This window comes from Helianthus annuus, chromosome 8 (genome assembly GCF_002127325.2).
Source record: "Helianthus annuus cultivar XRQ/B chromosome 8, HanXRQr2.0-SUNRISE, whole genome shotgun sequence".
In the NCBI taxonomy this organism is placed as follows: domain Eukaryota; kingdom Viridiplantae; phylum Streptophyta; class Magnoliopsida; order Asterales; family Asteraceae; genus Helianthus; species Helianthus annuus.
Genome location: NC_035440.2, coordinates 17,968,078 through 18,040,166, shown reverse-complemented (window position 1 = coordinate 18,040,166; position 72,089 = coordinate 17,968,078). Strand labels below are relative to the sequence as shown.

General features: G+C 38.7%; 2 protein-coding genes across 2 annotated transcripts; one reads left to right on the top strand and one right to left on the bottom strand.

Moving 5' to 3' along the window:
- Window positions 1–32,223: 32,223 nt before the first annotated feature.
- LOC110869669 (F-box protein CPR1) lies at window positions 32,224–33,429 on the bottom strand. The gene has a single exon (XM_022118905.1). It carries the CDS (start codon window positions 33,427–33,429, stop codon window positions 32,224–32,226), a length of 1,206 nt encoding a protein of 401 aa, XP_021974597.1.
- A 24,335-nt stretch (window positions 33,430–57,764) lies between these two features.
- LOC110869668 lies at window positions 57,765–58,409 on the top strand. Its single transcript, XM_022118903.1, has one exon. It carries the CDS (start codon window positions 57,765–57,767, stop codon window positions 58,407–58,409), a length of 645 nt encoding a protein of 214 aa, XP_021974595.1.
- Window positions 58,410–72,089: the final 13,680 nt, after the last annotated feature.

The following is a 72,089-nucleotide window of genomic DNA, read 5'->3' as shown; positions in this document are numbered from 1 at the left end:
CGCTTCAGCCTAAAACGAATGTGGAAGTCTTTTCATCTTTATCATGCTTCGGCTAAGCTCCATTAATGTTCTGTTTTTACGCTCAACAACCCCATTTTGTTAGGGTGTATAGCTTGTTGTTAGTTGATGATGTAGGTCCCGAAATCGGAGGATCGATTTACACAACCCAACCCTTGTTTATAACAAACAAAGTCACGTGTGCGGAATCCACGTAACTAAGCCAAATCAAACATAGAACAAAGTAGGAACAAAGGTTTAACCAAAGAAACACAATCGTTTGATTAAACTGGATGAGAATGCAACTGATACAAACACAGTCTAGACAAAGTAACATTCAGGTATTCTCTCATGTCTAAGTTGTAACTGAGACATATTGTGCCTTTATATAGCAGCTGGGCCAAAGTGATCGACGAATCACTAAGTGGGCCGATGAAACACAAACTGGGCCACTAACCAAGCCCATCAGACGGCGAAACAAGTTTGTTTCGTCGCTGACCATGGCGAAACAGAAACACCAGACCAAATTCTGTTTCGTCGACAAGTGTTCGACGAAACGAATCTGTTTCGTCGAAGGCTGCATATTGTCAACTGTTTGCTGCAAACAGACACCAAAACAGCAGGCACAAGATAATATAAACAAATGACAGAAATACCCTTAACATGCAACATGCATTGTTCAAAGACTATTACATAACAGTCGAGACAAATAAGTCGGACACAAGTGGATAGGAGGATATCCGACTTGGTCGACTGCGAATACAGACTCGATAAACGATAAATGTAACAACTGCCACTAAAATCAATAATTAGAACAATCATTAGCTAATAAGAAAACCCTAATTGAGACACCCAAGTAATTTTGCACTAACCCTAAAATTTTCATAGCAATCGGAATCAGGATCAGGGCCCCTAAAACCTAGGGGGGATAAACCCTATTTGATAATATCTGAGCGAATTTATGCGTGGAGGTTAAGTTTCGATCGAAACTGACTCAGCAGGCCTATAACCACAACAAGGCTACTCTAGGCTAGATGTGCATCCCAGGCGAGTCGCGACAGGGATCACGGCTTCTTCCGCGACACGCGGGGGAGTCCAATTTCACCTATAAATACCAGGCCTTGGGACTTGAAACCTGACACTAAAACGACGTAAAATTTCTGTTTATACGTCGAGATAATACCGTTATATCACAATTAAACACACACTAATCGCGAGGTGCTGCCACAATCAGGGTAATAACTCGATCGCTATTACGATTCAACGTCCGATCGATTATAACTATCCAACGATAGTCCGGGTGCTGCTCAATTGAGCTTGTACTTTGATTATTCGTCGTGATTTCGACTTGAATATTAGAGTGCTGTTCGAATTCGGACTATGCTCTGTTATTCGTTGTGAATCCGATTGAATTATCGAGTATTGCACTGATTAATCGTTGTGAAAGTTTAATCTCGTGAATTGACGTAACTGCTGTATTAGTTACTAACCTGTGTGTGTGCATTGTGTTAAATTAGGTTTAAGCAAGGCTAATCAGTAGGCTTATATCTATTGCTCGTTAATCTGCAAAGTGAGTCATTCTTCTTTTTAAATTGTTTTCTCACAGTTTGTGAGTAAGTATTACAATACCTCAAATTATTTTCAAGGTTATAATTACAGGGATTAAGTCTTTGTAATCACCAAATTACAGCTGGTATGTGGGGTATTGTGCACAGTACTGTTATTATCACTCTATGTGAGTGAATATTACTCTATGTGAGTTATTTCTACTCTGTGTGAGTACACCGTCACTAGATGGGCAACGGGACCCACTAGTGGTATGACCACAGTCACAGAAATGAATCGAGTGACAAATACCCATTCTTGATAATTGGTTGATAGAAACATTGTAATCGCTCTTAATACTGTAAATTATAACTAACGGGTCGTTTTAGAAAACAGAATGATTCACTCAGTATTTCCCTGCTGACAAAACCTTTTTCAAACATGTTTCAGGTGATCTGTGTGATCCAGGAAAAGTTCAGTAAAGCACTATCAAGCTCAGAGAAGTGGCTCAGTGTATATAAACCAATAAAACGTGTTTTGAAAAATAAAGATTTCTGTGTGAAATCAACTTATTGTAAATTATGGGATTTATCCCTTAGACTTTGTATAATATATTAAACGGGCATTTTACGGATAAAAGATCCTGTTATAAAAAGACTTCCGCTGTCGCATAAATTAAAATACCACGGGTACCACGGAAATCTGCACCGCGGGCCCCGACTCCGTCCAGGGTGGGTCGGGGGCCGCGACAGAAGGTGGTATCAGAGCTAATAATTAAATTGAGCCACTGATCGAGCAACTGATTAAGCCTGAATTAAGTATTTTGTCCAAATACTTAATTTTACTAATTTTTAGTCGGTAACTATATGTTTTATTAACTGGCTATTTTTAGTTACAGTATGGGTAAGCAAAAGCTGTCTGCTATCTACCACAAACTAGATATAGCATCTTCTTCTAGAAACCCAGTAAACCTAGAAGAAGGAATCTTTGTCCGCAAGGCAAACTATGAGAATCCACTTTCCCCCGAGAAAAGGGATTCGATACTTAAAAAGAGTCAGGAGACAAAGAAACCCCGAACCAAGAAAGTTAGGTTTAACCCAGAAGTTCAAGAGTTGGGTAATAATACACCTTGGGAAGATAAAATAGACGGGAAATGGGCAAATCTCTATATGCTAGCTACTGTAGCAGAAAATGTTAATCTCTAAATATCCGATAAGCTGGGTCTAGTAAGAGAAATCACAATCCCGTAAATAAATAAAGTCCTAAGTGTGTTTATTTCTGTTGTTCTTTATATAAATTAGTATGCAATAAAACTTCAGTATTTTGTTTGTTAAACTTTGTTCCAAAGTTTTAACATTGCATTTTACATATATGCTATGCAGCATGAATGAGATGTCGGAAACATTCCAGAATCTCAACTTATATCCAGTGCCTATCGAAGTCTCTCACGACTTTAGTGGTTACATTGCTGACATAGAAGAACCTGTGGAATTCCAAGCGCCACCGCTGGAAAAAGCCAAACCTAAAAAGAAGAGAAGATATGTAGGGTGGAGGAAAGTGCGCCGTAGGAAACCTACCACTAGGAAACTCCCTAAAATAGAAAATCCTGTGATCATGAACAAGGGAAAGGAAATAGAAACTGGAGAAAGCCCAAAACAGGAAATAGGAATAGATCTGAAGCAAAAGGGAATAGAGATTGGCGAAAGCTCTAAACAGTCGGAGGAAATCACGTTCCAGGACGAAATAGATCGCCTACTGGAAAATTGTGATGTTTTAGAGCCTATCAACGATAATCTCTTTTCTTACCCGGCTACAGTTCAATTCCCACTAAACCTAGGACCAGTTATTCCAGAACCACTAGTTCATACCAGACCATTAGGCCAAATGGAGGAATGGTGGACCAACGACTGGCAATTCCAAAATATAGTTAACAGTCCTTATAGTTTCCTTCCACAATTTGACCCAGAACCACTCCCAAATCCTCCCATGAGTAATGGAAACCTAGCTGAACTCCGTCAGTTCGGTGAAGAACTGATAGGTACAAGTAATAGGATCAGGGAAATGGGGGAGCATCTAACTTGGAAGTACGATGAGAGGGAGCACCGTTACTAGAACCGTCAGTTAAACCACAAAAAGCCATATTGTATAATAGTAACTTAAAATTCTGTAAAATGGGCAATAAAACTCTGTAAAATACGGTATGTATGGATGCATATACAATATACTAACAAAAGTAAAAGTCGAGAAATCGACAATTTTGGTTACACTTGAATGTTGTGATAATCTATGTGTATCTATGTGAATTTTGTCATTGATAAGTTAGACACTAATAATTTTACCAAATTAGCAGATGGAAAACGCTAACAATGAACCAATTAATGAAGTAAATCAATCTGAGCAAGAACAAGAAGATCAATATATAACTCGACAAGATATCGAGCATTTTATCGCCCAAGGGATAGCTCATGCTATTCCAGAAATTGTAGCTGCTGTTCGAAAACCTGCGGAACCACAATTAATTCCTAGTAAACGTATTCCAGAAGATAACGGCAGTAACAGCATAAATGGAGGCGGTAATCATGACGATCATGATCCGCAGCAGGCCCCACTCTCTAAAAGAATGAAAGCTGCAACGCCTGGTTGCACTTACAAAGAATTTCTTGCTTGCAAACCCGCTGAATTTGCAGGTAATGAAGGGGCAACTGCAACACTGCGTTGGTTAGAAAAAACCGAAGCAGTAATTGCAATAAGCAAATGTGCCACAGAGGATCAAGTGATGTATGCATCAAATCTATTCAAAGAAGGAGCACTCGAATGGTGGAACACGGTCCTCCAGGCAAAAGGAAGAAGGATAGCCTATGCAATGAGTTGGGAAGAATTTAAGAGTCTTGTTAAAAGAAAATTCTGTCCCGAATACGAGAAGGAACAAATGGCAAACAAGTTCCTAAGTCATCGTATGCTAGGAGTAGATTGTCGGGGATATACTTCGACATTCTTTGAATACGCAAGGGTAGTGCCATCACTGGCTTCGCCAGAACCGGTACTTATCTCTCGTTACATCTGGGGGTTAATTAGTGAAATCCGAAACATCGTTAAAGCTGCGAGACCTCGTACTATTGACGATGCTGTAGAATTAGCTAATACCCTAACAGATGAATTGGTACGCACAAGAGAGGAAGATCGCAAAAAGGAATTAGCTTACAAGATTACCCAAGGATTTCGTGTGGGTAATACCAAGAAGAGAGGAACCGGACAATCCCCATCATCTCCTTTCTGCAAAGTTTGCAAAAAGAAGCATTATGGACAATGCAACATGGTTTGCAATTTTTGCAAAATGAAAGGACATCGGGAAGAAGACTGCAGGAAGAAAACAAAAGTTTGTTATAATTGCAGAGAGAGGGGACACTTTCAATTTGAATGTCCTAAGTTAGCTAAACCTATAGTTAACCAAGCCAAACCAGCTGAAGGAACAACCAAGAGAAATGCTCGTGCATTCCAGCTAACCACTCAAGAGGCCGAACTCATTCCAGATGTGATAGCTGGTACGTTCTTAGTTCACAACGTATTTGCAAAAGTATTATTTGACTCTGGTGCGAACCAAAGTTTTATAAATACTTTATTTTGCCAAGATCTCAAGTTACCTTTAACCACTCTTAGGCAAATCTTCACAGTAGAAACCGCAGAAGGAAATTCTGTGAAAATAGATAAAATCTGGCGAGAAGGAAAAATAGAACTATTAGGCCATAAGTTTTCTGCAAATTTGTTACCAATGAATTTAGCAGGATTCGATGTAGTATTAGGAATGGATTGGTTAATAGCCAACCATGCACGAATCCTATGTGACAAAAATGCTGTAGAAATTCAAACACCTTCAGGAGAAATAATTTTAATTACTGGAGATAAACCTCGAAAGCCACTGAAATTTATCTCAGTAATAAAATTGGCTAGTTATTCGAGAAAACAGGAAATGGTGTATATGATTTCAGTAATCATTAACACTAAAGATAAAGAACTTCAGGACATCCCCGTAGTCTCAGAATACCCAGATGTGTTTCCAGAAGAATTACCTGGATTACCACCTGATAGGGAAGTAGAGTTTAGAATTCATTTAATTCCAGGTACTGCACCAATAGCTAAAGCACCATATAGATTAGCACCTACCGAAATGCTAGAATTGAAAAAGCAATTAGATGAATTACTAAGCAAAGGATTCATACAACCGAGTTCATCCCCTTGGGGTGCACCAGTATTGTTTGTGAAAAAGAAAGATGGATCGATGAGAATGTGTATCGATTATAGAGAATTGAATAAGGTTACGATTAAGAATCGATACCCACTACCTAGGATTGATGATCTTTTTGACCAATTACAAGGAGCTAGGTATTTCTCTAAGATAGATTTAAGATCCGGATATCATCAGTTGAAGGTACAAGAAGAAGACATACCTAAAACTGCTTTCAGAACTAGGTATGGTCATTATGAGTTTACAGTCATGCCCTTTGGATTAACGAATGCCCCAGCAGCATTCATGGACATGATGAATCGAATCTGTAAACCATACTTGGATAAATTTGTGATCGTTTTCATCGACGATATACTTATTTACTCCAAAAGCCAAAAAGAACATTGTGAGCATTTGCACGTTCTCTTAACTTTGTTAAGAAAAGAAAGGCTTTATGCCAAATTCTCGAAATGTGAATTTTGGCTGCAAGAAGTACAATTCTTAGGTCATGTGGTAAATCACGAAGGTATCCATGTAGATCCTGCTAAGATAGAAGCAATTACAAAGTGGAAAGTCCCACAAACAGCTATGGAGATAAGAAGTTTTCTAGGCTTAGCTGGATACTATAGACGATTTATCAAAGATTTTTCTAAGATAGCCGTACCATTAACTAAGTTAACCTGTAAAGCTGTTAAGTTTGAATGGGGAACTAGACAGGAAGAAGCCTTTAAAATTTTAAAACATAGGTTGACGAATGCACCAATCTTAACTTTACCTGAAGGAACAGAAGATTTTGAGGTATACTGTGATGCTTCAAAATTAGGATACGGATGTGTATTAATGCAACGTAAGAAGGTGATTGCGTATGCTTCTAGACAATTGAAAAAGCACGAAGAAAATTATACGACTCATGATTTAGAATTAGGAGCCATAATCTTTGCCCTTAAAATATGGAGACATTATCTGTATGGAAGTAAGTTTACTATCTATACCGATCATAAAAGTCTAAGATATATATTTGGGCAAAAAGAATTAAACATGAGGCAAAGAAGATGGATGGAAATGCTAAGCGATTACGACTGTGATATTCAATATCACGAAGGAAAGGCAAATGTAGTTGCAGATGCCTTAAGTCGTAAGTATCATGAGAAACAGAAACGAGTCCGTGCTCTAAGGTTAAATCTACAAGTAGATTTAACAGCACAAATCAAAGAAGTTCAGAAAACAGCAATCCAAGATAATGCTGAAGGAATGAAAGGTTACCTAAAAGAACTAGAACAAGGAAATGATGGAATTTGGAAATTCCATAAGAAACGAATTTGGGTACCTAAGAAAGGAGAGTTAAGAAATAAAATTTTAGAAGAAGCTCATAAATCTAGATATACCATGCACCCAGGAAACAATAAGATGTACCAAGATTTAAGAACTAATTTCTGGTGGATAGGAATGAAAAAGGATATAGCTGAATACGTATCCAAATGCTTAACTTGTTCACAAGTTAAAGCTGAACACCAGAAACCTTCAGGACTACTACAACAGTTAGAAATGCCTGTATGGAAATGGGAACTCATAACAATGGATTTTGTTACAAAGTTACCCAAAACCAAAAGAGGTAATGATGCGATTTGGGTAATTGTAGACCGATTAACCAAGTCAGCTCATTTCTTACCAATGAAAGAAACCTTTAGTATGGAAAGGTTAGCACAACTCTACGTGGACGAGGTAGTATCCCTACATGGAGTCCCGCTCTCCATTGTATCGGATAGAGATAGTCGATTTACTTCTCATTTCTGGAAAAGTTTTCAGAAAGCAATGGGAACTCGACTAAATCTAAGTACTGCATATCATCCACAAACAGACGGACAGAGTGAAAGGACAATACAAACTCTAGAAGACATGCTTCGAGCATGTGTAATTGACTTTGGTGGAAATTGGGATAGCCAATTGCCATTAATGGAATTCTCCTATAACAATAGTTATCACTCAAGCATCGAAGCTGCACCATTTGAAGCATTGTACGGACGTAAGTGCCGAACTCCAGTATGTTGGGCAGAAATCGGAGAAAGTCAATTATCAGGTCCTGAAATTGTACAAGAAACTACTGACAAGATAACTCAGATTAAGGAAAGATTGAAAACGGCTCGAGATCGTCAGAAGAGCTATGCAGACAATCGTCATAAGCCTTTAGAATTTCAAGTAGGAGATAAAGTACTTTTAAAAGTCTCTCCTTGGAAAGGAGTAGTACGATTCGGAAAGAAAGGAAAGCTAAGTCCAAGGTACGTTGGACCATTCCCAGTGATTCAACGAATCGGACCAGTTGCTTATCGTTTACAACTACCAGAAGAATTGACTGGAGTACATGATGTATTTCATGTATCCAATCTCAAGAAAGGTTTAGCAGATGAATCCCTGGTAGTACCTCTTCAAGATGTAGAGGTGAACGTAAATTTGAAGTTTATAGAGAAACCACTACAGATCGAGGACAGAAAAATCAAGTTTCTCAAGCACAAACGACTAGTACTAGTAAAAGTCAAATGGGAATCCAAGAGAGGGCCAGAATACACTTGGGAATTGGAATCGGAAATGAAGCGAAAGTACCCTCATCTGTTCCAGTAAATCTCGAGGACGAGATTTTTCTTAAGGTGGGGAGGATGTAACAACTGCCACTAAAATCAATAATTAGAACAATCATTAGCTAATAAGAAAACCCTAATTGAGACACCCAAGTAATTTTGCACTAACCCTAAAATTTTCATAGCAATCGGAATCAGGATCAGGGCCCCTAAAACCTAGGGGGGATAAACCCTATTTGATAATATCTGAGCGAATTTATGCGTGGAGGTTAAGTTTCGATCGAAACTGACTCAGCAGGCCTATAACCACAACAAGGCTACTCTAGGCTAGATGTGCATCCCAGGCGAGTCGCGACAGGGATCACGGCTTCTTCCGCGACACGCGGGGGAGTCCAATTTCACCTATAAATACCAGGCCTTGGGACTTGAAACCTGACACTAAAACGACGTAAAATTTCTGTTTATACGTCGAGATAATACCGTTATATCACAATTAAACACACACTAATCGCGAGGTGCTGCCACAATCAGGGTAATAACTCGATCGCTATTACGATTCAACGTCCGATCGATTATAACTATCCAACGATAGTCCGGGTGCTGCTCAATTGAGCTTGTACTTTGATTATTCGTCGTGATTTCGACTTGAATATTAGAGTGCTGTTCGAATTCGGACTATGCTCTGTTATTCGTTGTGAATCCGATTGAATTATCGAGTATTGCACTGATTAATCGTTGTGAAAGTTTAATCTCGTGAATTGACGTAACTGCTGTATTAGTTACTAACCTGTGTGTGTGCATTGTGTTAAATTAGGTTTAAGCAAGGCTAATCAGTAGGCTTATATCTATTGCTCGTTAATCTGCAAAGTGAGTCATTCTTCTTTTTAAATTGTTTTCTCACAGTTTGTGAGTAAGTATTACAATACCTCAAATTATTTTCAAGGTTATAATTACAGGGATTAAGTCTTTGTAATCACCAAATTACAGCTGGTATGTGGGGTATTGTGCACAGTACTGTTATTATCACTCTATGTGAGTGAATATTACTCTATGTGAGTTATTTCTACTCTGTGTGAGTACACCGTCACTAGATGGGCAACGGGACCCACTAGTGGTATGACCACAGTCACAGAAATGAATCGAGTGACAAATACCCATTCTTGATAATTGGTTGATAGAAACATTGTAATCGCTCTTAATACTGTAAATTATAACTAACGGGTCGTTTTAGAAAACAGAATGATTCACTCAGTATTTCCCTGCTGACAAAACCTTTTTCAAACATGTTTCAGGTGATCTGTGTGATCCAGGAAAAGTTCAGTAAAGCACTATCAAGCTCAGAGAAGTGGCTCAGTGTATATAAACCAATAAAACGTGTTTTGAAAAATAAAGATTTCTGTGTGAAATCAACTTATTGTAAATTATGGGATTTATCCCTTAGACTTTGTATAATATATTAAACGGGCATTTTACGGATAAAAGATCCTGTTATAAAAAGACTTCCGCTGTCGCATAAATTAAAATACCACGGGTACCACGGAAATCTGCACCGCGGGCCCCGACTCCGTCCAGGGTGGGTCGGGGGCCGCGACAGAAGGTGGTATCAGAGCTAATAATTAAATTGAGCCACTGATCGAGCCACTGATTAAGCCTGAATTAAGTATTTTGTCCAAATACTTAATTTTACTAATTTTTAGTCGGTAACTATATGTTTTATTAACTGGCTATTTTTAGTTACAGTATGGGTAAGCAAAAGCTGTCTGCTATCTACCACAAACTAGATATAGCATCTTCTTCTAGAAACCCAGTAAACCTAGAAGAAGGAATCTTTGTCCGCAAGGCAAACTATGAGAATCCACTTTCCCCCGAGAAAAGGGATTCGATACTTAAAAAGAGTCAGGAGACAAAGAAACCCCGAACCAAGAAAGTTAGGTTTAACCCAGAAGTTCAAGAGTTGGGTAATAATACACCTTGGGAAGATAAAATAGACGGGAAATGGGCAAATCTCTATATGCTAGCTACTGTAGCAGAAAATGTTAATCTCTAAATATCCGATAAGCTGGGTCTAGTAAGAGAAATCACAATCCCGTAAATAAATAAAGTCCTAAGTGTGTTTATTTCTGTTGTTCTTTATATAAATTAGTATGCAATAAAACTTCAGTATTTTGTTTGTTAAACTTTGTTCCAAAGTTTTAACATTGCATTTTACATATATGCTATGCAGCATGAATGAGATGTCGGAAACATTCCAGAATCTCAACTTATATCCAGTGCCTATCGAAGTCTCTCACGACTTTAGTGGTTACATTGCTGACATAGAAGAACCTGTGGAATTCCAAGCGCCACCGCTGGAAAAAGCCAAACCTAAAAAGAAGAGAAGATATGTAGGGTGGAGGAAAGTGCGCCGTAGGAAACCTACCACTAGGAAACTCCCTAAAATAGAAAATCCTGTGATCATGAACAAGGGAAAGGAAATAGAAACTGGAGAAAGCCCAAAACAGGAAATAGGAATAGATCTGAAGCAAAAGGGAATAGAGATTGGCGAAAGCTCTAAACAGTCGGAGGAAATCACGTTCCAGGACGAAATAGATCGCCTACTGGAAAATTGTGATGTTTTAGAGCCTATCAACGATAATCTCTTTTCTTACCCGGCTACAGTTCAATTCCCACTAAACCTAGGACCAGTTATTCCAGAACCACTAGTTCATACCAGACCATTAGGCCAAATGGAGGAATGGTGGACCAGGAAAAGTGCAGTAAAGCACTATCAAGCTCAGAGAAGTGGCTCAGTGTATATAAACCAATAAAACGTGTTTTGAAAAATAAAGATTTCTGTGTGAAATCAACTTATTGTAAATTATGGGATTTATCCCTTAGACTTTGTATAATATATTAAACGGGCATTTTACGGATAAAAGATCCTGTTATAAAAAGACTTCCGCTGTCGCATAAATTAAAATACCACGGGTACCACGGAAATCTGCACCGCGGGCCCCGACTCCGTCCAGGGTGGGTCGGGGGCCGCGACAATAAAAGACCGTACAAAATACATCGTAAATTACAAGACTAGTGACAGACACAAAAATGCATCAACAGATGATGTATCCCACTTTCTTTGAGAAAATTATGAAAGTCATAGCTGCAAAATTCTCCACCTCTATTAGTGCGAAACGATTTTATTTTATATTCTATTTGATTTTCAACTAGTCTTTTAAAGATCTTGAACTATGTGAGAGCCTCGGACTTTAACTTCAGAAAATATACCCAAGTCTTCCTCGTGTAGTCATCTATAAACGTGATGAAATATCTACAACCGCCTATCGAATGTGTTCTCATGGGCCCACATATATCAGAGTGTACTAATTGTAGAGGTTTAGTTGCATGCCGTCTTGCTGTCTTGGGAAATGGTTTCCTTGTGTGCTTTCCAAACAAACATCCTTCACATATATCATTTGAGGAGTTTGAAATCTTCGGTAATCTCCTTACAGTATTGTGTTTACCCGTCATGTGTAAGGTTTCGAAGTTAATACGACTGTATCTTCGGTGCCATAAAACAGAGACATCTTGTATCATCATGCTATAGGCTCTTGGTGTAACATCATGTTCTAAATTTAATGGAAACATTTTGTTTCCAGTCATTTGAACTGTCCCTATACACATGCCTTTTTGATCTTTTATTGTGCACTCATGGTTATGAAATTTGACTTCATATCCTTTCTGCACTAATTGACCAACACTTAGAAGGTTATGTTTCAAACCTTCAACATAAAATACATTCGGTACTTTCTTTTCTATTCCCTTGAACCTGATCGAGACATCCCCACATCCTAAAACTTCTAATTTCTTGTTATCTCCAGTCCTAACTTCCCTTCTCTCCGACTCGTCAAGTGTGACGAAGAGTTTTTTGTTACCCGTCATGTGATTGCTACACCCGCTATCTAAATACCAGCAACCATCCTTCGTTGTTTCTTCTACATTAAGTATCATAAACATAGTTTCATCATCATTCACGTCATCCTCCTTTTCATGCATGAGTGCATTGTTGGTCTTTTCATTATCTTCTTTCCGTTGACAGAATTTCGCTATGTGTCCTAATCTTTGACAATTAAAACACCTAATATGTCCATTGTATCTACCTCTTCCTCTACCCCTTCCTCTTCCAGTATACTCGGATCTAAATGATCTTGAACGATCCTGACCTTGACTTTGAACTTGAAACGCTTGTTCCATTGGTGAATCATCATATTGTTTTAATCATAATTTATGTGACTGCAAAATTCCTAATAATTCTTCTGTTGTAATTGCATTTAGATCTTTAGATTCTTCGATTGCCACTACCACTGATTCATATTTCCGAGTGAGGCTTCTAAGTATTTTCTCTATTATTCGTTGTTCTGGGACTTCCTCTTCATTTAATCTTAATTGATTTACTATAACAGTAGTCCGATTGATGTATTCTTCTATTGACTCACTATCTTTCATTCGTAATGCATCAAATTCACATCGTAAAGTTTGAAGCCTTACCGTTTTAACCCTGCGTTCTCCTCTATATGCCTTATGAAGAATGTTCCATGCTTCTTTGGATGTTTTACTTGTCGCTACACGTTCGAACGTTCGAACACTGTTTCATTTACTGCCTGAAAAATTACATGTAATGCCTTCTTATCCTTCCTGACTTTCTCTCTATAAGCGTTCTGTTTTCTGATGCATTGGCAGGAATTTCATTATATCCACCTTCGATGATTGACTAGAGATCCTATGATTCCAGTAAAACTTTCATTTGGATATGCCAATGATAGTAATTTTGCCCTAGTAATTTTGGAATTTGAGTTTGAATTCCTCCATTCGATGTTGCCATAATGATGGTGGTTTAGTGGAAACGGAAAGATTAAGAACAGATCGAAGAAAAAAAATTCCTTATGCGTGAATCTTTGTGGCTCTGATACCACTTTGTTGATCGGAATTTGCAGAATATGAAAGATATGAAATTAGGGTTTCGAATCTTTCGAAGAGAAATACGATTGTATTCGAACTTGGTGAAGAATATTGTCAATACATGTATCACATATATACACGGCAGATTATAAGTGTAACTGCCAAAACTTATAATAAAACAATAATAACATAATAATGATATTCTAATAATAAAACTTATACTATCTAATATATATATATATATATATATATATATATATATATATATATATACCTAGCTTATATTCTAATAATTCTTAAAGTTCAGTCCAAGAAGAAGCACAATGCTAATGTAGGTCCCTCTCGGAGGATGACGAACCTAAACCTTGTTATACTAACCCACTAGCGAGTGCGGAATCCAAGCTAGCAAGCAAAACGGGATGAAGCAAGTATAAACACAAACACACAATGTTCACCGATTAACACCACTTGTATTAATACGTATGAAAGGTTTTCGGTTACAAGCACAATGTTTACAAATCAGTTTTGCAAACTCTCAAGTGTGTGTGTGTGTTTTTGGACAGAATGCTCTCAAACTCTCTATCTTTCTATCTGTGTGCATCTTCCTTCTAACATACACTGCATGGGTATATATATACCCAGCCCAGCATGTCTGGTCCGAAGGATCCGATAGATGATCGAAGGATCATCTATCGATGACAAAGTGTTCGAAGGATCTACATATACTTCGAAGGATGGCATATCCTTCGAAGTCCAACATTATCCTTCGGAACATATCTTTCGAGGCCATCGAAGGATCTACATTATCCTTCGATGAGCTATCCTTCGACACAGAACATTTACAAACATTTTCTAACTGTTGGTCCAAGTCAAACCAGGAGGACGGTTAACTTGGTCAACTTACAGGACTGACAAGGACATCGTTTACATCGTGACCTAATACAGACAAAGTACAGACACAAGTGCACCAACAAACTCCCCCTTGGCTGTAGCTTTGTCTCGATCTTCGATGGTTGCAGATTTGTCTCGATCTTGATCATCATTGATCTTCATGTCTTCAAGACTCTGATGTCCTTTCAAGTCTTCAATGTCGGAGGATCTTCAAAGTCTTCACGTCTTGAAAGCAGAGAGTGTATCAACAAACTACCCGTATCATGTAGGAAGTGTGTTGACAAACTCCCCCTTAACATAAGCTCCCCCTTGAGTTATGCTCGTGAAATACTTGATTTTATGAAGTGAGATCCTTGTGGTGTTGGTGATGGTCAGCGGCAACTCGAACATCTTCATCTTTTGAGCGCCTTCACGTCGTGTCTTCATTCCAAAGCTTGTCATCGACCATGTTCTCCTTGCCTTTAGAATCTGCACATGCAAGAAATCTAAACGCGTAATGAGAACAACTGCTTGGAATATAGTTAACATAAACAAAAGACACACGTATGACCATGTTACAGTCAAACACTGTCCGACAGTTTGAAAGTTTTACAAATTTATCAATTTTAGTTTTTAACTTTCAAAACTTGCAAATTTCGACCGTTTATGAAGATTTAGTCAATTCAGTTTTCGTTCAGGTTTCAGGTAACGAAGACTAGAGTTCCAACATCGTACGATCGAAAATAAAGCAGAAATAAAATCTTTTTGGTATTTTTGAATTTTTCAAATGTAAAGACTGAAAGCAGTAAACAAATATATACAGACATTCTTTTTGCGAGTTTCGAGGGTAAGAGAATCATATCAGTGTACGGTCATGCCAAAACACTCTTGTTGTTCAGTTAGTTAGCATTAAGATAAACATCCTATAACAATTATCGGTATTGTTGTCCACTTAAGCCCAACTTATCAGATGTAATCATGGCGAGGGGATACGTTAAGGTATGATTTATACTTACCGACCGGTGTTCATCTACATCACGACACATTCCCGTATCAAGGTATGCACGAGGGTTCATCTTACCGGTGAGTATACCGATTATCATCTGTTTGACCGTATATGATGTGAGATTCTCACTTATTTTGATTTGAAAACAAGCCCTATGTGATATAATCACTTATTGATGAGGAACTTGATTTTCATATGCATGAGGGCACAGGAGCAAGTCCGTGAACAGGTCAGTACTTCCGTACAGCAGAGAGACGAACTTGACACCCGGATAAATGTGATATATTATCACTTATTTGTTTGGACATGTGATTGTTTATCACTTATTGAGGTCGAATGCAGTATGTATTATGTACACGTATGTATAGTATCATGGAAGATCTAGACTTGCGTCCCCGTTATTTTTCGGTAAAAGATACAACCATGATACCCAGATGATAAGCAGCATAAAGACCGAATATCTCAGAACCTCGGCAAACTATCAAACGAAATTTCGGTACTAAGACCATATGCCAATGAATGGTTCCCACCTGGTCTTCAGTCGATTTAAGATTTATATCACCCTGCACACTTTAAAATGATTGTGAGCCTACCGATACATCTTATATAGAGCTGCTTATCGTTTTTCATTTAAGGTTTAAAGAGGTTTGGATAGACCACTGATGTACTATCATTTTCTCTTTTGCTCGCCAGGAAACTCATTTTTGCTTTTCTATTGTTTTTGTGTTTTTGAAATTTTTTTTGATGTTTTTGGATTTTCAAATTTTTGGATTTACTCCCCCTAAAATCAATAAACTAAGAGAAATTTAAAAACACAAAGATATTTACAAAAATGATTTTCCGATGTTGGTTTTACTCTTGCTTGACCTTAATGCCGTTTACCAATAATAAAAAGTCAAATCTTGATTTGTCAAATGCTTTGGTAAATAAGTCGGCACGTTGGTCATCGGTGTGGACCTTAACAACATCGATTAGCCTTTTCTCAAAGCAATCACGTATGAAGTGATATTTGATTTCGATGTGTTTGATCTTTGAGTGCTGCACAGGATTTCTAGTGATATCTAAAGCAGCAGAATTATCAACGTAAATAGGAGTAGTTAGGAATTCAAAACCGTAGTCCCGCAATTGTTGTTGGATCCAAAGAACTTGGGAGCAACAACTTGAGGCAGCAATGTATTCAGCTTCGCATGTTGATGTAGCGACACATGTCTGCTTCTTGCACTGCCAGGTGACTAGGCGATTTCCTAAAAACTGACATCCAGCCGTTGTGGATTTGCCGTCGATTTTGCATCCGCCAAAATCAGAATCACTGAAAGCTACTAATTCAAAGTTATTATCCCTAGGGTACCACAGACCGGTGTCAGGGTACGCCTTCAAATAACGAAAAATCCTTTTAACAGCTGCAAGATGTGAGGCCTTTGGATTGACTTGATATCTGGCAAGCAGGCACGTTGGGTACATTATGTCTGGTCTTGATGCTGTGAGGTACATAAGAGATCCGATCATTACGCGATAGTTTGAGGGGCTAACAGCTTCACCCTTCAGGTCTGGAGTAATTCCGTGATTAGTTGGCAATGGGGTACCAATGGGCGTTGCATCAGACATCTGGAACCGGCTCAAGATGTCACCAACATATTTAGTCTGATGGATGAATATCCCAGACTCAGTTTGTTGTACTTGTAGGCCCAAGAAGAAGGTCATTTCCCCCATAGCACTCATCTCGAATTTATCCTGCATTATCCGCTCGAAATTCCTACACAAGACATCATTAGTAGAACCAAAAATAATATCATCAACGTATACCTGTACCAGAAGAAGATCTCCATCTTGTTCTTTGATGAAAAGAGTACAGTCGATAAGACCTCTTCGAAAACCGTTCTCCAGCAGATAGTGAGATAAGGTTGCATACCAAGCTCGCGGTGCTTGATGTAGACCATAGGGAGCTTTGTTGAGCAACCAAACCCGATCGGGATGGATAGGATCTTCAAAACCTGGAGGCTGTTCGACATACACCTCTTCTTCAACCACACCATGTAAAAATGCACTTTTCACGTCCATCTGATAAACCTTGAATCCTTTGAAGGACGCATAGGCTAGAAAGATTCGAATTGCTTCAAGACGTGCAACAGGTGCATAGACTTCGTTGTAGTCGATCCCTTCAATCTGACGAAAACCTTGAACGACTAAACGTGCTTTGTTTCGGATAACAACTCCGCGGTCATCCTTTTTGCATTTGAAAACCCAACGGGTACCAATCTTCTTGTATCCAGCAGGTTTCTCTACGAGTTTCCAGACACCCAGCTTCTGGAATTGTTGCAGTTCTTCCTGCATTGCTTCAACCCAAGCGTTATCTTTCAAGGCTTCTTTCCAAGTTCTTGGCTCTTCCTGTGAAACATAACACGCGAAGGACCAATCGTTTTGTTGCCCGGATTCTCGAATAGCCGCATACAAGCCTGCATTGTTGTTGTTTCGCAACATGTTTCTTGTTTGAATGCCACTTTGCACATTTCCAATGATGTTTTGTTGAGGATGGGAATTATGTATCCTTGTTTCAGGATTTTCTTGAACTGGAATGTTTATACCCAGGTTGTTAAGATTAAGATCAACAACCAAATCAAGGCCCGGAATTGACGAAGAGGATGATGCAGTAGCCTCAGCTGTTCTGTGGGCATCCACTGGAGGAGTACCCTCTGAAGTACCATGAACTGCTGTTGTTGGGGCTTCTTGATCTGCATCTAGAAATTCATCATCCTCTGAAGATTCGTTCAATTCGTTTGCATCATGAAAATCCTCATTGTTGAGAGTATTATTGTTCACCGAAGAAGATGGTTCTTGATTAACAAGAATTGGACGAACCACCGGTGAAACTGTTGCATTGTCACTCTCGAAAAACATCCTAGCCGCAGCACTTTCTTCAACGGCTTCAACATTGATCGAATTGAAGAAGTCATCGTACTCAAACATCCAAGGTTGACCCGGACATTTGACTGGTAAAGTGTGCCTTTGTACTCTGACCTCAGACCATTCCTCGACCCTTTTAGTCTCTAGATTCCAGACTCGTAAGTTAGGGGTGGCATACCCAAGAAAGTAGCCATCAATTGCTTTTGCCCCAAACTTTCCATTAGGATCGATGATTGTGCATGGAGCTCCAAACGGTTCTAGATAAGACAAATCTGGTTTCCGTTTTTGAAGAAGCTCAAAGCAGGTCTTGTTGTGCCTTTTGACTGTAAGGACTCGGTTCAATGTGTAACATGCAGAGGCCACTGCTTCAGTCCAGAATGGAATGGGTAGCTGCGACTCTACCAACATTGTCCTAGCAGTCTCGATCAATGTGCGGTTCTTACGTTCAGCGACGCCATTCTGTTGAGGAGTATAAGCTGCACTAAACTCGTGAAGAATACCCTTTGAAGTGCAGAACTCCGCCATAGAATGATTTTTAAATTCATTACCATTGTCGCTACGTATCCGCCTAACCTTCAACTTATACAAATTCTCAATCTGAATGATCAAGTTTTTGATAATGCCAAAGGTTTCACTCTTGTGTGCCATGAACGCTACCCAAGAAAATCTTGAATAATCATCAGTTATCACAAGGCAGTATTGATCACCCCGAATACTCTTGTGCTTGACAGGACCGAACAAATCCATGTGCAAACGTTCAAGAGGAACTGCCACCGTGTTGATCTTCTTTGTGGGGTGCTTCTTCTTCGTTTGTTTTCCCTTCTGGCACGAAACACAGACGTCTTGAAGATGGAAATTTTTGAGGGGAACACCATTCACCAATTCATTTGAAACCAAATGATTCATTTTGCGTAAGTGAATGTGACCCATTCGTCTGTGCCAAGAGATAGTGTCTTTTTCTGTGGCTTTGGAAACGAAACAAGTTGCTTGTGCAGACGTAGTAATAGCTTGGCTCATATCAAGGACGTACAAATCATTTATCCTTGGAGCTGACAAGAGAATCCATTCTTTTGGAATTTTGAAGCCGGGTTTCAGCACATAACATCCATTAGCATCAAAGTGTACCGAGAACTGCTTGTCACAGATTTGAGAAACACTAAGAAGATTGTGATCAAGTTGTTGCACAAAGTTGATCTTGTCAAAGCTGACAATCCCGTTGGATATCATTCCTTCACCCGTTATATAACCACCTTTATCTCCAGCAAAAGCAACATAACCTCCTCTAATAGATTTGACGTCGTAGAGAAGCTTCATGTCGCCTGTCATGTGCCTGGATGCCCCACTATCAACAATCCAATGACTACTGATAGTTCCTCCTGGAACACCCTGCACATGAACTCAAATGAATTAGTTGGAGATGGGGACCCAAGCCATTGTGGTCTTGGGTCTTCCATTTTCATCAATGACAATAACTTCTTGTCTCTGATGGTTGGTGAATTGTGATGGTCCCCCTGATTCAGTAACCGATTTTGGTTTCCAGGTCTGTTTTGTTTTACCAGTGTCTTTCTTTAAAATTTTAACTTCTTGATTGTTTGAAGTTTTAGAATTGTCTGGTTTAACAGCAACAGATTGTTTTTGAACCACATCGGTTTTAATTGCTTGTTCAATCTTCTTGACCTGTTGGCGTTTCTGTTTCTTTTCCCTTTCTTTTGCAAGGTGGGGATCTTGTTTTACAGAAACAGATCGCTTACGGTCATTGTGGTCACAGGGAACATCAACTTTTTCTTTTTGCTTATGAAGATATGGACAATTTCGAATAATATGTCCAATTGTTCCACACTCAAAACATGATCTTCGTTCAACAAACCCCGAAGTATCATGTGATCGCTTAGCCGATGATGTTGAACTTTGTGAACCCGAGGTACTAGGTTTTGAACTGCTTGGTTCATTCCTTTTCTGTATAATAGCTTTCTTGACAAAATCTAAGTTAGATTTGTTTTCAAAAGTCTCAATTTTATCCGTTCCCGTCGATTTCACAAAGTTAACGTTTTTCTTCTTCTTTTGATTCGGCTTCTTTTGGGCTTGAGCCGGTGATTTTCCTTTGGGCTTGGTGTGATTTTGCTGTTTCTGCTCTGTTGGTAATTTCTTGTTGCCAAATTGTTTTCGAATTTCAGCCTTTGGAATAGGAGGACACTGTGTAACTGTAACACGTGGTCCTGTCTTTCCCAAAAACTTACTTGTCGAATTTTCAAAGACTTTACAGATTAAGGATTGATTAACATTCTTAATGGGAAAATCTTTGTCTGAGTAAATTTTATCATCACTAACAAGAGTGTACAGCAAGTTCACACTCTCCGACTCGTTTTCAGACGAGGACTCGATTGCAACAGTCTTAGCGGGTTTAGCAGGAGGATCACATAGAATATGATTCTCGAGAGGTATGTCCTCATTTTTGGCTATCGCATCAGACTTTGCTGAATCAGTATCGTCAGATTCATCATCAGAAGAATCAGCATCCTCAATCACAACTGGGGGATCCTGATTCTGTTCAGCAGTTACAAATGTATCTGCTGACCCATCTGAATCTGAGGATACTTCTTTCTGGTATCCGAGTCCCGCTGCAAACTCTTTCACATCTAGAGGCACAGATGGTTCAAAGAACACTCTGTCCTCCTCATCCGGCATGGCATCATAATTATGTCTCACTGGTGGTGGACAGTTCTTATAGCCTATGCACGTGACATCCCTTTTCTCCTTTTGCACCTCAATGATGTGATCCAACACATAGCTAGAACTCAAATAGCTATCTAGCTTGAGTTGGATTGCCTCACTTTCCGTTTTTACACAAGCCATTTCTTTTTGCATTGTCTCAAGACGAGATATATACAAATTAATGTCCGTTTGTTTTCTGGAAACCATTTTAGTTAGTTCGGTTTTATCTTTCTTTAATTTTTCGATTACCGATTTAAACTCCTTTTCATGGTTTTCATAAAACATATTGGCTTCTGTGCATTTGGAAAGGTCCACAGTCAATTTCTGATTGTGGATAAAAGTCACATCATACTTTTCTTGCAAAGCTTCGTGCTTACTTTGCAAGTCACCCAAATTCTCATTCACAGTAGTATGTTTGTCTTGCAAGTCAAACAAACTAGCTTGTAAAGCATCATGTTTGTCTTGCAACTCAGACATACTTTTCTCCACATCAGCACATCTAGCACGCAATCTATCACATTCATCACAAGTAATAGCAGTGGGTTCATTGACACATACCTGACTTGATGAACCGTCGACATTAGCCATAAAGGCTGAATGGAGAGAAGACGAAGTATAAGCAGCTTGATCTACCAGAATAGATCGTCTTTGAGCTTCTGCTGCAGCTTCTCCCAAAAGTTCATCAATATCTGCATTGATTGTTGCATTTGATGTCTCACCCACATGATCATCACCAGAACTGGATGATTCTTCATCAACGCTCCTGCTGTACCCAGAAGAGTCTTCATCTTCAGACGATTCACCACCACTGGCGGAAGATTCTCCACCACTAGTGTGAACTAACTCCTTCACAACTTGAGCCAAACATGCTGTTCCATCGGAAGCATCACCACCCAACTGGATTGACCAGTCACAACCTTCATCCACCTGAACCACAAGTGCCCGGTTGGTTTGGTTGTTGACAGGCACCAATGTACGCTCATTGTTTCTGTTCTGCTGGTTGCCTTGATTTCTGAAGGGGTTTTGGTTCCCGTGCTGTGCTGGCTTTGTGCATTCCCTTTTAAAGTGACCCCGTTCACCACAGATGAAGCACTTCACTGCCTGTTTGTCGAACCCATACTTGGTGTCTCTCTTACTCTCCAAGCTGGTTCTGCCAGTACTTTCCATCCAATCCTTTGCCCTTCTCACAGCACTCGCAAAGGCCCACTTGATATCCATCAAGTCCATCTCTTCTTTATCAATCTGCCGATAGTCTTCTTGTGTCAGATTAATGTTGCCAATCTGACCTTCAATTAACCCGCAGTATGCGCTCACGACAGTGTTAAGCAGCTCCATGTGTTCCTTAGCTACTTCCACACTGACTTTTGAGAAGCTTGAAGTGTCGAGCTGTACTGTACTTGGCTTTGATGGTTGACCAGCAGATGATGTTCCTCCATAACATGCACGTTGTGTTTGAGCAGGAGGAGGAGGAGGTGGTTGTATTGGATTTCCATACATGTCTGTGGTGGGAGGTGGCTTAACAGGAACTTGCACCGGATTGCCATACATATCCGTGCTTGTGACAAACGCCGTCTGTAGTGGAGCATGTGGACCGGTTCTTGCAGACGAAGTACTGGAAGTTCCATAATACATTTCTGGATTTTGTGGCAATGGAACTCAATTCGCCTTTAATGTTTCCTCCTGATCCTTGTTTTCCAAAAGCTGAACGAAGTCGTTGATATTAGTAGTTCTCAACACTCCGTTGTACTTCAGGATTTCCAAGAAGCTACTCCATTGGGGAGGCAAAGCATCAGCAAACTTCTTCACCACTTCTGCTTGAGTTGTTGTTACACCAAAATTATTCAACTCAGTAAGCAAATGATAAAACCGGCTTGTCATGTCTCCCAGAGACTCCTTATCCATGCATGTGAAACAGTCGAATTCTTTCTTGAGCAGATCATGACGCAATTGACGTGTTGCTTCATTCCCTACTCCCCTGGTTTTCAACCCGTCCCACAACTTCTTAGTTGTCTTGAAACTGACAAACTGGTGGTATATATCCTTGCTCAACGCCTGAGTGAGAATGGCGTATGCTTTCTTTTCCAGATCATATGTTTTCTTCTGATCTTCAGGAAGATCGGCAAACGTAGCAGTGTCTGAAGCAGCAACTTCTATAGCTTGATCAAAATCTGTGGTGAAACGTATCCACAGTTCGGTATTTTGCCCCAGTACGTACGTACGAAATCTGTCAACCCAGCCCGGATATTCATTTAGATGCATCAGCTTTGGAGGACGATTCAAACTTCCGGTTTCGCTTTCGCTCAATAGAATACTTTGGATGCTCGGAGTTTGATTTGATACTAACGCCCATTGACTTGAAGATATGGCATTTGCTTGTGAAGATGTAGACACCGGAGACTCGGCCCATGAAGGTGATAGACTTGTACATGTGTACTTTCCACTATCGGGAGCCGGTGTACCCCACCATGAGGGAGTGGAACCAGAACTGGTATATTTTCCACTGTCTGGAGCCGGATTCCACCAACTCGGATTCATGATTTATAAGACAAATGAATATCCCGAAAGATCACACACAGCCGAAGGATCCTGGTTCGAAAGATCTGAAAAACAGAAACTTGTTAACAACAAACAGACCACAATCGAAAGATCAAATCTTGTTCGAAGGATCAACAGTGCTCGAAAGATCACTGTTGTATCTCGAACAATGATTTCGAAAGATTCACAAGCTCGAAGGATTCACTATTTGAAAGATCCTTATCTTTCGAGTATATATCCTTATCTTTCGATGAACTGTCTTTCGAATAGATTCCCTGGTTCGAAGGATAACACTTTGACTTCGAAGGATTGGTCGAAAGATGTATATCTATCGAAGCTTCCTTGATCGAAAGATGGTCTTTCGATGTCGAAAGATATCCTTCGAAACCCACTGACACACTGACACTGATGTGAAAGGTTGGTGAAAAGGTGATGGGTTGGTGAAGTCAACTTTCGGCAAAAAGGAATGGGCAGACTGTACTTTCTACCAACTTTGAAAATATTAACCAAAATAGACACCCCTTATCCAGAACCAGTCACCGGAATTTTGACCGGAAATATGGCCGGAAATCACAAAGTTCCTTAAAAACAAGTTTTTAAGTTACCCAACCCAACCTGAACACACCCGAAAGGTTTAGAACGCGTTTTTATGTTTAAAAATGCAAGAAAAACCACTAAAACGGGTGCTAAACCAAGTGTCCAAACACACCGAGAACTTGAACAAAACCCGGTTTTAAACAAGGTAAAGAGCCTTAGCTCTGATACCACTTGTAGGTCCCTCTCGGAGGATGACGAACCTAAACCTTGTTATACTAACCCACTAGCGAGTGCGGAATCCAAGCTAGCAAGCAAAACGGGATGAAGAAAGTATAAACACAAACACACAATGTTCACCGATTAACACCACTTGTATTAATACGTATGAAAGGTTTTCGGTTACAAGCACAATGTTTACAAATCAGTTTTGCAAACTCTCAAGTGTGTGTGTGTGTTTTTGGACAGAATGCTCTCAAACTCTCTATCTTTCTATCTGTGTGCATCTGCCTTCTAACATACACTGCATGGGTATATATATACCCAGCCCAGCATGTCTGGTCCGAAGGATCCGATAGATGATCGAAGGATCATCTATCGATGACAAAGTGTTCGAAGGATCTACATATACTTCGAAGGATGGCATATCCTTCGAAGTCCAACATTATCCTTCGGAACATATCTTTCGAGGCCATCGAAGGATCTACATTATCCTTCGATGAGCTATCCTTCGACACAGAACATTTAAAAACATTTTCTAACTGTTGGTCCAAGTCAAACCAGGAGGACGGTTGACTTGGTCAACTTACAGGACTGACAAGGACATCGTTTACATCGTGACCTAATACAGACAAAGTACAGACACAAGTGCACCAACAGCTAACTATGAATCCAAATAGAATATGTATACTACAAATTAATTGTGAAATAAACATGGTGTTTTAACCATAATTTCCAGGCAAACATTATATGTATAGGGCATAGTGTATATATGTTGGGAGATTTGTTACCACGGATAAAGGATTCAAAAAGACCACTTGTGCAAGTATTTATTCAAAATAGAAACCTCTTTTTAATTTAGAATGTTTAGGATTCCAGAACACAAGATCATTGTGATTCAAATCTACAATCAAGTTCACGAAAATAATACAATTCATATTTATGATCATAAAGCTAGATGTTTTTTAGGTTTTTACGGGAAGATTATAAACAGAGACCATAAACACCAAAAACTTAATTTAGACATGAACCAACACCACAAAAGCAAACTGACAACACAATGTCGAACTCATCATGTTTACTTCAGAAAGTCTAGATATAATGCACTGAAAATAAGTACTTCTGCTTATCCTAATTAAGAAACACCTAAATATATAGTATAATCTAATTGTAACAAAAGATATAATAAGTAGATCTGTTTTGCCTCTTGTAGCCTGTTTTGACAGCTCATGTTTTCACTAGCACCAGTATTTAAATTCACAGCAAACAAATAATGCACTGTCATAATGTCCTCTATGCCAATTTTTGAAAAAAAAATAACCTTGGCTGCAATTCTATTGTAGAAAGCTAGATGGAAACCATAACTCATTTTTTAAAGTGAATCTGTTTCAAATTATATTACCGCATTGAAACATGGAGGGTTTCCCCCAAGATTCAGCCGCCCTATATTCTTCCATTCACCATTTAGCTAATCTAGCAGCTCGTTTTGGATATCTACCATTTTGCTTGATACTTTTAAGAAAAAATGACCCAACAACTTGAGAGATGGGGATATTGTTAGACAAGTATGGTTAAAAATATATAAGCTAGATATAATATATAATTATGTTACATATTAGATTAAATGTTAGTTAGGGTAGTATGATTTATTTATTAATTTGAGGGCGGTTAACACATGTACGCTCCAAATATATATATATACTTTCGGATGTATCTGTTTTTCTTATCAATTCATTTTATGAACAAACCAAGATCTACAGAACCCTAATTACGTTCGAATATAGCAAGGAATTCCAACATAGTGGTATCAGAGCCACAACGATCCGAACATCACTTCGTTCTTAATCAACTGCATACACGAAGAATCAAACAAAGATGAATCAATCACAGGGAATTCAAACCCAAATTCCCAAACTCACTGGACCAAATTATTATCACTGGCATATACAAATGAAAGTGTTACTCGAATCGCAAGAATTATGGAATATCGTTGAAGATGGATATCAAGAGTTGGGAAACAATCCAACAAATGAAGCAACTACAACATACCGAGAATCAATCAAGAAGGATAAACGCGCTCTGCACATAATGTTTCAATCGGTAAATGATACCGTATTCGAAAGGATCGCTATGGCAAATTCATCAAAGGAGGCCTGGAACATTCTGTATAAATCATACAGGGGAGAAAACCGAGTAAAAACTGTAAGACTTCAAACTCTTAGATGTGAATTTGATGCGTTAAACATGAAAGATGGGGAATCTGTAGAAGAATATTTCAATAGAATGACCGTAGTAGTGAACCAATTAAGGATGAATGAAGAAAAAATTAGTGAACAACGAATTGTAGAAAAAATTCTACGTAGCATGACTCGAAATTTTGAGTCGGTTGTTATCACTATAGAGGAAACTAAGAACTTAGAGATATTTCCACCGAAGAATTAATGGGAATCCTGCAATCACATGAATTACGAATGAAGAGATACGAAGACCCTCCGATTGAACATGCATTTCAAGTTCAGAATGCAAATTAAGATAAGTTTCGATCAAATCGGAATAGTGGAATAGGAAGAGGACGCGGAAAATTTAGGGATCGATATACAAATTCCATCAGATGTTATAATTGTCAAAAACTAGGCCACATCGCCAAGTTTTGCAAACAAAAGGAGGACAACGGAAGTGCAGAAAACATGTTAATTCATCAAGAAGACGAACCGGGTGAAAAGGAAACGGATGATTCGATGTTCATGATTTTGAATATGGAAGAAACGGTGAATGATGATCATTGGTATTTGGACAGTGGTTGCAGCAACCACATGACAGGAAACCGAGACCTGTTCATAACAATAGATGAATCAATCAGAAAAGAGGTAAGAACGGGAGATGACAAGAAGTTAGAGGTCTTAGGCAGTGGAGAAGTCATGGTTATAATACAGGGACAAAGCAAAAAGATACAAAATGTGTTTTATGTCAAAGGTTTAAGACATAATCTTCTAAGCGTGGGACAACTCATAAGAAAAGGTTACATGGTTAAATTTCTGGAAGACAAATGTATTATAAAGGATGTAAGGAATGAAACTTTGGGTGTCATAAGGATGACAAGCAACAAGATGTTCCCTCTCAATCCTGGAAAGGATCTAACGTTAGCACTGACGATGACTATCAAGGAAACCTCTACACTATGGCATAAGAGGTATGGACATGTGAATCTAGATACACTAGCAGAAATGGGGAACAAAGAGTTGGTGTATGGTTTACCAAAAATTTCGAGAGACATAAGTATATGTGAAGGCTGTATATCCGGTAAGCAAGCGAGGAAAGTTTTTCCAAATAAAACGAAATGGCAAGCGTCTAAGCCACTTCAACTCATTCATTCGGACATATGTGGTCCGATGAGAACGGAGTCAATCAGTGGATGCAGGTACTTCGTTACCTTCATTGACGATTATTCTAGGAAAACCTGGGTTTATTTTCTTAAACTCAAATCCGAGGCATTGAGTTACTTCAAACAATTCAAAGCATTAACTGAAAATCAATCGGATCATAAGATAAAGACATTAAGAACAGATCGAGGAGGAGAATACTGTGGAAAATCATTTCAAGAATACTTGAAAGAGAATGGAATTCATCACCAACTCACCATCAGGTACACACCCCAACAAAACGGGGTAGCCGAAAGAAAAAATAGAACACTAATGGAGTTGAGTCGAAGTATGTTGAACATAAAGAACCTACCAAACAAATTCTGGGCAGAGGCAGTAGCTTGCACCACATATATATTAAATCGAACAGTCACAAAGACAAGACCAAATACAACTCCATTCGAAACATGGAATGGAAGAAAGCCAAATGTGGAGCACTTCAAAGTCTTCGGTAGTGTAGCTTACGTTCACATACCCAAACAAAAGTGGAACAAATTAGATGATAAAACGGAGAAGATGATATTCGTTGGGTACAGTGGAAATAGTAAAGGATATAAGCTGTTCAACCCTTTGACTAACAAAATCACTATAAGCAGGGATGTGATATTTGACGAAAATAAAAGGTGGGTCATCAAAAACGAATCAAACGAGACTCCATACATGATAATAGAGGACAACACGATACTGATGAATCAAGGTACAAGTGATCAGATTCAAATCGATGAGGATCATGAATCAAATCCTGTCCGACAAGAAAGCATTGTAGATAATGAGAATGCAAGCCCTGAAATGTCTGAATCACAGCAAACAGTACCAAGTCAAGACAGTAGCGAGTTCGGTCCTACATCAAGTCAAAATCAGCATGATGAAGAAACCTCCTCTACCGATTCTGAAAATGAAACCATCCGCACGAGAAGCATCAACAGTGTGTATAGAGACACAAGGGCATTAACTAATGAAGAGATACTACAAAAGTATAATGAGAATCAAGTAATAAACTTCGTACTCTATACTAGTACAGATCCCACTACATACGAAGAAGCTAGTAAAGATGGAAAATGGATTGACGCAATGAATACGGAAATGGAGTCGATCTACAAAAATCAAACGTGGGATCTGGTTGATCCCCCGACAAATCAGAAACCTATAGGAGTCAAATGGATATACAAGACAAAGTATGATGAGAAAGGAAATGTAGATAAATACAAGGCTAGATTGGTGGTAAAGGGATACAAGCAGAAATTCGGGATCGACTACCAAGAGGTATTTGCACCAGTGATTAGATTCGAGACAGTGCGTCTAGTATTGGCCCTGGCAGCTCAAAATGACTGGTATTTACACCAAATGGATGTAAAAACAGCATTTTTAAACGGAAAACTAAAGGAACAAGTATATATAGATCAACCCCAAGGATATATCAAACCAGGAGAAGAAACTAAGGTATGTCATCTAAAACGAGCTCTATATGGTTTAAAGCAGGCACCAAGAGCCTGGTACAGCAGAATAGATACGTACTTCATACAGCATGAATTTAAAAAATGTACATACGAACATACATTGTACATCAGAGATGCTACTGACGGAAAACTGGTAATATGTCTGTATGTGGATGACTTAATCATAGCCAGTAACTCTATGAAGTTAATATCTGAGTTTAAAAATGAGATGAAGAAGGAATTCGAGATGACAGACATGGGAAAACTACATTACTTTCTTGGCATGGAAGTTTCCTATGAAGATGGAAACATAATCCTATCACAAAAGAAATATATGAAAAATTTACTCGAGAAATATAGAATGAGTCAATGCAATACAGTCTCGACACCGATGGAATACGGATTGAAATTATCAAAGGAAGATCCGGAAGAATTCATAGATGAAAGCATGTATAGAAGCCTAGTAGGGAGTCTGATGTATCTGACAAACACTAGACCAGATATAATGTTCGCAGTAAGTAAAGTAAGCAGGTTTATGGAAGCACCAAAACGAAGTCACTGGGAAGCAGCAAAACGTATACTCAAATATGTTAAAGGAACTCTAGATCAAGGGGTTACATACTCTAAGGGTGGAAAACAGAAACTGATAGGTTTTAGTGATAGTGACTATGCAGGAAATGTGGATGATAGTAAAAGCACATCAGGGTACATCTTTCATCTAGGATCAGGGCCCGTATCGTGGCAATCAAAGAAACAAAAGGTAGTTGCTCTATCTTCAACAGAAGCAGAGTATATGGCTCTTACCTTAGCCGGATGTCAAGCAATATGGCTAAAAGGAATATTAGATGAATTACAAGGAAAAAGCAATTATCCAATACCTATTTACTATGATAATAAGTCCACTATATGTCTGGCCAGAGATCCAGTATAGTATATCACGGTAAGAGCAAGCATATACGCGTCAAATATCACTTCATAAGAGACTTGATCAAGAGAGACGAGGTAACAATAATGTTCTGTGCAACCAAAGATCAATTAGCAGATATTATGACCAAGGCACTACAGTCAAAGGATTTCTTACGTCTAAAGACTCTGCTCCGCATGATGCTCTGATAATCTAGCTTACGGGAGGGTGTTAGACAAGTATGGTTAAAAATATATAAGCTAGATATAATATATAATTATGTTACATATTAGATTAAATGTTAGTTAGGGTAGTATGATTTATTTATTAATTTGAGGGCGGTTAACACATGTACGCTCCAAATATATATATATACTTTCGGATGTATCTGTTTTTCTTATCAATTCATTTTATGAACAAACCAAGATCTACAGAACCCTAATTACGTTCGAATATAGCAAGGAATTCCAACAGATATCAGATCACAGTTTTGAAACAGAAACAGATTGAGTACTGTTAGGGACAACAATGGTGCAGTCATGTTTTACCAAGGTTGATGAATGTACATTGGTCTCAGTGAAAAACAGCTGGAAAATCTCTAGAATAAGACATGAAATAACAATTGGAATGCTAATAATTAATGAACCCTTGAATGCCGAAAAAGTACTTAACCTGATTGTGATCAATGGGAAGAACAATAATAACAAAAACTGAAATACAGGGAGACAAAATCACATTAAAACACAATGTTAAACACAACATGCTTATAATTGAGAGCCTTGTGTAATACACTAGTGGTCAATACCGGCGACAGCTGTCGCCGCTAAAGGTGTCCTGTTCTTGTAGTGACTAAACAGTGATGCTTTACCTCAGCCTAACTAAGAAACATATATGTAATATGCATGTAGATAAATCTGTCTTGCCTCTTATTTCTTTTTCACATTTTATATCCCATTAACTTTAGTATAAAGATTTGGAATGAAAAAGAAACACATAGTAGGAAAATTTGGGGAACACCCTTACATGTGAACATGAGCATGCCATTGTATTTTGACAACTCCAGCTGATTTGTACTCACAATTCTAGAAAGTTAAAATTATACGGTAATGAATGCGAGAGATGCTACTACAGCTAGTTAAGCCAAAAAAATCAGATTTTGATGATAGATGAGCTCTTGGATAGAAGCATTGATCCACTTACTAATCTGAAATTGACTTGAAATCGAGCTATCATAACTCTCATGAAAGCAGTTGACTTGGTGAAAGAATCGGCCACATTCCAATCTTTAACTAATAAATAAAATGCTTGAAGTACGATGATATCATGATTAAAATCTTGCTATAAATGTTAGCATGGCCAGCACTAAATATGTTAAGAGGAGTCAGCATGAACGGTTTCCATTAGCGCCGCTTTTTGCAGGAACATGAGAGTTTCAAAGGCCTTTTACAAAAAACAATTATAGGAAAATAACTTCCGTTGGGGGCCAAAGCGAATTTTGAAAAGCTAAAATGATCTCTGAGAACTATTTATAACTGATTGACGAGACAGGATCTAGGAAATGATTTTCCCTAGAACGGATTGGGGACGTTACTAAATGATGATTTTTCTTAAAAACAAAGATTGGTGACAGAAGAACACCAACGGTGGTTATCCATATTGATGCGACAATTTTGACAGTAACCCAGTTAATAAATCAGCTGTATAACAACTGATTACAGTTAGGAACAAAACATCCATATCATCCTTACTCTAAAAACAGCTTGGGTACTAAGAGTGAGTCAATGTATGCTTAATGAATGAATCTAGAAAGTAGGAGAGCCAATTTTGTGTTTTCATGGAGAAACTGACTGTGTTTTCATTACGATTGTTTATAGAAACTAGTAAGTGTTACAAAGTCATAAGACCATATCAATTGCAACATCATTAGGGGGTTCCTTGCAGACCTTAATTGAACCAGGCTAATAACCCACGAGCTAGTATATAAAATTGTTCTGGATGAGAAGGTTTAACAGGATACCATAACCCTAACCTGAATGTAGAATAAATACATGATCCTTAAAGATCATAAAACCAAACACTTGCCAACTTTTTAGCGGAAAGAGTTACAAAAGATATAAACGTGCACCACCAATGTCATAGATATAGAAGCAGAAAAGAAAACTAAACCAGAATATCAAACACATCACATATGCTAACAATAGAGAATCTTTATGTTATTAAGGCACAACATTTGATACTTGATCCAAGCTTAATTATGAAACACACATAGTATAACTAATGCATAATGGTTGTAACAGAAAGATGTATTAATAACGAGGCCAAATCTTGCTTCTCGAGACCTTATTGACATATCACCTTCCTGTGAGGACTTTATTGAAATGTTAAATGAACATATGCTGAAACCGTTGATCCACTCTAACTAGCAGGTGCTATCCAAACAAGACTGTCAACATAAGAAATGATTTTGACCCTGTCAAAACCAAATCTTGAAGTAGCAATTACCTCCAAGGAATTAGCCTTGGCAGCAATTTGATCATACAAAGCTAGACGGTTCTTATCACCTTGCAGAAGGAAATCCTTATTTAATATGAATCCAAGGGGAACTATATTACCACTAAACTGGGAAAATACATGGTGTTTCACCCATGATTCAGCCACCCCGTATTCATTCATCACCCACACCTCGATGTCGCCATCTTCCATGTATGACATCACACAAAGATTTCCAGACAAATGTCCCAAAAGCTTCGTCCTGTCCTTCTTATACTGTTGTATAGAATCAGGAAGAGGTATCTCACCGAAAGTCTCAGTAGCCAAATCAAATGCTACTATCGCGTGCTTAGTTATTTTGCCATTAAGTTCACAAAGCCAATGAATATGGCCATCATGCCCATCACTCCCAATAATAGAAAGACCGGCAAACTCAGAAATCCAACCCACATGAGAAGGAAACCTGTCATTGATCAACTTCCAGGAGCCTTTTCTCATGCTATACACTTCCACTTCTAACCACTCTTTAAAGTAGCTTCCAAACGCAGTAGCTGGCCGTTGAAATAAGCGAGAAAACTTAACAACCTTGTAATCATCAGTTTCAGGATCGTACCCAAACCGAATGTGAAGATCGATGCCCTCAAAACCAAGGGAGGCTGGGATGGTATATGGAGGAAGAATCCTTAAGGCATTTAGAGAAGGGTTCCAAATGCAAATGATAGGATCACGAACGAATACAGTATAAGTAGGCCATAGACCAAAACATATCAAGCCATTAAGAGAACCAAGAATACTACTGTGGGTATATCCAGGTGGGATAGTTAAACTTGCTGGTAAGTTAATGAAATTAGGGTTTTCGATATCAGGAGAGTGAGAGGGGTGTGCAATGATTGGTATCTCACCGTCAAGACAGAGCTCACTGTAGAAGACCATGAACATTTCATCGTTGTTGTGGATGGAACGATGGAGGTGTGATTTTATGAAAGATGGTTGAGATAAAAGTGTATTCATGGGCTTAGAGACGCACCTAAATTGAGCAAGTTGTTTGGCTGGTAATCGGATCAGAATGTCGGATAAAAGTTCCTCCGGGAGTTTTTCCATGGTTGTCGGCTGTTTTGGGAGTTTGTCCATAGTCGCCAGTTTTCTTTTGGGAGCTGCTTCTCGGGGAGCAGGAGGCGGACATAAAATGATAATATCAAAGAACAAGGGGAAACTTGTAGAAATATTTTTTTTTTCTTTTAATTTTTTTATAGGGTTTTGCGTTGACTTTTAAGAGAGGTTTTTTTTATGATATTTTAATATGAGTTTTATGAGGTGATATTTTCTTTTTTTTTTTTATAGGGTTTTGCGTGGACTTTTAAGAGAGTTTTTTTTATGATCTTTTAATATGAGTTTTATGAGGTGATTTTTTTTGTGTATTATGTGATGGACATTTTTAATGTAAGAACGAATTGATGAATGAAAGAAAAATTTATATTATGTAAGATAGTGATTAGGGTAGTGTTTATTGGATAACACTAAAAAAGTGGGGAATTAAGCAACTAAGAGCATTCACATCCATTCCATCATATTTTCACCCTAAATTACACTAAAAAACACTACAGTTTCTCTCTCCTGTTCAATTAAATAATATTTTTTATACTTTTATCATTACTATTTCTCTCTCCTCCACTCACAATCACTTTCAAAATATATTAAAAAATTATAGGGGGTGAACAGGGTCCCCTCAAATATACAGATGAACAGTAACATTTTCTCTCTCCTCCACTCATAACCACTTTCTATACTCTTTATATTATAAAAATCTCACTCACACCATTTGGTGGAATGGATGTGAATGCTCTAACACGTTAAAAATTCGACTTAACATGTTAAAAATCAACTTTTTTAAGAAAACAATCCGCTCTTTTTCTTATAAATAAATGTAGAAGCCTTTTTAATAAAGAGTAAATTACAAGTTTTGTCCTTTATGTTTGTCCCAAATTTCAGGCGTTGTCCTTTACCTTTAAAATTGTGACTTTTGTCCCTAATGTTTGAAAATGTTGCACGCTATGTCCTTTATGACAAACCCAGTTATAATTTTCAGTTAAGTTGAGGGTAGAACAGTCATTTCACCTCCCATTTGTCTTTCCCCCTTTTTAATAACCTGATATAACATCCCAATCTTTCACATTTACAAATTAGGGCTCATCACCACCTAAATCAAATCACCACTTGTGGTGTCCCACGATCAAATCAACAACAAACATCCGATGATCATAACCGCTCAAACACGATTAACATCGAGACACTGATGGAGACGATCGACGTCGCAGGTCGGAACACGAGAGTTCTTCTTCGTCTCAGCCCTGTCTCTTTATACTCTGTTTTCTTTTCGATTCCCGACAATTGTACAACTTCCGGCTGTCGTTGCGTCAAACACAAACCAGACCCACGTTAGTTGGTCTCCACCCACTACCACTGTGTTTCGATCACCGGCTTCGTCGCAGCTTCTGTTGCAGGTCCTTCCAAACACACCTTTCAGATTTACAGTCTGTAATTGAGGTAACCATTGAATGAACTCCTATGATCAATTTATCTGTATGTAATGTATGTTTGATGAATATTAAAAGTTTGATAACCAGCAAATCCAAAATATATGTGACGACGGTTCAAGAACCCGTATAATAAATAAAGAAGATTAAGTTAGTTAAATTTCACAATCATAATCTCATACTCAGCTAATAAGCTAAAATGGGATTATCATATTGTACTAATGAATCTATGTATAACCAGAAGGAAACCCCATATAGTTATAGTTAATTGATATATTCATAACTTAATAATGAATGCTTTTTAAGAAGGAGAAGATCTAATTGATAAGTGAATAAGTTAAGTGAAACGATTCGGTGTAATTAGGGTATTAAAGGATTGGGTGTAATCAGGGTATTATAGAGGGGGAAAGACAAGTGGGAGGTGAAATGACCGTTATACCCTCATGTGCGGGGCACATGACATAATTTAACTGAAAATTATAACTGGGTTTGTCATAAAGGACATAACGTGCAACATATTCAAACATTAAGGACAAAAGTCATCAATTTTAAAGGTAAAGGAAAGCGCTTGAAATTCGGGACAAACATAAAGGACAAAACTTGTAATTTACTCTTTAATAAATAAAAATTCCAAAACTAAAAATATACAAAAAAAATAAAAAATAGTTAAAAAAGGTTTAAAAAAGTATTAAAAATGATTTTTTTTAATTGGATTAGCTTCTACAAATTTTTTAATTGAATCTGTTTGACAACCGGTTTACAACTTATTACACATCAAAACCTATAACTATCCTACTTAAGATTCCACATCGAGAACCGAAAATTGATGGATGTCGGAACCAAGATCATGGTTTTCGCCGAACTTTGTTTGGTACTAAAAAATTAATGGATATCAGAACCAAGAGGATCGTGATTAAACATAATTTAGATATAACGATCAACATGGTATTGTTGAGAGTAAGAAATATGAATTACAGAAAATTGATGTCAATTGATTGTGTTTTGATCCCATATTAATTAGTTTCTGATTCAATCCAATTTTTTTTTTTTTTGTTAATAATTCAAATTAATCCATATGACATAAACACATTAGCTTTGAAACATATTTTAAATTATACATTACGCAAAACCATATAAATTATACAATATATTTTATCTTAGCCTTTTTCAATATCCCGCTGCAACGCACGGGGTGACATCAACTCGTTACCATTAAATTGTAACTACTTTCAAGTGCATATCAGCCCTTGGATCAGGATAGCTTCTAGAAGCAGAGGGGAGGTTAGGGTGCAGTTTTTCTTTCCTACGATTTCTCTGCCCGTCATCAGTTATCATGCGTCTCCACACACATAAACCTCTTCAAATCATCCTCGCCAGTCCTCATCACGCTCTCCTCATCCCTTTTCCTGCAAAGAAAAGCAACTAGGGCATATCATTCGAAGGCGATGTGACCACTACATATGCGCCCTTTCCGGCAAATTGTAACTACACCTCCCCCTAATCTAAAGATTTATGACAAACGGTTGGAGGTTTGAAGGTTTGCTTTTACCATTCTCCCATTTTTTACATCGATTATGAGATATAAAACTGTTACCGGGGTGAATTTTGCAATTTTATCCATCTGGGATCTTTAGGAGTTGCAGTTTTGTGCTCGTCGTTTTCTTTGTGCCCAGAACGGTAAATTAGAATATGCGAATGGAGAAATGAGAGTCGATGGTTACAGATAATAGATTGAAACATAGAATTTAGAGGTTTGGTTTTGATTTCTTCTTTTTTTTTTTTTTGGATGAATTGTTCATATATTTGATTTCTTCTTCTTTTGGATGAAAATTGGTGTTTTAGCCTATATAAACTAGCTTAATACCCGTACGGTGGACGGGTTACGTTAATTGACTAAATGTATTATTATATTATTATGTGTCCTACAAAAGTTAAGTGACTATGAATCTAAATTGACTAAGATATTATTATTAATGACATAGTAATGCATGCTAACAAAATCTTGAGAACTTGAAACAAATTGTTAATGGTATTGAATGACAAATCTATTTACCTATTCTGTATGACTGTCCAAATGCTTCTAATGGACCTATTAGACATGAAACAACATAACTATAACAACAAATATACAAGAACGAAGTTTTATAAAAGTTTTTACATAATTCTAACAGAATAATATGTTAAAAGAGGATTTATAAAGCGAGGCACATACCATAATAATCTTATATATAATAACAGCAGGCCAAACACAAAGATAGTAAGTAATAAGGATTCCTCGTAATTTCATCTCAACATCTTACTACATTGTTGAGTGCACCAAAAACAAACAAAAGTTTCACCTGCTGAATAAAGTAAATAAGCATATTATTCGATATAAAATCAAAAAACAACAATCTCAAAAATACCAAATAAGCCCGACCATAAAAGCCTGCTAACTTTAATACGGGAGTACTTGTCTGTATCACCAACACCGGCCCTCAATTTCTTATAAGCCAAAATAACAGATGGAATAACCGCTGCAAGTGCAAGTGAAAGACATTCCGAGCTGCTACTTTTCCACTTGATTTGACCACTCATTTTATTGTTAATTCCGGCTCGAACCGCCACTTTTGAGTTTCGCCCAGCAGAGAACTCAGAACTGAGCCAAATTGTTAAATCCTAACGCCAAATCACCCCTCCATTTTATGATGGATAACCGGATTGTTGACTGAACTTGACTGATTGGGTAATCCAGCTCCCGCCGTTGGACCTCGATGTTGGCTCCAAAAGCTGTATCGGATTGGAACCGAACTGTACGGTACCTGCACTGTCGATGGTCGAGTATCGTCTCCCAAGTGCAATTTGATCTTCAAGTTTTAGCCCGGTTACAATGTTTTCTCCAAGGAATGTGACTGAAATCCCTGCAGCCCCTACAGTGGTTTTGCTTTTCTTCAAATTCTTGAACTTGGTCTCACCTCAGACTATACACAGCATAATCAAACGTGACCAGTCCTTGCTCAGCTTCATAAACACCTTTGCCATGAGCCAAATCATCTTAGATTGTACCTTCATAACTTATTTTAAAATAACCCAAATAAACTTGATATTTAAGTGATAAATAATATAATGAAAATTATAATTAACAATAAACTTACCTAACATAAAATATTAATCATTTGAACTCTATTTTATGTATTTGTAGACACAGTAAGATAAGTGCAACCAACAACATTTAATATTAAAATAGATGCTTTATACAAAGATCAGAAAAAGATCATAGTGTCAAAGATACTTACATGTGATGTTTCTAATTGAGTTAATGTGCAGGGTATAGAGAGAAAAACTCCTTTAAACTTCAAGCACTTGGTTTGCCATCACTAACATTACTTTGAAGGAAACGAAATAAGAGAACAGAATCAAAATTTAAGAATAAAAATAAATAAATGGGATTTCAAGGATAAATAATAGAATGTTCTGAAATAGAAATCGACGTACCTTTTTGGTATCAGAAGTCCCACTTGATTACTCGATGACCTTTGCTAGAGGTGTGGATATAATGGGCCTAAAATTAGAAGATAACTACCTGAGGAGATCATGGGCAGAAAAAAGTGGAGCAAACCACCTTATCATAATCTTTACAAATAAAAATCTACTGAAATCGGTGAAGATGATACCTAGCGACCATAGCCTTCATGATTACATTCGAGAACAATCCGTGATTAGAAGCTTCGGATTGAATATGATCGCAGAGAGAAGTGATGTGACAATCGAGTGCCGAAAGTTTCCCGCTTGTGCGGCCGTCGTCGGAGTGGTGGTGTGACGGTTGCCGGTGCATTCCCCTCGTTGCGGTGGTGGTTGTGCGATGATTGTCAACTGGTGATGGTTAGGGTTATGTATTATTAGAGTGAGAGGAGTTCCAATGGGGATTGAAGAGTGATATATAAAGGAGTGTAGAGGCAGAACGTGGGAGTGGGATTCGGAAGGGAGTGTGAAAACCGTCTGAATAAAAGGAGATAACCAACATAGACATGGAGATCATGTGCAGAAAAAGATGGAATAAACCACCTTCTCAGAAAACCGTAAATAACCTCTCTGAACTGCCATAATGACGGTTTTTTTTTTTTTTTGTGAGTTTAAGCGGCTGAGATTTAATCTCAGCAAGATCCAACGGTGAATATTGAATTGAAAAGTAGTTACACTTAATGGGTTCCATATATATATATAATATTTATGGGTTTATTCAGAAATGTTGTTTTAACAGCTGAGGAGTCCAATGCATGCTGACTTAACTCTCATGAATCCCGTTTTCAAGATTTTCGATTTAAACTTATACCCAATTTTGGTATTTCTTCTAGAAATTGACACATTTATATGAATTAAATCATGAGACTAACGTTTAGGTATGACCATTATTTATACGAATTCGCTCATGAGAGCAAGTATTAGGAGTGTGTTGGTGCTGCTATTTCTGAAAAACTGGTTGCATCTGAGAAGAAAAGATTGGGATTACTGAAAGTTGAGATGGAAAGGGCACATGATAGGCTTTTACAAGTAAGAAAGGTAGAGAAATTTGTCTCTAAGAAGTAAGAGATTGAATTAAAGAGATTAAGAGAGTTTGGAAGAAAAACTACAAAGGGTATGCATATCTTTTCTTTTATTGCTCTTCAGTATGTATGTATTTGAAGGTAGAAAGTGGACGTGTTCATTTATAAATGATTGGTTCGGAATATTATTTAATCTCTAACAAAACTAACTGATAAAGAAAATAAGTTTTTCTTGAATGGAAACAGGTGAAATGGGTCGGAAGACCCCAACGGGAAATATGCAAACTCTCCCAGATTACTTTATTCAGAAAATTAGATTGTTCGGGGAAATGGGGCGCCCCGTTATGGGCCTGTGGTCACAGATTGATTTGCGTGAAACACCACCATCGGTGGCTTTTATAACTCGTGGTGAAACTTAAGGATGATCACGGGCATGCGTGGAGGTTTACTAAACGGGCCGTGTTCGTGGGTTGCCTGGTTGACCCAATTAACCTATTTCTATAATAATATATTTTTTACAATATGTTTTATGTTATAAATTAAATTTGGTGTGTATTTTATGCTATACTTATAGCTTAAAAATATAAATTGACATAAGATTTAATGATTTTAATGTAATTTTATTATCTAATTTGTGTTTTTTGTAGTAGATGTTAATTTTAATATATTAATTTGCTGAAAAAATAAAAAAATAAAAAAATTCGGGTTGGACGGGTCGGGTTTGAGTCAGCCAGCAAATATTCGGGTCAGGTTTAGGTTCATATGTATGAAACGATTTTCGGGTTCAGGTTCGTCAAAAATTTTCGGGTTCGAGTCAGGTTGAACCCGCAACCCGCGAACACGACCCGTTTAGCACCCCTAGATGCAAATGTAGAAGATGGAACATAGTATAATTAGATGGCTGGTTCCTTCTGTAATAATTGCCTCTTTTAACATTGTATTGTTGGGTGAAAATATTATACAATTGTTTTCTATGCTATTATATTATTTGTCTGGTAGAGTACTGATTTTTATCTATTTTTGGTTGTTTATATGCATGCATGCAGGTATGTTTTTTTTTTTTTTTTTTTTTTGGAAACAAAACTTCAAGAATAAGGTTCAAGAATTGAGACAAGTTAAATTCAGTCGTTATTTTCATTTGTCTTGTGTTTTAATTATTGGTCATTTTTCAACTTTTGCTTCACTAAGTGGTGTTATCTGCAATAATGTTCCTCGGAATTGTGAAAGCTTAGGCACATTGGCATTTTAAAATTAGGCGTGAAACATTTATTAATACATTGATGCTTCCTATTCAAAACATGCTGTTAACTAATTTTGCGGGCTGATCAACGCAAACCCAAACCCAAACACATCGAGGATGCAAGTAGAGCGGTTGTAGATCGACTGTATAAAGAAAGGGCAATGACATCATCCTATTACCCTACAATCCTGGGTTTGATTTTCCTTTTAAATAAGTATCCGTAAAGACCTATTATATTAATTTATTTTGATTGAATTTTGGATTTTGAAGAAACCATTGGGTGTTGGTAGTACTAAACCTGAAAACAACTACTTGCTAGTATCTTCTCCTTACGGTCGCGAAGTGTCGATGAGTAGTTGAAGCAAATTATTGATACCTTAGTGCAAAATGTGTGCACTTTTAATAGAAATACTTTCTTATATAATTATATAAAGCTAATTTATTGATTGTTTCATGCGCCGATCGCAGGAAACTTACATGTCACACCCCTATTTTCCACGTGTCACCGGTGGGCCCGGTGGGGAGTATCGTGACGTAATTGATATCATCATAGTCAAACAACACAACATATAAATGCACCACGGAAGCAAAAGATAGATTTATTTCAACTGAATAGATTGTAATGTTTAAGTATCACAAAACAGTCGAAATAGATCCACATGTGGATCAAATAAAAAGGAAACTGTTCAACAGACTTTTACATCTAAAGCTTGCGAGACTTGAGTAATGATGCCTGGAGTAGCCGGCTATTTCGTCTAGTACCTGCACTTAGCCTTTTTGGAAAATACGTCAGTTTACACTGGTAAATACAACTTAACTGACTCATTTTGAAAAGAGTTTGAAAATTGATTTAAATGCACTTCGGCAAAAATATTTTTATAACTTGGGACAATTAAAATAATCTTGTATACAGTTTTACTCATTTGTCGTCCATTAGGGCCGGTTTGTAAGGCCGGACTTAAGTTAACTGACACACCACAGGTATAATGCCCACAAGGAAGATTCCTTTAAGTGGGATACCAGTTTTTACATAATGCATCTGTCAGGTGTACGCCTACACCCTGTGCTTAGGTCGTGGCCATTTCTATGAATGATGCCAAGGATATCCGGGACATGGTCATTTAACCCCCAAGGGGCATACACCAAATAATACATATCAAACAGGTTATGTAAATACATCAATCACAATACGATTTAAATGACTACATACACCCGACCAAGCGGTACTTTTATAGTACCGTATCTCAAGCCCGTATAAGGAAAATAAGTTAAGAGTATTTACCTGAGCAATAGTATAAATCAAATACAGCAAGTGCACGTATCTTTTACTGGGCTCCTAATCTGGAACGAAGGTTTTTAATAACCTATTAGAATCCTAACGGGTCTTTAATTAAATCTAAGCTTAGACCGGTTAGTTTTCAAAAGGAAGACACGGTTCAAACGCATGAAGGAGCGAAGACCAGTTTAGAATGTGGTTTTGACCCGACAAGCTTGTATGCTTGTTTAATATGGGTAACTTAAACACATTTTGGATTTTGAGACAAAAACGATATGGTTTGACCCGTTTCGGTTAATATGTGTAAACTAGTTACATAGACCGATCCGAACGCGAAACATGCGTAACGGGTAACCACAAGAGTCATATACAAGTTTCCTAAGTTAATATGCCTTAAACATGTTGTGACATCAGAAAGATATCTTCTATTATGCCCCAGATGCATTTAAACTCAAATTATGTCTCGTAAGGGCATTTTGGTCATTTAAAAGGTTATAAAAAAGTTTAAATAAAATTCCGAGTTTCGGATCTGATGTAATCAGTAAAAATGCTTAATTTTCTAAGTTATATCAGTAGGGTATAACCTATATGTGAAATTTATCATTTCTAACCATACTATGCACCGAAAGGGTATTTTGGTAATTTCACCTAAGGTTTTAAAGGTCAAATCTGGAAATCTGAGTTTAAGATTTTTGCTTACTTCTAAAGTATGAAAATTTACTTAAAATATCAGTAGGTATCAAGTCTTATATGTCTAAAATGGTTTTAATATATACTATGCGTTAAAAACGCTTAAAAAGGCGATTTGGAGCCATTTCCGGGTTTTCAAAGGAAAGCTGATATTTTTACTATTCCAGAAGGCTTAAAATTTTCTATTTATCATATTAGATTAGTAGAAAAAGGTTTTGTGTCAAAAGGATTTGTAAAACTCATTTTATAGCCCAAATGGGCAAAACCGGCAATTACTGAATCAAGCTTAGAATCCTAAGTTATGCTCAGCCTAAAAATAAATAAAAATTTTCAAAAATCCCAAAATATTATATTACATCAGTGGTTAATAAGTTTGGTATCAAAAATTGGGTTTAGATAGGCTATATGCAAATTATTCGGTTTAATTTCTAAGAAGCTTTCTAATTACGCTATTGAGCGTAACTCTTAATCTAGACCTCAAACTAATGCCAAATTCTAGGTACAAGTTTGTAAATCAGTACCTAAGGTTTCTATTCTTTCACTTTTTAAGATGATAAGGGCATAATAGTCAACATTTTAGCATTTAACGGAATCATGTATATGAATCGGATAACTAATGAACCAAGTTGTATAATCTCAGAGGGTTATACTTATAGGTAACTTGGTCCTAACAAAGCTCTAAGGCATTCCTGAATCATGCTCAAACGGGTCAGAACTGAAAGTCAAAGCATAAGTCAAACTATGCGACTTTCGGCCCCAAACCAAGCTTAAACTAAAAATTGTCGAGTTGAACATGTTTAGACATGTTCTTACATTAATTACCAAGTTATATTAATGTCAAAACAAGTTGCATAGCTTCTATGTTGCTAATTATGCATTTATTTGAAAATTAGCTTTCTGTTGACTTTTTATAATCAAGTTTGACTCGACAATTGACCTAATTAGAGTGGGAATCAGAGGGTGACATTTTAAGGGTTTAATGCCCACATAATTACCAACTCATAGGTACTTTCAAAATGAAATTTGACTGGAGCAATTAAGATTAATGATGAAGTCAAACCTTAATTACGACGGGTTGACAAAACGCTAACAAACTAAGCAAAACTGAATTAAAGGAGGTTAAGCATACTTACAATAGTCCTAAGCACGACTAATGATCACTAGGAAAGATGCTTGAGCTCCAGGAACCTCGAAGAAGTGAGTTGTGGAGTTAACAAGTGAATGAGCAAAGAAGACCCAAGATCATGGCCTTTATATAGGTTTCTATGATCAATTTGATCAATGCCAACAAGGTCTACAAGTGATATGGGATCAATCCAAGTGTCCCTAGACTCTTTAAAACCATTAAACAAGCCCCTAGAATCAAGAAATGGCGAATTAAGGCGGTGTAACCGGCTGAAACAGCCAGCTGTGATGTTTTTCTGATGCTGGCAGTCCCAGGCGGCCCTTGTAAGGTCACCATAGACCCTTACGGGGCCGGTATGAGGGTCAGGTCAGGTCACATAACTTTCATTTATTACATTTTGGCCCCTGATCCTTTTCAAACGTGGTTTTGAGCTTGTTTCTTGCACTTTTGGCCCTCCAACTTGATTTTTAAGGACCTCAAGACTTAACCAAACATTGTTAAGTCCTAGATTAACTTTGTGATTACCCGCTAAGCCTTTAATTTCAACGTTGACGCTTTAAACCCCTCGTATACGAATATTGTCATAACTTTCTCATACTTTATCGAAACCTTGTGAAATTTTTATCACACATTCTTGTGAGTATAATTTATCATTACAAAGCTTCGGGTCTTCTAAAAGATCACTCAGAGGTATACTTTAAACATGTTGACACATTTAGCCCCTGTAGTTTGTAATTCCTCACTTTTTTCACAATTAGCTTCATATGATCCATGATTTATTCGTTCAAGGGTATAAACATCATGTAGGGTTATTGAAAGACATATTTAGTCATTGTTGACATTTTGAATCCTTTTACACATAGATTCCCTCTTTGTCAACTTTAGTCCCTCTAATTCAATCCTTTACATGTTTTAAGTCCATGACACGTGTCGATATAATATTGGACATGAATTTTCGAGGTGTTACATCCTCACCCCCTTAAAAGAAATCTCGCCCTCTAGATTTACTGAAATAAATGAGGGTACTTTTCTTTCATTGTGGATTCTACCTCCCACGTATATTCGGGACCTCTGCGGGCATCCCATTTGACCTTTACAATAGGCACATGCTTCCTTCGAAGCTTCTTTACCTGTCGATCCTCAATCGACAAAGGTTTTTCCACAAATTTCAAGCTCTCATCTATGTGCACATCTATATGAGGTATGACTAGCGATTCATCAGCTAGACATTTCTTCAGATTGCAGACGTGGAATACATTATGAATACCATTGAGCTCTTCAGGCAAGTTCAACTTGTAAGCCACTGATCCTACACATTCGATGATCTCGAATGGCCCTATATACCTTGGGCTTAACTTACCTTTCTTACCAAATCACATCACCCCTTTCCAAGGTGACACTTTAAGCAAAACTTTATCACCAACCTCAAATTTGAGAGGTTTTCGCCTTTTATTAGCATAGCTCTTCTGCCTATCACGGGCAGCTTTTAGGTGGTCGCGAATCTAGAAAATCTTGTCTGTTGTTTCAAGGACTATATCTGGTCCTGACAACTGAGCTTCTCCTACTTCTGCCCAATAAGCAGGCGTTCGACACTTTCTACCATATAATGCCTCAAAAGGTGCAGCCTTAATGCTTGTATGGTAGCAATTGTTATAGGAGAACTCGATGAATGGCAGGTGGTTATCCCAACTACCACCTAGGTCAATTACACATGCACGTAGCATGTCTTCCAACGTTTGGATTGTACGCTCACTCTGCCCGTCCGTCTGCGGATGGTAAGCCGTACTAAAATTTAAGCGCGTGCCCAAAGACTGTTGGAAACTTTTCCAAAAGTGTGACGTGTATCTGGTATCTCTGTCAGAGATAATAGCCACTGGTACGCCATGCAGAGATACAATCTTATCTACGTACAATTGGGCTAACATGTCAGAACTGTAAGTTTCCTTAATGGGTATGAAATGTGCTGACTTAGTCAGTCTGTCAACTATGACCCTATAGTATCATTTCCTTTCTTTGTCTTAGGCAACTTGGTGATGAAATCCATTGTCACCATTTCCCATTTCCAAGTGGGAATTTCAGGCTGTTGTAGCAAACCTGATGGCTTCTGATGTTCCGCTTTGACTTGTGCACATGTCAAGCATTTAGCTACATAGGCAGCTATAGACTTCTTCAAGCCTATCCACCAATAATTCGCCTTTAGATCCTGGTACATCTTATCAGCTCCAGGATGAACGGAATATCTGGAACTGTGGGCTTCCTGGAGAATAACATCCCGAAGTCCTCCATAAACAGGAACCCATATTCGTCCATTCAATCTCAGAATTCCGTCCTTGCCATAGGATAATTGCTCTTCAGTTACTCCTAGCTTTTCCTCAGGATAGTTAGCTTCTAGCACAGCTTCCTTTTGTGCAGCTAACAACCTTTCCTTCAAATTATTCTTTATCTCAATGCTCTTGGCATTGATTCTTATGGGCTTCACCCTTTCCTTTCTGCTTAAGGCATGAGCGACCACATTTGCCTTGCCTGGATGGTATCTTATTTCACAATCGTAGTCATTTAAAGTTTCCATCCAACGTCGCTGCCTCATATTCAAGTCCTTCTGATTAAACAAATGTTGAAGGCTCTTGTGATCAGAATATATCACACATTTAGTTCCGTATAGATAGTGCCTCCCAAGCTTTAGTGCGAATACAACGGCACCCAGCTCCAAGTCATGGGTGGTGTAATTCTTCTCGTGCACCTTCAACTGACATGAAGCATAGGCGATGACCTTGCCTTTCTGCATAAGTACACATCCCATCCCGGTGTGTGATGCATCACAATATACCACAAACTCTTCTATTCCATCAGGCAATGTCAACACAGGTGCATTGCTCAACCTTTGCTTAAGAATGTCAAAGGATTCCTGCTGCTTAGGGCCCCAATCAAACTTAATATTCTTACGGGTTAAGGAAGCTAAGGGCGCAGCAATCCTTGAAAAATTTTCAATAAATCGCCTATAGTAACGGGCTAAACCTATGAAGCTACGAATCTCTGTAGGCGTCTTTGGCTCTTGCCAATTCATGACAGCTTCAACCTTAGCGGGATCTACTTGGATACCACGCTCACTAACCACATGTCCAAGAAATTGGACTTCACGAAGCCAAAATTCACACTTCGAGAATTTGGCATAAAGCTTCTCCTGCTGAAGTAGTTTCAAAATGCAACGAAGATGCTTCTCATGGTCAGCTTGACTTTTCGAGTAAATGAGGATGTCATCGATGAAGACGATGACAAATTTGTCCAAGTAAGGCTTGCAGACGCGATTCATGAGATCCATGAATGCGGCAGGTGCATTAGTGAGCCCAAAAGGCATCACTAGGAACTCGTAATGACCATAGCGAGTCCTAAACGCAGTCTTGTGTACATCTTCATTTTTAACCTTCAATTGATGATAGCCTGACCTTAAATCAATCTTAGCGAAGTAGGTTGCCCCTTGAAGCTGATCGAACAGATCGTCGATCCTGGGCAAAGGATACCTGTTCTTGATAGTGACCTTATTAAGCTCTCGGTAGTCGATGCACAGACGCATCGATCCGTCCTTCTTCTTGACGAACAAGATTGGCGCTCCCCATGGAGATGAACTAGGTCTAATGAAACCTTTAGCTAGCAAATCATCTAACTGTGCCCTCAATTCTTTCATCTCTGTTGGTGCTAACCTATAAGGCGCTCTAGAAACAGGTGCTGCTCCGGGGATGATGTCGATTCTGAATTCCACTTGCCTATCTGGTGGTAAACCAGGTCGTTCTTCAGGAAAAACTTCAGGGTAATCAGAAATGACTGGAATATCTTCAATCTTGGGCTTCTGCTCATCAATAGTCACTTGTGCCATATAGATGGCACAACCTTTCTTCAAGCATCTAGATGCCTTGAGCATAGACACTTGCTCAGGCAATCCGTGTTGGGCATCTCCTTGAATGGTAAGTGACTCACCAGACAGAGTCTTAATCACCACTTGCTTCTTGTTGCAAATGATCTGGGCTTGGTTATGCGATAACCAATCCATGCCCAGTACAATATCAAATCTGGCTAACTTCAAAGGAAGCAAGGACAAAGGAAAAGAGTGGTTCCTAAAAGATATAACGCATCCATCTAACATGGTTGAGGCAGTTTCTATGGTTCCATCAGCTAACTCCACCTCATATTTCACACTTAAGAGGTAGGTTTAACAACTTACAGAACTTATCATCAACAAAGGACTTATCTGCTCCAGAATCAAAAAGTACTCTTGCATAAACATCATTTATGAGGAAGGTGCCTGTGATCACGTTGTCATCCTGAATTGCCTCTTGTACGTTCATTTAGAAGACCCTAGCATTGGTCTTCTTGGCTTCCTCGGGCTTCTTGGCGTATTTAGGGCAGTTAGTCTTATTGTGCCCTTTCTCGTTGCAGCCGTAGCAGGTAGCATCTTTAATCCTCTTGCAGTCAATAGTCTTGTGCTCTTTAGACTTGCACAACCCACATGCAGGTGGTCCTGATTGAGACTTGGTCTCAATCCTGCATTTTCCAAAGTGGCATTTCTGGCAAGTTGCGCACTTTGGCTTTTCCTCAGTTCGTTGACTATTCTTTCCAGACCCAAACTTTCTGGAATCAATGTTTCCCTTGTGCTTCTTCTCCGACCCTCGTGAGTTATCCTCCTCACGCTTCCTCTTACTCTCTTCAGAGTTCTTGAGCGATCTTAGCCTGACTGCATCTAAAGTGAGGGATAATGATAGATCAGCTGCTGATCTAAACGTAGCAGGTCTTGAAGCCTTAACACTGGCTTTGATTTCTGGGGCCAAACCCCCAATGAAGCGAGCAATTCGTTTGGGTTCTGGTGTTACCAAATAAGGAACCAGCCTAGACATGGTGTTGAAGCTTGTAAGGTAAGCTTGGCAATCTAGGTTCCTCATTACCAATGATAAGAAATCTGACTCAATCCTTTCCACTTCATGTTGTGGACAATAATTCTCCTTAATGAGAACAACAAACTGCTCCCATGACATATTGTAGAGAGGGATCTTCCCAACAGCTTAAATGAGAGACTTCCACCATGCCAGTGCCTCTCTCTTGAACGATTGGGATACATACTTCACTATATCCCTTTCAGCACAACCGCTGATATCAACAACAGTGTCCATTTCATCTAACCAGGTCATACAATCAATTGCTCTTTTCTCCCCAGTGAAATCCTGGGTTTGCAGGAAACAAAATACTTATACGTACAAGACTTGGTACGTGGCTCATCATCGAACACTATTCTCTTGCGTGGAACACTATGTTGGTTTGAGGAATGTTCGTCATCCTCTTTCTTAGGTCCATCTTTCTTAGAGGGTGGCTTGCTATGAGCTCCCGAAATGGTTTTAGGAACAGATTTAGAGTGGGGTACCGAAGAGGTTCTACTATGAGTTCCACTAAATTCCTTGAATTGCTCCTCTACAACTTTAGATACAGCTGTATCAATCAGGGTACGGAGCTCTCCTCTGGTTATATTAACCCTATCATCATCATGGTTTTCCAGGGGATGACTGTTCACTTCATCTGACCCAGCCATGTAGCTTTAATTGCTACATAAAAGAAAACAAGGGCAAGTTTTTCATAGAAGTTTATACAGTTTTATCGTTTTAAACGATTGATTAACTATGGTTTTTAGTACACATTCCAGTTAATTTGCTAAGTATATAATTATTCAGGATCTTTATCATAAATCCTAAATTATAAGTTAATAATAGCACAAAAAGGCCTAGTCACGTAGACAAGTTTGATTTATAAGCCCTGATTTTTATGGAATCGAGGCATTAGGTTTGAATGAAAGTTCATTACCTTTTCTTGACATGGAGTTGTAGGCTACCACTGTCTTTAGTCCCAGAGGACGTTAATTATAGCCCGTAGGCACTTCATCCTTAAGGGATGATTATTTAAATAAGGGAATTTAGAATAACCCTTTTAATAATGACCTATGTGATTTTATCGAATCACATTTGTCAAGCATGTTAATATGCTTTTAGATGTTTACAAGGTTTTGAATCTTTTGAATAGGTCGTACCATCTTGGCCATGTCTGAAATGACATTTAGGCTAGGTTTTACCATCTTGGCCATGTCTGTAATGACAATTAGGGTAGGTTTTACCTTTAAGATTCTTTTAATATTAACGTAGAGCAAACCTAAATTGAGATGTTAACAAGGATCTGAATCAAATTGTGGAACTACCATCTTAACCCTGTCTTAAGGTGACATATGAGCTAGGTCTTATCCTTTTTAGATTTTGACATCTTATTATAATGGTAGATCTTAAAATAGGAACCTAAACGTTCCACAAAAATTTAAACAAGTATATGGTTGCCCTAAACGGAACTTCTAACTGGAATGACTCGCCCATGCAAGGGCTAATCAGAAAAATAACAAGGAACAAATAAAAGCTAAAAAACAAATTAGGATTTGTCCTATGTTCTTGTCTAGACTCAAGAATGTGCAAATTGTGTAACTGAGATTAAACACAAAAGGCTAGTGTTTAATTCACTCAGTGTTGGCTCTGATACCAACCTGTCACACCCCTATTTTCCACGTGTCACCGGTGGGCCCGGTGGGGAGTATCGTGGCGTAATTGATATCATCATAGTCAAACAACACAACATATAAATGCACAGCGGAAGCAAAAGATAGATTTATTTCAACTGAATAGATTGTAATGTTTAAGTATCACAAAACAGTCGAAATAGATCCACAGGTGGATCAAATAAAAAGGAAACTGTTCAACAAACTTTGACATCTAAAGCTTGCGAGACTTGAGTAATGATGCCTGGAGTAGCCAGCCTATTTCGTCTACTACCTGCACTTAGCCTTTTTGGAAAATACGTCAGTTTACACTGGTAAATACAACTTAACTGACTCATTTTGAAAAGAGTTTGAAAATTGATTTAAATGCACTTCGGCAAAAATATTTTTATAACTTGGGACAATTAAAATAATCTTGTATACAGTTTTACTCATTTGTCGTCCATTAGGGCCGGTTTGTAAGGCCGGACTTAAGTTAACTGACACGCCACAGGTATAATGCCCACAAGGTAGATTCCTTTAAGTGGGATGCCAGTTTCTACATAATGCATCTGTCAGGTGTACGCCAACACCCCGTGCTTAGGTCGTGGCCATTTCTACGAATGATGCCAAGGATATCCGGGACATGGTCATTTAACCCCCAAGGGCCATACACCATATAATACATATCAAACAAGTTATGTAAATACATCAATCACAATACGATTTAAATGACTACATACACCCGACCAAGCGGTACTTTTATAGTACCGTATCCCAAGCCCGTACAGGGAAAATAAGTTAAGAGTATTTACCTGAGCAATAGAATAAGTCAAATACATTAAGTGCACGTATCTTTTACTGGGCTCCTAATCTGGAACGAAGGTTTTTAATAACCTATTAGAATCCACAGGTCTTTAATTAAATCTAAGCTTAGACCGGTTAGTTTTCAAAAGGAAGACACGGTTCAAACGCATGAAGGAGCGAAGACCGGCTTAGAATGTGGTTTTGACCCGACAAGCTTGAATGCAAGTTTAATATGGGTAACTTAAACACATTCTGGATTTTGAGACAAAAACGATATGGTCTGACCCGTTTCGGTTAATATGTGTAAACTAGTTACATAGACCGATCCGAACGTGAAACATGCGTAACGGGTAACCACAAGAGTCATATACAAGTTTCCTAAGTTAATATGCCTTAAACATGTTATGACATCAGAAAGATATCTTCTATTATGCCCCAAATGCATTTAAACTCAAATATGCCTCGTAAGGGCATTTTGCTCATTTAAAAGGTTATAAAAGTGTTTAAATAAAATTCTGAGTTTCGGATCTAATGTAATCAGTAAAAATGCTTAATTTACTAAGTTATATCAGTAGGGTATAACCTATACGTGAAATTTATCATTTCTAACCATACTATGCACCGAAAGGGTATTTTGGTAATTTCACCTAAGGTTTTAAAGGTCAAATCTGGAAAACTGAGTTTAAGACTTTTGCTTACTGCTAAAGTATGAAAATTTACTTAAAATATCAGTAGGTATCAAGTCTTATATATCTAAAATGGTTTTAATATATACTATGCGTTAAAAACGCTTAAAAAGGCGATTTGGAGCCATTTCCGGGTTTTCAAAGGAAAGCTGATATTTTTACTATTCCGGAAGGCTTAACATATTCTATTTATCATATTAGATTAGTAGAAAAAGGTTTGGTATCAAAAGGATTTGTAAAACTCATTTTATAACCCAAATGGGCAAAACCGGCAATTACCGAATCAAGCTTAGAATCCTAAGTTATGCTCAGCCTAAAAATAAATAAAAATCTTCAAAAATCCCAAAATATTATATTACATCAGTGGGTAATAAGTTTGGTATCAAAAATTGGATTTAGATAGGCTATATGCAAATTATTCGGTTTAATTTCTAAGAAGCTTTCTAATTACGCTATTGAGCGTAACTCTTAATCTAGACCTCAAACTGATGTCAAATTCTAGGTACAAGTTTGTAAATCAGTACCTAAGGTTTCTATTCTTTCACTTTTTCAAAAATCACATTTTAAGATGATAAGGGCATAATAGTCAACATTTTAGCATTTAACGGAATCATGTATATGAATCGGATAACTAATGAACCAAGTTGTATAATCTCAGAGGGTTATACTTATAGGTAACTTGGTCCTAACAAAGCTCTAAGGCATTCCTGAATCATGCTCAAACGGGTCAGAACTGAAAGTCAAAGCATAAGTCAAACTATGCGACTTTCGGTCCCAAACCAAGCTTAAACTAAAAATTGTCGAGTTGAACATGTTTAGACATGTTCTTACATTAATTACCAAGTTATATTAATGTCAAAACAAGTTGCATAGCTTCTATATTGCTAATTATGCATTTATTTGAAAATTAGCTTTCTGTTGACTTTTTATAATCAAGTTTGACTCGACAATTGACCTAATTAGAGTGGGAATCAGAGGGTGACCTTTTAAGGGTTTAATGCCCACATAATTACCAACTCATAGGTACTTTCAAAATGAAATTTGACTGGAGCAATTAAGATTAATGATGAAGTCAAACCTTAATTACGACGGGTTGACAAAACGCTAACAAACTAAGCAAAACTGAATTAAAGGAGGTTAAGCATACTTACAATAGTCCTAAGCACGACTAATGATCACTAGGAAAGATGCTTGAGCTCCAGGAACCTCGAAGAAGTGAGTTGTGGAGTTAACAAGTGAATGAGCAAAGAAGACCCAAGATCATGGCCTTTATATAGGTTTCTATGATCAATTTGATCAATGCCAACAAGGTCTACAAGTGATATGGGATCAATCCAAGTGTCCCTAGACTCTTTAAAACCATTAAACAAGCCCCTAGAATCAAGAAATGGCGAATTAAGGCGGTGTAACCGGCTGAAACAGCCAGCTGTGATGTTTTTCTGATGCTGGCAGTCCCAGGCGGCCCGTGTAAGGTCACCATAGACCCTTACGGGGCCGGTATGAGGGTCAGGTCAGGTCACATAACTTTCATTTATTACATTTTGGCCCCTGATCCTTTTCAAACGTGGTTTTGAGCTTGTCGACAAATATAGAGAGGATACCAGCTTGCATCCAAAAATTGACATGGAAGTGTTGTCGCAAACTGTTCGAGGCAAAAAAAGGGTAAAATGTATGGAATTGGCACTATCGCTGACCCGTGTGTCCTGATGATGGGTGCACAAGAGAGAAGTGACAACGATGAGGTATGTATTAACTCTTTTAGTAGAAAAAATCTATTTTCATGTGATAAAGATTATTAATGGGTAGTTTAAATGAATTAGTTTATGCTGAGTTAGTTTATTTGTAAGGTTCTATAACTATGGGTGTAATAGCTTTTATTAGGCAATATTTGTTTATAATATGTTATAATGTGTCATAACTTATTAGGTATTATAATGGAAATTAATGGGCCTTTGATGTTATAGGTGGAACAGTTGAAGGAAAAAGTAGCGGAGTTGGAACAAGATAAGAAAGAGAAACATGCTATGATGGAGAAAATTGAACAAGGTGCGAGGTTATATACCGAAATGAATAAGAAAATTCAAATGTTGTCACAAAACCCACCACCAACTTAAAATGCATTGAATTTTATTATATTGCTTTTAGATAATTTGGATTTCTATGGTGTTAGGTTTGGTTATGTTTGAATTATTAGGATTTTTATCGTGTTGCATTCGGTTATGTTTGGATGATTTGGATCTTTAGTATGAGTTTTTAATATTTATTGTTATGTTTGAATTATTATGTTATATAATTTGAGTTTTTATTTTTAATTCCAGTTTTTTTTATTTATGAAATTTGAATATAATATTTATAAAGGAAAAATTGAAAACAATATAAAAAAAAATTATTTGAAAAATTCCAAGCATTGCGTAGCTAAATTTGTTGCAAAGACCTTCTAAAATTGATAGCTATATCCGTAGCAAAGTCAAGCGAAATTCGTAACTAATTTCCGTTGCAGAATCGTAGCAAAAGATTGCAAATTTTTGTAGCCAAATCATAGCGAATTTGTAGCTAAAGTATGTATCAAACCCGATAGCAAAAAAATGTAGCAAGTTTCGTAGTAAAAAAATGTAAAAGGCAGCAAATTCTCGTAGCTAAACGATAGCAAGTTCGTAGTTAAATTTTGTAGCATAAACATTTCAAATTATCATAGCCAACCCATTCGTAGCAAAACTAGCTAAAAATAACCATAGCTAAAAGTATTCGTAGCTAAAAACATCCGTATGTAGAATTTTCCGTAGCTACAAGTATCCGTAGCTAAAAACAACCTTAGCTAAAAACAATCGTAGCTAAAAGTTTTCGTAGCTAAAAACATCTGTAGCTAAAAACCAATAGCGAAATTTGGTAGCAACCTTCTTCATAGCAAATTCATGGCTAAAATACCGACATCATTTTTTGTAGCAAAATTCATCGCAAACATAATTTTCGTAGCTAAAGTTCGTAGCAAATAAATTCGCGACGGGACTTGTAGCTACGAACCAAATCCGTAGCAAATTCGTAGCAAAAAGGGTGTTTGCTACGGATTTGGTTGTAGCAAATGCCTATTTCTGTAGTAGTAGCTAGAAAGAAAGACAAGCAGCAAGGAAATAACTTGGGATTCATCCGTTATCTCAACATGCAAGACAAGGATATGTTGGTTAATTCAATGGTGAAAATATACAAAATCTGGCGAAGTACGATAGTTGGCAGGAAAAGGTTTGAAAGAACTCCTCGTTGGTGAGGGAAGCGAGAACGTTATCGATCCTAGCCAATGTTGAAAAAGGAATATCATCATGTGGATTGTAGCATTCGTTATATGGGTAGAATGAGTATTATGGTTACTTTTAAAAGTTTGGAGTTATGGAAAATAAGAATGATGAATGGAAGGATAGTTTCAGATGTTTTAAGCATTGGTCGGAACACTATGTTCAATCGGATCGGTCGTTGCTATGGCTTATAATTCATCCCTGGTCGGCGGTTATAGGCAACAATTTGGGTTTTATAATTCATCCCTCCGAGGCTTTGACTACTCACTGAAATCTAACTTCTGACAGGCTTAGGATTCTCACTAAAGAAAAAAAACAATATTAATGAAATGGAAATCAAGCTCTTATGTGCTTCAAGTGGAGGGGGATACACAACCATGGACACCTAATTACTCAAGATGAAGTGCTCTACCTCTAGGAGAATCCGGTAGTCGAGCCATCGGAAAAAAGATACTCAGTGAGTCTCATTGCCGGAAATGTCACCAGATAAATATAAATATGGAAGCGTCACAAAGACCATGTGTAGTGGTAACATCACATAACCCCTTTGGTTGGGGTTACGTGACAAATGGCAAAAAAGTGCAAAAGAAGGGTTATGAGGTGTTATATCTCTAGAGTATATAGTGGTAACACTACATATCCATTATTACTCAATAATTATTTTTTTATTTTTCATTTCATCTCAAAATTTATAAAATTTAAAAACAAATAACATTACATTACATTTAAAAAAAATTACAATAACTAAAAAAACATTACAATAAAATATATTTAATACTATTCGTCTTCATCGCTGTTGTCGTCTTCTTCTTCTTCGTGATCTCTGCCATCCAAATCTTCTTCTTCTTCTTCGAAGCCTCCAACTTTGAAATCTTCTTTGGAGTCTTCTTCGTTGTCGCCATCGTGTCGAATTTGGCGAATCGCCCAAGCACGCTTGACCAAATCCGTCTTTAACGCGTTATGTAATTCCCAGGATGTAGGATGGATTTTGTGTGAGGTTTATTTGTTTGAATTGATGAAGAGTTAGTATTTTTATATATATAGGGTGGGGTCATAGAGTGAAAAGTGTATTTGTGAACTGAGTGAACAAATCATGGCCATTGATTTACATTATCAAATCGTAAAATACACTAGTGTATTTTCATCATCAAATCATGTCCATTGATTTATACTTGTGTATTGATAATCAATGGCTAGGATTAGTTCACACAGTTCACTATCAAATGGGTTGTTTACAAATGAAACTAACCCTATATATATATATATATATATATATATATATATATATATATATATAGGAAATTAAAAAATATATATATTGACTGTTCCGACGGTCATGTATATTGAAAGTATCAAAATTGTGCTGTTATATTTTTCGCAAGGCAACCGAGTTGGAGGGGTATAACGCCTCTCGGGGCGGTGTTTGCAGGTGCCAGGGCCGGCTCTGAGAATTCTTGTACCCTGCTCGAGCTCGAAAAAAAGAGCTCTTAGGCCTTAACGAAATTGGATATTGGGCTCACTAAAGGTCTAAAACTAATGCTAATGGGCTAATAACTAATCTAAACCATAAGAATAGTTTTGTAAGTGGACCTATGTTGGTGTTTGTATGGGTATACCCTATTAAAAATTTTCTTTTACATATATTTATCGGGTTTTTCTTTTAAAAATAATATGTCATTCGAAATATCGGGCCCTGGCCGGTGGTTCTCTCCGCCCACCCTTAAGACCAGCCTTAGCAGGTGCCATGTGGCGCTATGAAGGGGTGTGGCACGATATAACCTTCCACGAGGAGAAGATGGAAACTATTAGACTAGAAGGTATGGGGGCCAGCTGATGCCCGGCTAGGCCCGGCGCCGGACCCCCACACCGCCCCCCTGGGGCTCGGCCCGTCACACCCGTCGACCCACAGCCGGGTCCGCCGATCCAACTTTTGAATATATAGCCGTTTGATAACGGCTTTTTTAATAAAAAAAAATCATTTTCATTTTAAATAAATACCACAACCTAATCTTTTTTTATACCATTCTCTCCCATTGTACTCCCATTCTTCTCCAATTCTATTCCTTTTTTTATAAAAACACACCATATTTTTTATACCATACTCTCTCAATCATGAATCCATTCAACCCAAACAACCCCAACCCAAACAACCCCAATCCGAACCAACCTAATTTTTTTCGAGTCCCGCTTACACTCCGACTATGGATCCTTCGTGGGGGGCTTCGCAATTTCCGTTTTCGGGTTTCCAACAAACACCCAACGCCTTCTCACAAATGTCTCAACTTCAACAAGTTCAACAATACCAAGCGCTCCAACAAATCATGCAACGCAACACGTTTGAACAACTCCAATCGCAACCCCCGGTTCAACTTGACGATGATGATGAAGAAGTCGTCCCCGAATCGCCACCGCAAGAGCTCACGCGCAAAAAAAAGGGGGAAGGGAAAGAAGGTTGAACCCGAAACCGCGCCAAAACCGAGAGCAAAGGGGAGACCTTGGACGAAAGTAGAAGAGGAGGCGCTAGCAATGGCGTTTGTTAAGGCCTCTACTTGCCCGATAGTCGGTATGAACCAAACTTTTAATTTAAATTTAAAAAAAAATTTTACTAATGCAATATTTTTTAAAACTTAGGAAACAACCAAACGGGTAGTAGTTTTTGGAAGAAGACAACGGATAGATTTAACGCGATTATGGAGCATGGTCCGGCTCGTGATATCGAATCCGTCTCGGGCTAGTGGCGTAAAATGAGCAAGGTCATCAACAACTTTAACGCGATTTATAACCAAATTTACCTTTCTCCTCCTAGCGGGAGTAACGACGAGGACATTCTTAACCTTGCTATCGCCAAGTGGGACTCTCAAAATCCAACGCCTTTCCCGCACTTCCGAGCATGGAACGTTGTAAGGAAAGAACAAAAATGGAAGCCGGTTCCAAATGAGGTCGCAACGGCCAAACGCACTAAAACTTCCGAGTCCGGAAGTTATAGTGCGGGAAGCTCCACCGCTCGTTGTCAAATCGACATAAACGACGACCCGGAAGATGACGAGGATGTGTTGCCCGTTCACGAGTCGGAACGTCCCCCCAGAAGGGACAAAGCAAAAAAAGAAGCGGCCAGAAAGCGAAAAGCGGCCGGCTCGAGTGGAGGTGGCGGCTCGAGTGGAGGTAGGGGCGAGAAGGCATCGTCAAAAATGGACGACTTGATAAACGAATTCCGTTCATTCAAAGAGTTCGCGGCCGAAAAATATATTCACAAGAAAACCGCGTCGTCCGACTATGCTCGAGCGGAAGATTTTAGGATTATGAGGTTGGATCTCGACTCGGTACCGGAGGATGAACGCGAGGTTTATCGGAGGATGAAGGAAGAGGTGAAAAAAAAATGGACGTCGTAGGTTTTTTTTTATTTTTATTTTCGGTAATTTTTTTTTAGGAAACGTAATTTTTTATTTTTATTTTTTAGTAATTTTTTTTTTAGGAAATGTAATTTTTTTATGTTATGAAATGAAATTATTTATGTTGTTTTATGTTGTATTTTTTAAATTTTATAAAGTTTTTATTAACTTAGGTTATGGGGTGACGCGTTTGGGCAGGGGGTGTTTTTGAGAGTGGGCAACTGGGGGTTGCTACCCTCCCCCGTCTTATAAAGGGTCTTTTCCTTTGCTCGCTGTGTTTGTTTTTGTTTTACCCCTAACTCCCCTCGAGTTGGCCGTTTATTGTGTCTTTTTTTATTTGAGTTTGACTCTGCGCATGGCCCCCGCGCGTAGAGGTAGAAACGTCAAGACTGTTGGACTGGCATCAGCGTGTGATAGTGGGTTAAGGGCTTGCCCCCTTAAGCATTTCCACGAATGCAAGGATGGTAAACCGGGGTCTAGTGGGTTTTTTCGCCTTCTTGAACACATGCAAAGCACCCACCTTAAGACTGAAAACAGGAAGATTTATGTGAAAGAGGCTATAACTAAGGATTTGGACCTTTTTCTAGATGTGGGGGAAGTCCTAAGGACAGGAGGCAAATGGTTATGTGGGGAGTGCATGGTTATGCATGCCCTTAGTAGGGGGTGCAAGCATGGTGATGAGATGGTGTCTTTTGCTCCAATCTCGGGGGACGTGGACGATTTCATTGTTGGAATTAGGAAGCCATGTCAAGTGGTAGCCGACACTTTTACACTCTCCTCGGAAAGGGTGATAACCGATGTTGCCCTTCTCGAGCGTGTTTTTTCCCTCCGTTTTCAAACTGTTAAATGCATCCCCCCCAGTTGTCGACTGGCGTTCGCTCAGGTTTTAACGGGTGCCCTACGTAAAGTGGTGGCGTCTCCAGGCTCGGTTGAAAACTGGGTTCAGTTGCTTTTGTTGCCGTGTTGTACACTGAGGGTTGTCAGGCCTTCTTCAAGGCAAGAATGGAGATCAGGAAATAGAAAATCCCTGCAGTGCAGCAGCATCTTGCGGGCGCTTGCATTGTGGAAAGATGGGTCTGGTTTCACAGATCTGGTCTCTTCTCTCCTGAATAGTGAGGGGGACGCTGGGGTTCCTAGGAGGGATTCCGGAAGGGGCGAAGACAATAAAAAGGACCCCAATATCAAGCAATGCCTGCGGAAGGTCAGGGATGGGCATTTTACGGCGGCGGTCAAAGTTTTATGTTCCAGTGGGGTTGCCCCCTTTGGAGAATCGACCATGAAAGCTCTTATTGATAAACATCCTGTGGTGCCACCCCCATCACTGCCTTCCAACCCTATTGTCCAACCCACTATTATTGCACAGAGGATTGTGTGCTTAAATGTATCCAATCCTTCCCTAGAGGGACATCTTATGGCAGAGATGGGATGCGGGCCCAACACTTGTTGGACGCTATTGGTTGTGAAGGTTCGGTAAGTTCCTCGGGTCTGCTCACAACTATTACTGGAGTCGTCAACCTATGGCTTGAGGGGCTTTGCCCTAAGGTGTTGGCTGAGTTTGTGGCCTCAGCCCCCCTCACCCCGTTATTGAAACCTGATAATGGTATTAGGCCTATCGCCGTGGGGGGCATCTGGCGTAGGTTGGTCTCTAAGGTGGCTATGAAGAAGGTTGGGAAGGAAATGGCCCAGTAATTGGGGGATTTTCAATTCGGGGTTGGTACACCAAATGGGGCGGAGGCGGTGCTTCATAGTGCGAACAGGTTCCTGAGCTTTTTTCATGAGGATGGGTCCATGGCCTTGCTTACGGTAGACTTCACCAATGCTTTCAACATGGTTGACCGCTCAGCGTTCCTCCAACAGGTCCACCAGCATTGCCCATCTATCTATCGGTGGGTACAATTCCTGTACGCCCAACCCGCTAGGTTATATGTTGGCAGCGAGTGTTTTGGGGCTACCACTGGAGTGCAACAAGGTGATCCCTTGGGGCCCCTTCTCTTTGCCCTAGCCTTACACCCCCTTGTTCTCCGTGTCCAGGAGCACTGTAACCTCCCCTTTCATGCTTGGTATTTGGATGATGGCACGATTATAGGTAATGCAGTGGAAGTTGCTAAAGCCTTGGACATCATCAACACGGAGGGACCATCCCTAGGGCTCCATCTCAATATTAAGAAAACGGAAGTGTATCGGCCATCGTGTGACGGTCTCAAGGTTCAGGACGACCTTTTCCCGAGAGGGATAGGTAGACCTGAGAGGGGGGTTAAGCTCCTTGGGGGGGCGGTTAGCCGAGATTCTGTTTTTATCGGGGAATTAGCAGGGCGGCGGGCATTGACAGCGGTTGACCTTATGAAACTCTTGCCCTGCCTTCAGGACCCTCAGTGCGAGCTTCTTCTTTTAAGGTCATGCATGGGGGTAGCTAAGTTACTGTTTGGGTAGCGGACCTACCAACCCCACTTGATGGCAAATGCGGTATCCTGTTTTGACGATGGTCTTCGAGAGGCTATCGAAGACATTGTTGTTTGTGGGGGGTCCTACTTCGGTGACCTTCAGTGGCGTCTGGCATCTTTGCCGATGCGTCTGGGTGGTTTGGGCCTCCTCTCAGCTCGGGATGTTGGAGTTTATGCTTTTGTGGCGTCTAGAGGTCAGTCGTGTGTATTGCAAGACCATATCCTTCGGAACAGTGGGGTTGTTAAGCTTGACGTAGACTACCAACAAGCCCTTGAGTACTTAAGTGACTCTCTTCCAGACTTTGATATTGGCGGTTTCTCTAATATGGACACCGCCCCCTCAAAGCCACAAAAAACTTTGGCGAATGCCCTATTTGACAAAATCGCTCGGAGTCTGGGAGAAGCATTTGATTTGTCTCCCCGCCAGAAGGCGGTGATTGAGTGCTTGAAAGGCCCCCATGCGAAGACTTTTTGACTGTTATCCCGATCGAGGGGCTGGGGCAACACATGTCGGCTGTTGAGTATAGGGCTATGTAACAACTGTCAATAAAACTGGTAATTAAAATAATAATTATTCAATAAGAAAACCCTAATTGAGACACCCAAGTAATTTGGCATAAACCCTGAAATTTCCGGAACAATCGGAATCAGGATCAGGGCCCCTAAAACTCGAGGGGGGCAAACCCTAAATGATAATTATCTAATTTAAACCGTTGCTAGATGCTGATTGGTTAAAATTATTGATTCACCAAAGCTACAACCGAACTCAGCTAGGCTAGGAAGTAGGCTGCACCCTTTACGGACCGTAAAGGTTGGTCCTTACGGACCGTAAGCAGACCAGGTTCCCTTACGGACCGTAAGGGGTTAGGCATATGGTCCGTAAGCGAGTCGAATTTCTGGCTATAAATAGCCGACATTGGCACTTAAACTGTGAACTTAAAACGACGTAAAACTTCTGTGTGTACGTCGAGTTACATACAATACAGTTCACAACCCACACACACAATCACGAGGTGCTGCCGCAATCAGGGTAATAACTCGATCGCTATTACGATTCAACGTCCGATCGATTATAACTATCCAACGATAGAACGGGTGCTGCTCAAATTGAGCTTGTACTTTGATTATTTGTCGTGATTTCGACTTGAATATTAGAGTGCTGTTCGAATTCGGACTATGCTCTGTTATTCGTTGTGAATCCGACTGAATTATCGAGTATTGCACTGATTAATCGTTGTGAGGGTTTAATCTCGTGAATTGACGTAACTGCTGTATTAGTTACTAACCTGCCTGTGTGTGCATTGTGTTAAACTAGGTTTAATCAAGGCTAATCAGTAGGCTTATATCTATTGCTCGTTAATCTGCAATGTGAGTCATTCTTCTTTTAAACTGTTTTCTCACAGTTTGTGAGTAAGTTTACAAAACTCCAAGTTATTTTCAAAGGTTATAATTACAGGGAATTAAGTCTATGTAATCACCAAATTACAGCCGGTATGTGGGGTTTTGTATACATTACTTATTTCCCGTCACACTTGGACAAACGGGTGGCCAAGGGGTGATCTGACCACAGTCACAGACACCATTGGACAAATGGGCTAGCCAATGGTTGGTCGAGTGACAAATACTGTGGGTAGTTGGTTTGATATCAGAAACATTGTAATTCCCCTTAATACTGTAATTTATAACTAACGGGTCGTTTTAGAAAACAGAATGATTCACTCAGTATTTCCCGCTGACAAAACCTTTTTCAAACATGTTTCAGGTGATCTGTGTGATCCAGGAAAAGTGCAGTAAAGCACTACAAGCTCAGAGAAGTGGCTCATTGTGAATAAATAAATAAAACATGTTTTGGAAAATAATGATTTCTGTGTGAAATCCACTTATTGCAAATTATGGGAATTTATCCCTAAAAACTTTGTGTAATATATTAAATGAGCATTTTTACGGTGAAAAGAACCTGAAAAAAAAAACTTCCGCTGCCGCATAAATCAGATACCACGGGTACCACTGGACTGCTCGCGGCTCCCGATTCCGTCCAGGGTGGGTCGGGGGTCGCGACAGAAGGTGGTATCAGAGCCAATAATTAATAACTATTGAGCCACTGATCGAGCCACTGATTTAAGCCTATTACGAAATTAAGTATTTGACAAAATACTTAATCCTACTAGTTATCATTCTGTGATTATATGTTTTATTAACTGATTATTTGTTAGTTACAGTATGGGTAAACAAAAGCTGTCTGCTATCTACCACAAATTAGATATTGCATCTTCTTCTAAAAATCCAGTAAACCTAGAAGAAGGAATCTTTGTCCGCAAGGCAAACTATGAGAATCCTCTTTCCCCAGAGAAAAGAGATTCGATACTTAAAAAGATTCAGGAGAAAAAGAAACCCCGAACCAAGAGAGTTAGGTTTAACCCAGAAGTCCAAGAGTTGGGAAATAGTACACCTTGGGAGGATAAAATAGACAAGAAATGGGCAAATCTTTATATGCTAGCTACTGTAGCCGAAAATGCCAACCTCTAAATATCCGATAAGTTGGGTCTAGTAAGAGAAATCACAATCCAGTAAATAAATAAAATCCTAGTGTGTTATTTCTGTTGTCCTTTGTATAAATTAGTATGCAATAAAACTTCAGTGTTTGTTTGTTAAACTTTGTTCCAAAGTTTTAACATTGCATTCTTGTATTTTGCATATATACTATGCAGCATGAATGAGATATCGGAAGCATTCCAGAATCTCAACTTATATCCAGTGCCTATCGAAGTCTCTTACGACTTTACTGGTTACATTGCTGACATAGAAGAACCTGTGGAATTCAAAGCTCCACCGCTGGAAAAAGCCAAACCTAAAAAGAAGAGAAGATACGTAGGGTGGAGGAAAGTACGTCGTAGGAAACCAGCTACTAGGAGACTTCCCAAAATAGAAAATCCTGTGAGCATGAACAAGGGAAAGGAAATAGAAATGGGAGAAAGTTCGAAACCACCAGAAAAGGAAATAGGAATAGATCTTAAGCAAAAGGGAATAGAAATTGGCAAAAGCTCTAAACAATCTGAGGAAATCACGTTCCAGGACGAAATAGACCGCCTACTGGATAATTGTGATGTTCTAGGCCTATCAACGATAATCTTTTCTCTTATCCTGCTACAGTCCAATTCCAACTAAACCTAGGACCAGCTATTCCAGACCCACTAGTTCACACCAGACCATTAGGCCAAATGGAGGAATGGTGGACTAATGACTTGCAATTCCAAAATATAGTTAATACTCCCTATGGTTTTCTCCCACAGTTTGATCCAGAACCTATCCCTAATCCGCCAATGAGCTATGAAAATTTAGCTGAGTTACGTCAGTTTGGTGAAGAACTGATAGGCACCGGGAATAGGATCCGGGAAATGGGGGAGCAGATCTCTTGGAAGTACGACGAGAGGGAGCGTCATTACTGAAACTGTCAGTGGACCAAAAGATAGGAAGGGCTGGAAAAAGTTTGTCTGTATTATAACTAATATAGAAAAAAAAACTGATTCTGTAAAATGGGCAATAAACCTTTGTAAGATATGGTGTGTACGGAGGCATATACAATATACAATAACAAAATGAAAGTCGAGAAATCGACAATTTTGGTTATGTTTGTATGTTGTAGTAAGTTATGTGTTCATCTGTGCTAAATTTGTTATTAATAAGTTAGACACTAATAAATTCCTACTAATTAGCAGATGGAAAACGCTAACAATAAACCAATTAATGAAGTAAATCAATCTGAGCAAGAACCGGAAGATCAACATATAACCCGACAAGATATTGAGCACTTTATCGCCCAAGGAATAGCCCATGCTATTCCAGAAATTGTGGCTGCTGTTCAGAAACCTGCCGAACCACAATTAATTCCTAGTAAACGTATTCCAGAAGATAACGGCAGTAACAGCATAAATGGAGGCGACAATCATGACGATCATGATCCGCAACAGGCCCCACTCCCTAAGAGAATGAAAGCTGCAACGCCTGGTTGCACTTACAAAGAGTTTCTTGCTTGCAAACCCATTGAATTTGCAGGTAACGAAGGGGCAACTGCAACACTGCGTTGGTTAGAGAAAACCGAAGCAGTGATTGCAATAAGCAAATGTGCCGAAGAGGATCAAGTGATGTATACATCAAATCTGTTCAAAGAAGGAGCACTAGAATGGTGGAACACGGTCCTCCAGGCAAAAGGAAGAAGGATAGCCTATGCCATGAGTTGGGAAGAATTTAAGAATCTCGTACAAAGAAAATTCTGTCCCGAATATGAAAAAGATCAAATGGCAAACAAATTCCTAAGTCACCGCATGACAAGGGTAGATTGCCGGGGCTACACTTCGACATTCTTTGAATACGCAAGGGTGGTGCCAACACTGGCTTCGCCAGAACCAGTACTCATTTCCCGTTACATCTGGGGGTTAATTAGTGAAATCCGAAACATCGTTAAAGCTGCAAGACCTCGTACCATCGACGATGCGGTAGAATTAGCTAACACCCTAACGGATGAATTGGTACGCACAAGAGAGGAAGATCGTAAGAAGGAAATAGCTCAGAAGATTACCCAAGGGTTTCGTATGGGTAATATCAAGAAAAGAGGAACAGGGCAATCCTCATCACCCCCTTTCTGCAGAAATTGCAAAAAGAAGCATTATGGACAATGCAATATAGTTTGCAATTTTTGCAAGGCAAAAGGACATCGTGAGGAATACTGCAGGAAGAAAACAAGAATTTGTTATAACTGCAGAGAAAGGGGACATTTTCAATCCGAATGTCCTAAGCTAACTAAACCAGTAGACAACAAAGCTAAACCCGCTGAAGGAGCAACCAAGAAAAATGTACGCGCGTTCCAGCTAACCACTCAAGAGGCCGAACTCATTCCAGATGTGATAGCCAGTACGTTCCTAGTACATGACGTATTTGCAAAAGTATTATTTGACTCTGGTGCGAACCAAAGTTTTATTAATACTTCATTTTGTCAAGCTCTTAAGTTACCTTTAACCACTCTTAGGCAAATTTTCACAGTTGAAACCGCAGAAGGAAATTCCGTGAAAATAGATAAAATCTGGCAAGAAGGAAAAATAGAACTATTAGGCCATAAGTTTTCTGCAAATCTGTTACCAATAAATTTAGCCGGATTCGATGTAGTATTAGGAATGGATTGGTTAATAGCCAACCATGCACGAATCCTATGTGATAAAAATGCAGTAGAAATTCAAACCCCTTCAGGAGAGGTAATTGTAATTACTGGAGATAAACCTCGAAAGCCACTGAAATTTATTTCAGTAATGAAATTGGCAAGCTATTCGAGAAAGCAGGAAATGGTGTATATGATTTCAGTAATCATTAACACTAAAGATAAGGAACTTCAGGATATTCCCATAGTCTCAGAATACCCAGACGTTTTTCCAGAAGAATTACCTGGATTACCACCTGATAGAGAAGTAGAATTTAGAATTCATTTAATTCCAGGTACTGCACCAATAGCCAAAGCACCATATAGATTAGCACCTACCGAAATGCTAGAATTGAAAAAGCAATTAGATGAATTATTAAGCAAAGGATTAATACAACCGAGTTCATCCCCTTGGGGTGCACCAGTATTGTTTGTGAAAAAGAAAGATGGATCGATGAGAATGTGTATCGATTATAGAGAATTGAATAAGGTTACGATTAAGAATCGATACCCACTACCTAGGATTGATGATCTTTTTGATCAATTACAAGGAGCTAGGTATTTCTCTAAGATAGATTTAAGATCTGGATATCATCAGTTGAAGGTACAAGAAGAAGACATACCTAAAACTGCCTTCAGAACTAGGTATGGTCATTATGAGTTTACAGTCATGCCCTTTGGATTAACAAATGCCCCAGCAGCATTCATGGACATGATGAATCGAATCTGTAAACCATACTTGGATAAATTTGTGATCGTTTTCATCGACGATATACTTATTTACTCCAAAAGCCAAAAAGAACATTGTGAACACTTACACGTTCTCTTAACTTTGTTAAGAAAAGAAAGGCTTCATGCCAAATTCTCGAAATGTGAATTTTGGCTACAAGAAGTACAATTCTTAGGTCATGTGGTAAATCATGAAGGTATCCATGTAGATCCTGCTAAGATAGAAACTATTACAAAGTGGAAAGTCCCACAAACAGCTATGGAGATAAGAAGTTTTCTAGGCTTAGCTGGATACTATAGACGATTTATCAAAGATTTTTCTAAAATAGCCGTACCTTTAACTAAGTTAACCTGTAAAGCTGCTAAGTTTGAATGGGGACCTAGACAAGAACAAGCCTTTAAGATTTTAAAGCATCGATTGACGAATGCACCAATCCTAGCTTTACCAGAAGGAACCGAAGATTTTGAAGTATATTGTGATGCTTCAAAATTAGGCTATGGATGTGTGTTAATGCAACGCAAGAAGGTAATTGCATATGCTTCTAGGCAATTGAAAAAGCACGAAGAGAATTATACGACTCATGATCTAGAATTAGGAGCTATAATTTTTGCCCTTAAGATATGGAGACATTATCTGTATGGAAGTAAGTTTACTGTTTATACAGATCATAAGAGTTTAAAATATATATTTGGGCAAAAAGAGTTAAACATGAGGCAAAGAAGATGGATGGAGATGCTAAGCGATTACGACTGTGATATCCAATATCACGAAGGAAAGGCAAATATAGTTGCAGATGCCTTAAGTCGTAAGTACCATGAGAAACAGAAACGAGTCCGTGCTCTGAGGTTAAATCTACAAGTAGATTTAATGGCACAAATCAAAGAAGTTCAGAAAACAGCGATCCAAGATGATGCTGAAGGAATGAAAGGTTATATAAAAGAACTAGAACAAGGAAATGATGGAATTTGGAAATTCCATAAGAAACGAATTTGGGTACCTAAGCGAGGAGAGTTAAGAAATAAGATTTTAGAAGAAGCTCATAAATCTAGGTATACCATGCACCCAGGAAATAATAAGATGTACCAAGATTTAAGGAATAATTTCTGGTGGATAGGAATGAAAAAGGATATAGCCAAATACGTATCCAAGTGTTTAACTTGTTCACAAGTTAAGGCTGAACACCAGAAACCTTCAGGATTACTGCAACAGCTAGAAATGCCTATATGGAAATGGGAACTCATAACAATGGATTTTGTTACTAAGTTACCCAGAACTAGAAAAGGTAATGATGCTATTTGGGTAATTGTCGATCGATTAACCAAATCAGCTCATTTTCTACCAATGAAAGAAACCTTTAGCATGGAAAGGTTAGCACAACTGTACGTGGACGAAGTAGTATCCCTACATGGAGTCCCGCTCTCCATTGTATCGGATAGAGATAGTCGATTTACTTCTCATTTCTGGACAAGTTTTCAGAAAGCAATGGGAACTCGACTAAATCTAAGTACTGCTTATCATCCACAAACAGACGGACAGAGTGAAAGGACAATACAAACTCTAGAAGACATGCTCCGGGCATATGTAATTGACTTTGGTGGTAATTGGGATAGCCATTTGCCATTAATTGAATTCTCCTATAACAATAGTTATCATTCAAGCATCGAAGCTGCACCATTCGAAGCACTGTACGGACGTAAGTGCAGAACTCCAGTATGTTGGGCAGAAATCAGAGAAAGTCAATTATCAGGTCCTGAAAATTACTGACAAGATAACTCAGATTAAGGAAAGATTGAAAACGGCTCGAGATCGTCAGAAGAGCTATGCAGACAATCGTCGTAAGCCTTTAGAATTCCAAGTAGGAGATAAAGTACTTTTAAAAATCTCTCCTTGGAAAGGAGTAGTACGATTCGGTAAGAAAGGAAAGCTAAGTCCAAGGTACGTTGGACCATTCCCCGTGATTCAACGAATAGGACCAGTAGCTTATCGTTTACAACTACCAGAAGAATTAGCTGGAGTACATGATGTATTCCATGTATCCAATCTCAAGAAATGTTTATCAGATAAATCCTTGGTAGTCCCTCTTCAAGATGTAGAAGTAAACGAAAAACTAAAATTCATGGAGAAACCATTAGAAATCGAAGATCGAAAAGTCAAATTCCTCAAGCATAAACGACTGGTATTGGTCAAAGTCAAGTGGAATTCAAAGAGAGGACCAGAATACACTTGGGAGCTGGAATCAGAAATGAAGCGAAAGTATCCTCATCTCTTCCAATAAATCTCGAGGACGAGATTTTTCTTAAGGTGGAGAGGATGTAACAACTGTCAATAAAACTGGTAATTAGAATAATAATTATTCAATAAGAAAACCCTAATTGAGACACCCAAGTAATTTGGCATAAACCCTGAAATTTCCGAAACAATCGGAATCAGGATCAGGGCCCCTAAAACTCGAGGGGGGCAAACCCTAAATGATAATTATCTAATTTAAACCGTTGCTAGATGCTGATTGGTTAAAATTATTGATTCACCAAAGCTACAACCAAACTCAGCTAGGCTAGGAAGTAGGCTGCACCCTTTACGGACCGTAAAGGTTGGTCCTTACGGACCGTAAGCAGACCAGGTTCCCTAACGGACCGTAAGGGGTTAGGCATACGGTCCGTAAGCGAGTCGAATTTCTGGCTATAAATAGCCGACATTGGCACTTAAACTGTGAACTTAAAACGACGTAAAACTTCTGTGTGTACGTCGAGTTACATACAATACAGTTCACAACCCACACACACAATCACGAGGTGCTGCCGCAATCAGGGTAATAACTTGATCGCTATTACGATTCAACGTCCGATCGATTATAACTATCCAACGATAGTACGGGTGCTGCTCAAATTGAGCTTGTACTTTGATTATTTGTCGTGATTTCGACTTGAATATTAGAGTGCTGTTCGAATTCGGACTATGCTCTGTTATTCGTTGTGAATCCGACTGAATTATCGAGTATTGCACTGATTAATCGTTGTGAGGGTTTAATCTCGTGAATTGACGTAACTGCTGTATTAGTTACTAACCTGCCTGTGTGTGCATTGTGTTAAACTAGGTTTAATCAAGGCTAATCAGTAGGCTTATATCTATTGCTCGTTAATCTGCAATGTGAGTCATTCTTCTTTTAAACTGTTTTCTCACAGTTTGTGAGTAAGTTTACAAAACTCCAAGTTATTTTCAAAGGTTATAATTACAGGGATTAAGTCTATGTAATCACCAAATTACAGCCGGTATGTGGGGTTTTGTATACATTACTTATTTCCCGTCACACTTGGACAAACGGGTGGCCAAGGGGTGATCTGACCACAGTCACAGACACCATTGGACAAATGGGCTAGCCAATGGTTGGTCGAGTGACAAATACTGTGGGTAGTTGGTTTGATATCAGAAACATTGTAATTTCCCTTAATACTGTAATTTATAACTAACGGGTCGTTTTAGAAAACAGAATGATTCACTCAGTATTTCCCGCTGACAAAACCTTTTTCAAACATGTTTCAGGTGATCTGTGTGATCCAGGAAAAGTGCAGTAAAGCACTACAAGCTCAGAGAAGTGGCTCATTGTGAATAAATAAATAAAACATGTTTTGGAAAATAATGATTTCTGTGTGAAATCCACTTATTGTAAATTATGGGAATTTATCCCTAAAAACTTTGTGTAATATATTAAACGAGCATTTTTACGGTGAAAAGATCCTGAAAAAAAAACTTCCGCTGCCGCATAAATCAGATACCACGGGTACCACTGGACTGCTCGGGGCTCCCGATTCCGTCCAGGGTGGGTCGGGGGTCGCGACAGGCTATCCTCAAATACCGGCTGATGATCCATATGTATCCAGAAGACGAAACCTGCCCAATCTGCCATAAAGCCTGCATGGATAAATACGGGGAGCATGCTGTTCATTGTAAGGAGCTCCCTGGGTTCAAATATCGGCATGACTGGGTGAGGGATGTTTTAGGGGACATCTTGAGGAGAGCGGGGATTTCTGCCAAGAAGGAGGCCCCTGTGAATTTCCTTACGGATCCCATGGAAGGGAGATCTACATTGAGACCAGTAGATCTGCTCGTCTTTGGCTGGGTGGGAGGGAAACATGCTTGTGTGGATCTCACAGGAGTCTCCCCCTTAGCTGGTTTAAGGGATAGCGGGTTTGTAGCAGGACAAGCTATAAGGAAAGCGGAATCAAAAAAGGTGGATAAACACGCTAAAGCCTGTGCTGATAACCAACATGCATTTGTCCCCTTCGCATTCGACACCTTTGGCTCCCTAGCTCCAGAAGCTATCCGTTTGTTGACTAGGGTCCAAAAGGTTGTCCACAGCAGTTGCTCATCAACAGGGGGCAGGGGTTTGTCTTTAATAGGCTATGGTTTGCTATTCAGAAGGGGGTAGCGGCGCAGCTTGTTGCTCGCTTACCTGCGTTATTGATGTAACTCGGCCAGTTCATATATTTGTAAGTATATTTAGCTTATTAAATTAAAACATAGGAAATTATAAAATAATGAGGTGGGGCCCCATCCTCCATCCCCCTCCATTCTTCATGAGGCTCACCCCCACGAGCCGCCTACGTGGCGCCTACGTGGAGGCTCATCCCCGTGGGGATGAGCCGAACCATACCCTTTAGTCTTAGTAATGATGGTGATAACGTATCTTATCATTCTGGGAAATTTGAAAATGCCATGTATATTTCGGTTGACCAATTAGAGGTGGGTATGAATATTACAGACTATTTAAAATCATGGGCCATCAACTACTACTGGACCTACTCCTAGAAAAAGGCCACCAAAATATTTAGATAAGATGGACCTGGTGCGCAGGCCCATATCAGATGCTCAGGAGTCCACCATGGATTTTAATTTGTTCCAAAAAAGCAATACAGAGGCTTCAAAAAAGAAAAGACGCAAAGAACACAGTCAGGATTTGCAAGAGGGAAAACATGTCCAAGACAGTGGTAAACTGGTAATGGATTAAATGAAGAAGCAAGCAGAGACAATGGTAACGACGGTAAGTTCCGTCGAGACAGAGGAAACCTCTTCAGGTGATTTGGTGGAGAAAGAGAGTATACAGTGATTGTAGGTGAAAAACTTGGAGTTCAATTATCAAGGATCGCTTCACATATTTGTGGGTTTGGGGTATCCAACGAAGCGGGGTTGGGTTCATGAAATTAAAAGGAATCATAAAATTACTTTTTTGGGATTGCAAGAAGAAACACAGTTCAGGGACATTGCAGGTTTAAATCTTTAAGCAAATCAGGGTAACCGAATTTTCAATTTGATTTTGTTGAAGC

Excerpts from the sequence above, each read along its gene's own strand:
- LOC110869669 (XM_022118905.1), bottom strand. The coding sequence starts at position 33,429 with ATGGACAAACTCCCAAAACAGCCGACAACCATGGAAAAACTCCCGGAG.
- LOC110869668 (XM_022118903.1), top strand. The coding sequence starts at position 57,765 with ATGAGCAAGGTCATCAACAACTTTAACGCGATTTATAACCAAATTTAC.